The 71,708-nt window shown below is 32.6% G+C and overlaps 5 protein-coding genes and 1 long non-coding RNA gene across 9 annotated transcripts; 5 read left to right on the top strand and 1 right to left on the bottom strand.

Annotated features, from left to right (window-relative positions):
- Positions 1-20,610: 20,610 nt before the first annotated feature.
- On the top strand, positions 20,611-27,435 carry LOC101258674 (phospholipid:diacylglycerol acyltransferase 1-like). The gene is made up of 7 exons (XM_004243678.5): positions 20,611-21,471; positions 22,003-22,225; positions 22,407-22,690; positions 23,999-24,323; positions 25,885-26,144; positions 26,513-27,006; positions 27,087-27,435. Exons 1-6 carry the CDS (start codon positions 21,059-21,061, stop codon positions 26,994-26,996), a joined length of 1,989 nt encoding a protein of 662 aa, XP_004243726.1. The 5' UTR covers positions 20,611-21,058; the 3' UTR covers positions 26,997-27,006; positions 27,087-27,435.
- A 4,002-nt stretch (positions 27,436-31,437) lies between these two features.
- On the top strand, positions 31,438-38,037 carry LOC101258973 (alpha/beta hydrolase domain-containing protein WAV2). Of its 3 annotated transcripts, none has more exons than XM_010325715.3 (8): positions 31,438-31,852; positions 32,705-32,740; positions 32,875-32,953; positions 33,052-33,106; positions 33,191-33,307; positions 34,756-34,920; positions 36,661-36,922; positions 37,651-38,037. In XM_010325715.3, the coding sequence occupies exons 1-8, from the start codon at positions 31,615-31,617 to the stop codon at positions 37,668-37,670; spliced, it is 972 nt and encodes a 323-aa protein (XP_010324017.1). In that variant the 5' UTR covers positions 31,438-31,614; the 3' UTR covers positions 37,671-38,037. The 3 variants fall into 3 exon arrangements, with proteins under 3 accessions (XP_010324017.1, XP_004243727.1, XP_010324018.1); XM_004243679.4 differs by having other exon boundaries at positions 37,552-38,037; XM_010325716.4 differs by having other exon boundaries at positions 37,511-38,037.
- Positions 38,038-39,388: 1,351 nt separating this feature from the next.
- Positions 39,389-43,652, top strand: LOC101259267 (PHD finger protein ALFIN-LIKE 4). The gene is made up of 5 exons (XM_004243680.5): positions 39,389-39,787; positions 39,866-39,898; positions 41,086-41,314; positions 41,696-41,831; positions 43,166-43,652. The coding sequence occupies exons 1-5, from the start codon at positions 39,691-39,693 to the stop codon at positions 43,409-43,411; spliced, it is 741 nt and encodes a 246-aa protein (XP_004243728.1). The 5' UTR covers positions 39,389-39,690; the 3' UTR covers positions 43,412-43,652.
- A 545-nt stretch (positions 43,653-44,197) lies between these two features.
- LOC101249939 (protein PLASTID MOVEMENT IMPAIRED 1-RELATED 1) lies at positions 44,198-48,150 on the bottom strand. Of its 2 annotated transcripts, XM_010325718.3 has the most exons (3): positions 48,065-48,150; positions 45,550-47,785; positions 44,198-45,452 (listed from the first exon to the last, which is right to left on the bottom strand). In XM_010325718.3, the coding sequence occupies exons 2-3, from the start codon at positions 47,775-47,777 to the stop codon at positions 44,288-44,290; spliced, it is 3,393 nt and encodes a 1,130-aa protein (XP_010324020.1). In that variant the 5' UTR covers positions 47,778-47,785; positions 48,065-48,150; the 3' UTR covers positions 44,198-44,287. The 2 variants fall into 2 exon arrangements, with proteins under 2 accessions (XP_010324020.1, XP_010324019.1); XM_010325717.4 differs by lacking the exon at positions 48,065-48,150 and having other exon boundaries at positions 45,550-48,058.
- An 11,325-nt stretch (positions 48,151-59,475) lies between these two features.
- On the top strand, positions 59,476-61,856 carry LOC104648447 (uncharacterized). The gene is made up of 3 exons (XR_011210746.1): positions 59,476-59,672; positions 59,757-59,858; positions 59,924-61,856. It is a non-coding gene; the product is annotated as an uncharacterized lncRNA (long non-coding RNA).
- Positions 61,857-66,843: 4,987 nt separating this feature from the next.
- On the top strand, positions 66,844-70,718 carry LOC101259556 (glycerophosphocholine acyltransferase 1). Its single transcript, XM_004243681.4, has 8 exons — positions 66,844-67,321; positions 67,430-67,519; positions 67,607-67,664; positions 67,744-67,844; positions 68,323-68,418; positions 68,505-68,598; positions 69,693-69,930; positions 70,087-70,718. The coding sequence occupies exons 1-8, from the start codon at positions 67,238-67,240 to the stop codon at positions 70,439-70,441; spliced, it is 1,116 nt and encodes a 371-aa protein (XP_004243729.1). The 5' UTR covers positions 66,844-67,237; the 3' UTR covers positions 70,442-70,718.
- The last annotated feature ends 990 nt before the right edge of the window (positions 70,719-71,708 follow it).

Here is a 71,708-nt window from a genome sequence, read left to right as displayed (position 1 = left end):
GAAACTCACGAATTCCAAAGAAATCAACATACAAAATTATAAATAGTTGGTATTTGATTTCCACTAATAGTTCTCTGATTTGAGAACCTTAACGTCATCTACTTAAAGTCTAATAATAATATTTGTGAAGTTACCATATTACTGGCAATTGTAATGATTATTAAAATCACAAATTAACATTGCATGTATTAAAACAATTAGAAATTTCACTCATTCTATGAAACATAAGGATAATTTTGTCTTATTTTATTTTTTCCTTTTCTTTTCCTTGACTAACCATTACTCCAACCAATGATTGGCTCATTATGGCCAATCATTGGCTCATTATGGCCGAGCCACCATCCTTATTAAATTAGCATCCAAGAATTTCCAGTAATATCCAAAACAAATTCATAAACCTTTTTGCTTATTAACAACATATACAGCAAATTGCCTCACTTTCTCAACTCTTAAAGAAATAAAATATTAAATATTAACCAACAAAAACATATCTCACATCCTAGTATTGTTTCACCCGCCACCATATTAATAATTTAACTAATACCTTCTCCCTAAACGCAAATAAATAATATATTCATATATGTGCACAAAGAGAAAACAAATTTGCTCCACGAATATCCATTTATTATGTACATCAATATTTTTGGTTTTCAAGCCGCACCTCCACGAACCTTACTTTCTTTTCTGCCGCACAGGTGAGTTTCTTGCCTTCTTTTTTTTTTCTCTAATAATTTGTTTTCCTATATGGATTGAGTGGTATTAAAATAATAATAAAACTTAACCTATTAAGTATTAACTAAACTTAGTTGTTTAATTATCAACCATCAATAAATTTACTCTAGTTAAATGAATAATCAAAATTTTCAAAAATGTCTGTCATGGTCATTACAATGAAACTTAAATAACATTCTCAAATTGGAAAAAAGTTTCACTTAGAAATTGGTTCTCATTTTTGCAACTTGTAGGCTTTAACCAGAAAATAAAAAAAGTTGTTTTCTTGATCTTTTATGTGCTTGTTTGGTATAAAATTCACACCCTTTGACAACTAACAGAAAATAACAAATGAAAATTTTGAACTCTGTTATAAGAGTTTTAAACATATAGATTCCAAAATTGAAATATCTAAGTAAAATTTTATACTAATTTGAAATGACTGCACTACTAACGGTTGGCGTTTTCTTGATGGCAAGGTGCTTCTTTTATTTGAATAGTCATTTATAGTATTGATTGATCCTATTATTTTTTCAAGAAATATAACGTCATTTCTTTTCGCAAACTATTAAAATCGTTTGGTGTGAGGGATAAGAATAAATAGTCATAAAATAAAAAAAATAGTCCTAAAATAATACTTGTTTGGTTATCATTTTGAGATAACTTGTCCCACCATTTATAACATAGTGATGGAATAAGTTATCCTAGAATATCTAATCTCAAGATAATTATCAATCCTGGGATAACCCGTTCCCTATTACGGACCGTATATGTTCAACCACTTTAAATTGAAAAACAGGGAGACGTGGGATTAGGCCGCTTTACTTTTTTAAGCATGATTTCTTAACAAGTGCCTTTGAAAACCACTTTTGTCATTTTAAAGCTTTTTTTTATTTTCTTATTATAGAATAGAATAAATTCGTAATGATAAGATATACAATTCTAGTAGCATCAAAAGTTTCTTCTAGATAAGTATAATATAATTCCTTGAAATTCCTTATTGTTATAAATCAAGATTACAAGAAGAAGACAAGAGAAGTAGATGTAGGAGAAGACTTTCTTCTTATTCAAGAATATGTAAGTTTCATATGTATATATTACAATAGTGAACAAACAACCCTATTTATAGAGTGAGAAATCATTCCAAAAGTCATCATATTAAGTATCGTAATAAATAGATACATTCTTATCCAAAAAGGTTCATTAAACCTAGTGAATATGAATGGTTGTTCATGTACTAACTTTATGGACTATCCACTTATTCAATGGATTTATAACACTCCCCCTTGGATGTCCATAGATATTGTGCCTCGTTAAAACCATACTAATGAAAAATTTGTGGGAAAAAATTCTAGTGAAGGAAAAAGAGTACACATATCTTTTGATACGCATTATTTGCTGCCTCATTAAAAACATTTCTAGGAAAACCCAGTGGGGCAAAACCTAGACTAAGGAAAAAAGAGTACAGTGCGTATTTACTCCCCGTGATAAAAACCACGATTCAGATGGTTAAGTTTCCGCATTCCAATTTTGTGAACCATCTTTTCAAGAGTTGAGGCAGGTAAAGATTTGGTAAATAAATCTGCTGGATTATCACTCGAACGAATTTGTCGCACATCAATATCATCTTTCTTCTGGAAATCATGTGTGAATAATAATTTTGGTGAAATGTTTTTCGTTCTATCTCCTTTTATAAAGTCTTTTTTTAATTGAGCTATGCATGCAGCATTGTCTTCAAAGAGTATTATGGGTATCTTGACGTCACACTTCAAACCACATCTTTCTTTGAAAAAATGTATTACTGATATTAACCATACACATTCTCTACTTGCTTCATTAATGGCTATTATCTCAGCATGATTTGAAGAAGTAGCGACAATAGACTGCTTCGTAGATCGTCATGATATAGCAGTACCTCTGTATGTGAACAGATAGCTTATTTATGATCGAGCTTTATGTGGGTCAGATAAATAACCTACATCTGCATGACCAACAAGATCTGCACTATCTTTGTTAGTATAAAACAGACCCATATCACTAGTTCCCCTTAGATATTGCAATATATTTTTAACTCCATTACAATGTCTTCGTGTAGGGGAAGAACTATATCTTGCTAACAAATTAACAGAAAATGATATGTCAGGTTTCGTAGCATTAGCAAGATACATAAGTGCCCCAATTGCACTAAGATAAGTTACTTCTGGACCAAGAGGTTCCTCATTCTCTTCTTGAGGTCGGAATGGATCCTTACTCACTTCAAGCGATCGGACAACCATTGGAGTACTTAATGGATGTGTTTTGTCCATGTAAAATCGTTTCAAGATTTTTTCAATATAGGCAGATTGATGGATGAAGACCCCGTCTACTAAATATTCTATTTGTAGTCCAAGACAAATTTTTGTCTTTCCAAGGTCTTTCATCTCAAATTCTTTCGTTAGATATTCAATTGTCTTTTGAACTTCTTCTGGAGTTCCAATGAGATTTATGTCATCAACATAAACAGCAAGAATAACAAACCCCAATGTTGTTTTCTTAATAAATATACAAGGACAAATGACATCGTTTAAATAACCTTGTTTTATCAAGTACTCACTGAGGTGATTATACCACATGCGCCCTGATTGTTTTAAGCCATATAATGACTTTTGTAGTCTGATTGAATACATTTCCTGATATTTTGAACTACATGCTTCAAGCATTTTAAGTCCTTCCGGAACTTTCATATAAATTTCATTATCAAGTGAACCGTAAAGGTAAGTTGTAACCACATCCATTAGATAAATTTCAAGATTTTCATGTACAACTAAACCGATGAGATATAGAAAAGTCATTGCATCCATAACAGGTGAATATCTTTCTTCATAGTCGACACCGGGTCGTTGAGAGAATCCTTGTGCAACAAGGCATGCCTTGTATCTTACAATCTAATTTCTCTCATTTCTTTTTTGTACAAAGACCATTTATAGACAATTAGTTTAACATCACTAGGCGTTTGGACTACTGGTCCAAAAACCTCACGCTTAGAAAGTGAACTTAATTCTGATTGAATTGCTTCTTGCCATTTTGGCTAATCACATTTTTGTCGACATTCTTCGACAGATAGAGGTTCAAGATCCTCATTTTCTTGAATAATGTTAGGTGCAACATCATATGCGAAAACGTTATCCACTATGATTTTTGATCGATCTAAACTTATCCCATCACCTCTAGAACTTATTGAGAGTTCTTCATTTACTTGAGTCTCAGGTTCACTGATCTCTTCAGGAATATCAGGATTAATCAGGTCTTGAATTTCTTCGTGAAATTCTTTTGTCGTGTCATTTTTTGTACTTTTTCTAGGATTTTTATATTTTGAACCCAATGGTTTACCACGCTTCAGGCGTATTTATGATTCAGAAGCTATGACACTTGTAGATGCTCCTTTTGAGACGTAGATTCGGATAGGCACATTTACTGCAAGAATATGTGACTTTGTTATCCCTTTTGAATCAGTAAATACGTCTGGCATTTGATTTGTTATGTTTTGCAAATGGATGATATTCTGGACCTCTTGTTCACACACAGGGGAGCGTGGATCAAAATAAGATAATGATGAAACTTTCCATTCAATTTCACTTTTAAGTTTATTTTTCTCTCCCCCTAATTGCGGAAAATTTGTTTCATCAAATCGACAATCTGCAAATCTTGCAGTGAATAAATCTCCCGTCAATGGCTCAAGGTAGCGAATTATTGAGGGTGAATAAAACCCAACATATATGCCTAACCTTCTTTGAGGGCCCATCTTGGTGCGCTAAGGTGGTGCTACAGGCACATATACAACACATCAAAAAATTTGAAGATGAGCAATATTTGGTTCATGGCCAAATACCAATTGTGATGGGGAGTATTTATTATAATGAGTCGGTCTGAGACGAACAAGTGATGCTGCATGTAAGATAGCATGACCCCAAACAGTAGTAGGCAACTCACTTTTCATAAGTAGAGGTTTTTCTATCAATTGTAAGCGCTTAATAAATGACTCAACAAGGCCATTTTGAGTATGAACATGAGCTACAAGAAGTTCAACTTTTATCCCTATCGATACACAATAAGCATCAAAAGCTTGGGATGTGAATTCACCAGCATTATCAAGGCGAATTATCTTAATGGGATAATCTGGAATATGCGCTCTTAATCATATCATTTGTGCTAATAATTTTGCAAACGCCAGGTTGCAAGATGATAAGAGGCACATATGAGACCATCTTGAAGATGCATCTAAACGACCCACTAGATGGGTGAATAGGTCCACAAATATCCCCATGTATTCATTCTAAAAATTGAGGGGATTCAATGTTAACCTTCATTGGTGATGGCCTGCCTAGTAATCCATTTGCCTTGGCAACAAGCAGCACACGAAAACTCATCATTTGTAAGAATCTTCAAGTTCTTTAATGGATGTCAATTTGAGTTTTCAATGATTCGTCTCATCATAATTGATCCAGTATGGCCTATTTGGTCATGCCAAAGCACAAAAGTCTTTAAGTAAGTAAACTTCTGGTTTATGATAGAGTGTGCTTCAATCGTACTTATTTTTGCATAGTACAGGCCAGAAGATAAAGTTGATAATTTCTCAAACACATATTTATGGTCTAAGGCAATCTTGGTAATACCAAGGTATTCAACATTCATTTCATTTATTGTCTCAACATGGTATCCATTTCGGCAAATATCTTTAAAACTTAACAGGTTTCTTGGGGATTTAGAAGAGAACAAAGCAACTTCTATGACAAGTTTCGTCCCCTTAGGCAGAAATATAGTACCTCTTCCAGAGCCTTCTATTTAGTTTGAATTACCAAAAATTTTAGTAACATTTGTTTTTCTTCTAAGCAAGTAGGAGAAGTATTTCTCATCTTTGAATATGGCGTGCGTTGTTCCACTATCAATTACACAAATATCTTCATGATTGATCATTGAGGTATCGATATACACTTCAAGATAAAAGATATAAAAGAAATAAACATTATAATATTATTACTAAACAAAAACATTACGCAACCTTTTAGCTATTTACAAGTCTAGGAAAACATATTCAGACTAGTTCATATAAACGACGAAAATGAAATATATTTACATTATCACCGACCCATCACCGATTACGTGATCTATCTTTCCTTCGGGATTCTCAAAGAAATCCGCTACATCTAGATGTATGGGTTTCAACAGTATCTTCCATGATAAAGTTGGCTTCTGCGTTATTTTTCACCTCCTTCAGGAAATCTTGATATAACTCAACCGGGTGCTTTGGCGTATGACAGGTACGTGACCAATGTCCTTTTCCTCCACATCGATAACATTTGTAGTCTGAATTCTTCTTCTACACTACGTCATGTTTTTCATTCTTCTTTTTACACTGCTGGTGTTGAAGGTTATTATTTAGTCCAAGACAAATACCATGATTGAAATTTCTTCCTAAGCCACAACCACGGCCACGACTGGGGCCACGACCTTTTTCACGCTTAAATTGGTGAAAATTTATCGTATTTACTTCCGGAAATGGCATAGAACCAGTAGGTCGACTTTCATGGTTTTCCATCAGTAAGTCATTATGTTGTTCAGCAACAAAGAGATGTGAAATTAATTCGGAATACTTTTTAAATCCCATTTCTCGGCATTGCTGCTGCAGAAGCATACTCCAGGCAGGGAAAGTGAAAAACGGTTTTTCCAGCATATCATGGTCAATGATATTTTCTCCACATAATTTTAATTGTGAGATAATTTTAACCATGGAAGAGTAATACTCACTGATAGATTTAAAATCTTTAAGTCTCAAGTGGATCCAGTCATAACGTGTTTGTGGAAGGACAACCAACTTCAGGTGGTCATATCTATCTTTTAAATTGTTCCACAACACCAGAGGGTCCTTGACAGTTAAATATTCCATTTTCAAACCCTCATCAAGGTGATGAAGGAGAAATATCATCGCCTTAGCACGGTTTTGATTCGATGCTTGATATTTTCTTGGATGGTGTCTGCTAGACCCATCGCATCAAGATGAATTTCTGCATCGAATGCCCATGATAGATAGTTTTTTCCCGATATGTCTAGAGCAAGAAATTCAAGTTTAGAAAGATTAGATTTTTTAAAAAAAAATCATACCTCCAAGGATTTTAAAGTCTTTATTTGAACTGGCAGAGACTCGTGCTGATAACATGTTATAAAATCAAGATTATAAGAAGAAGACAAGAGAAGAAGATGTAGGAGAAGACTTTCTTCGTATTCAAGTATATGTAAGTTTCACATGTATATATTACGATAGTGAATGAACAACCCTATTTATAGAGTGAGAAATCATTTCAAAAGTCACCATATTAAAAATCATAATAAATAGATACATTCTTATCCAAAAAGGTTCATTAAACCAAGTGAATATAAACGGTTGTTCATGTACTAACTTTATGGACTATCCACTTATTCAATGGATTTATAACACTTATAATTTTATTTGTTCAATAGTCCCTTCTAGAAAGGTTTTTTTTAGAATTAAATAAGGGAAAATTTACAAGTATCCCCTAGACTATGACACGAATTCCAGAAATACATCTTAACTAAACTAAGGTCCTATTACCCCCTGAATTTTATTTTTTTTTGAAATTTTATATACCTTTTGCCTTACGTGGCACATTCCGTACTTCACGCAATTAAGGCACGTGGGAGATATTTGGATGCTACGTTAACCAAAAAGGTGCATAATATTACAAAAAAATATAAGTTCAAGAGGGTAATAGGACCTTACAATAGTTAAGGTGTGTCTCAAAAATTTTGATCATAGTCTAGGGGGTACTTGTGCATTTTTCCATTAAATAATTTGAAAAATATACCATCTAAATAAAGGTGATCGTTTGAATTGCAAGCAAATAAGTAAATAAATAATAATCGTGGATCGAGCAGGGTCTTCAAGGTCAGGCGGTGTTCTTCACTATCGATCTGGAGGGTCGAGAGGTGTTGTTCATACTTCAAAATCCGAATTTGCTAGCTCAAATGATAATGGAAGGAATGCGTCTAGCATGGAAAATTATATAAATCAAGTTTGGTTGAACAACATTCTGAAACCTTTGGCCCCATCGATTACTCCAGCTCTATTTCACCACATGCAACAAAAGTCGAATCTCCCAAACCACTTCAATCCTCTATTAGCAACTATAAGAGAGGATCTTTCTTTCTTCACTCCAATTGAACAAATCGTGGAATATCCTCTATTCAGTCTATGGATATCGCATGCAAACCATCCAATGAACTCTCCCCATATTCCGGTAGAGGGCGAAGCAATAGAGGTAGCAATGGATGAGGAACTGCCTCTCTCGTTCACCGAAATAGCAAACTTAGAAAGAGTAGGCCTTATGTTATTTCCAGAGATGGAAGACGAGAAGTACATCTTCAATTGCCCTCTAAATCTAAAGAAATGTTCGATTGTCTTTCTCCCTCAATTCACTGCACAAGCAACCAAGATGGCGGTGGTTCTGAGTCCAACCCTGAGGACGCAGACGAAGGGTGTAATGAACAATATAAATCTTTATCTTACAAATCATTCTAACGCTATTATAGTTTGGACTATTCGTGTTGCCCACAGTGAATCTTTTATGAGGAATCTTAAGAAGATTATTAGGAATCATAACCCTTGTATTCTAGCTTTGCTTGAAACTAGACTACAGGAACACACTACTTTGAAGGATGAACTAAAATTTAGTAATTTATTTGAAGTCCTTGCTGTGGGGCATTCTGATGGCATTGTTCTACTTTGGCATGATAATTTGGTGAAGGTTAACCAAGTGCGAAACTCAAATCAGGAACTGCATGCATGGTTCAAGTAAACCCTAATCATAATTGTTGGCTATTTAGTATAATTTATGCTAATACAGATGTTTATAGTCGTAATGTATTATGGGAAAACCTTAAAGTGCTAAGTGATCACTATAAGTGATTTTGATGAAATTGTTTGTCAAGACAAAAATGGGTGGTAGGCCTTATAACATTAGCAGGGCTCATAAACTTTTAAATTGTATAAACTACTGTAATTTACTAGATTTGGGTTTTAAAGGGTCTCGTTATACCTGGTCAAATCATAGATTTAGAGAGGGTTTAATTTTAGAAAGATTAGATCGGTACTGTCCTAATAAAGAATGGTTATTTCATTATGAAAATGTTGGAGTGACTCATCTTCCTAGAACCCATTCTGATCACTCTCCTATCTTACTTAATCTTAACAAGACTCATACCAAGTATATGAAAAAAAACCTTTTCGTCTTGAAACTTACTGGTGTGCGCATCATGAATTTCAGGTTTTAGTTCGAAATTGCTGGTCAAATCAAAATTATTTCCATTCAAACCATGAATTCCAAGAGGTGGTTACAAGATGGAATAAATACACGTTTGGTGAGAATAAGAAGGCCCATGCCTTAGCTTGTCTCAATGGAATTCAAAAATCTAACAATTTCCCTACGGATATTTTTCTTCAAAATTTAGATAGTGAGCTTAGAAATGAATATATAACTTGCTTAAAATTGAGAAGGAACATCGTAAAATGAGATCTAGAATAAACTGGTTAAATAATGGGAATGCAAATTCTAGATTCTTTCATCTCTCGGTAATTAATAGACGTCGCCCAAATAGAATTTCCTATTTTGGTTGGATATTTGATCATGATAGTCTATTACAACACTTATTTTATTACTATCAGGAAATATACACCATGTCCCATAGGGCATCCACTTTTAATTCTACTTCAAGAATTACTACTTCATTTAATAAAGTTAATCTAGAAGACCTAGAATGTCCTTTAAAAGATTCGAAAATAAGAATGTTGTTGATTCTTTCCAACCATTCAAAGTTTCGGGCCCAGATGGTCTTCATCCTTTCTTTTATCAAAAATATTGGAACATTATTGGTCCCTCAGTGAAAAACCTAGTTCATGAAATTCTTATAAATGCTAAAATTCCTCCGACCATTAATCAAACTTATATTTGTCTTATTCCCAAGTTGAAGAATGCCAATAGCCTTAGGAATTTTCTACCTATAGGTCTTTGTAATACGATTTATATAATTATCTCCAAAATAATAGTTATAAGGATGAAACCCTATTTACAAAAAAATCACTAGCCCTTTTCTATCTAGTTTTCTTAAAGGGAGAACACCAGCAGATAATGCAATTATCATTCAAGAAATTATGAATTATTTCAAACATTCTAAGATTAAAATTTTTATGATCAATCTAGACCTTGAAAAGGCCTATGATAAATTAGAATGGTCCTTTATTTATAGAGCATTAATTTATTTTAAATTTCCTCTCAAGTTATCCAAGCTAATCATGTCTTGCATTATTACCTCCTCTATGGCAATCCTTGTTAATGAATCTAAAACAAATTTTTTTAATCCTTCCAGAGGCATTTGACAAGGAGATCCCCTCTCCCCTTACATTTTCATACTATATATGGAAATGCTATCCAATTATATAAATTATCAAGTTGATATTGGCCTATGGACACCCATTAAATTAACCTCCCGTAGTCCTCTTATATCTCATATTTTTTATACCGATGATCTTACTTACTCTTATGGCCAAGGAAAATTCTAACTCAATCCAATTCATTACTCATTGTATTGAAACGTTTTGTCAATTATTAGGACAAAGCATAAATAAAATTAAATCAAAAATTATTACTACTTCAAAGTGTAGCCCTGATATCATTTCTCAACTTACTACTATTTTTGGGATGAACCACACCAAAAAATTTGGCAAGTATTTTGGTTTTCTATACTTAATAATTCTCCTAGACCCAGAATTTCTTGTATATCTTGGATAGAATGAAGCAGAAAATGGGAGACTGAAAAGTTAATTTTCTAACAATAGCGGGTAGAACTACTTTAGCAAAAGTCACTCTTAATTCGATTACAAATTACCCTATGCAATATTTTCTTTTACCCAAGGAAATCCTTAGAAATATTGATAAGATACAAACAGAATTCATTTGGGGAACTACTCATCAAAAAAAAGAATTATTATCTTAATTGGGAGACAATTACTTCCCCTAAACATCTTGGAGGATTAGGGCTTAATAATGCAGAAACTAAGAACAAAGCCATGTTGGCCAGCCTAGCTTGGAGGATGTTTAGTAACTCAAAGTTACCTTGGGCCCTTTGTCTTTTCCACCGCAATAATTTTAGAAGTAATAGGAATAAAACTTATTTTGTTTGGAAGAATTGTATGTTAGGATGGAAGTATTGTGATAAAAGAGATAGATGGTTACTTGCAACGGGTGATTGACCTAATATATGGTCGTATAATTGGATTCCTCCTGCATCAAACCGTAGAGAACTTATTGAGGGCCCTATTCATCTCACTGATATTAACAAGAACGTTTCCGAATCAAGAGTTAACAATCAATGGAATCTTAACTCCTGCTCCTTTGTTTTTCCTCAATCAATTTTGAAAAAAATTCACTCCATTCCAATTTTTCAATTTTCTTAACAATGACACTCTAATTTTCTCCCTAAATGAAAATAGCTAGTTTACAATGAAATCTGTTTATAGTTATATAAACCCTACCTCTAATAAGCAGCACATTAAAGATTTCAATGGATCTGGCAAATCAACACCCTCCCGAAAATCAAGTTATTTTTATGGCTCTGTTATCATGATAGGACCTGTTAGGACCGGAAATAAGCAGGTGTAAATGCGGAAGCTAGCAAAACAAATCTTGAAAGACCACGAGTAATAAGACAACGAGAAATATATCAAAAGACACAGAGATTTAACGTGGTTCGGTCAATCGACCTACGTCCACAAAGGAGATGAGTAATCCACTATAAATATGAGAGTACAAAATACAGAGGGAAACAACCTCAACCAATTCACTCAGAATAAATGGGAGGTTCACACAAGTGATAACGTATCAAGCTTGTGACCCATAAATTCTCCCTCTAACCAAAACTCTCAAAGCTCTTAAGACTACATTGTGAATGCTAATTAAGTTAGAAGGAACATGCCTCTATTTATAGAGTCCCAAACCTTTTCCTACCAAAAAAGGATTAGTCAATTCAAAACCTTTTCCTAAGAAGAAAACCTATTTATGGTAAGAAATCAGGGCAAATAAAACCCAACAAATCTCCCCCTTGGCCTGAATTTCAGACAAAATAAATTTGTCCACCTTCTTCACTTAATCTTCAACAACTTGCTTCTCCTCTCCATAATCTCCTTTGCAAAATTTATGTCTCAACACAAAGAATCTCTCTGAAACAATTTCTCCAACAAAATCTTCATTACTGTCAAAAAGGTTACTGCTAGAACTACACCGCCAAGATGAACACATCTTTCTAACCTGGTTCAATCATCGATTATCGAACCACTGAACCTGACTCCGTCATTGAATATGGCTCTGATACCACTTGTTGGGACCGGAAATAAGCAAGTGTAAATGTGGAATCTAGCAAAACAAACCTCGAAAGATCACGAGGATTAAGACAACGAGAAATATACCAAAAGACACAGAGATTTAACGTGGAGCAATCCACTATAAATATGAGAGTACAAAATACAGAGGGAAACAACCTCAACAAATTCACTCAGAATACATGGGAGGTTCACACAAGTGATAACGTATCAAGCTTGTGACCTATAAATTCTCCCTCTAACCAAAACTCTCAAAGCTCTTAAGACTACATTGTGAATGCTGATTAAGTTAGAAGGAACATGCCTCTATTTATAGAGTCCTAAGCCTTTTCCTACCAAAAAAGGATTAGTCAATTCAAAACCTTTTCCTAAGAGGAAAACCTATTTATGGTAAGAAATCAAGGCAAATAAAACCCAACAGGACCCCTTCCGATTTCTATCTTAATAAGCTCAAAATTATCCCTTCAAATAAGTGTAAATTTTGTAATATGTTCGTTGAAACTACTAAATACATTTCTGCTGAATGCCCAATTTCTCTAGACTTCTGGTGGCGACTTAGTATTAATATTTCTAATATTAGGGATGTTAATAATAGTACGGATTGGATGTTAAACCTTTATAATCTAAACCATATACCCAATAACCATCTAGTTGAATGGAATGTCCTTTATCCGTTTGCTATTTGGCATCTGTGGCTCAGTTGTATTTGATAACTCCTCAATTCAGACGTCTACCTCAATAGTTTTGGCTCGCACTATTGAATTTAAGTATACAACAAAGTTGATTTCTTCCAACCCATCGAAAAGAATTAGTGTCCACATAAAGTGGAAGCTCCCTCCAAAATATTTTTACAAACTCAATATAGATGGTTCCTTCTCTAAAATGACCAATTTAGGAGGAATAGGAGGCATCATCCAGGATGATACGGGTACTTGAAAAATGGGTTACAACCAGAAATTGTGGGGAGTAAATGCCACGTTTATGGAAGTTCTTTCCTTAATTAAAGGGGCTGAAATTGCTTTTCAATACAAGTTATTCCCAATTATTATGGAAACTGACTCTAAAGAATTAATTAGCCTTCTCATGAATAATCAAGATTCAGTTTTTGCATCTCTAATTTCTCAATGCAGGTATTGGCTGAGGAAACTGCAGAATCTGGTAATCCAACATAGCTTCAGGGAGGGCAAGAAAGTAGCCCATGTTTTGGCAAATCAAGCATGAACCAATAGTACTAATGAAGGTTGTGTAGTTTTTAGTAATCCTCCTAGTTTAGTGACACACTACCTAGAGGAAGATTTAGCGGGACACGTTATTACTAAAAAAGTGTCCTTAGTAAGTTGTGTTAATCTAGCTAAATTTGCAAACTCTAATATCCCCAATGTAATAGTTTAACTAAGGATTATATATATATCATATAAAATATCTGTTATTACCAAAAAAAAAAAAGAACTACTAGAAAATGAGTGCAAGAAAAATTATTATATAAAAGAATTGTAGAATTGAAGTAAAAGTTTTTATTTTGTAATAATAAAATTTAATTTGTGATAAATAATTACCCAACGGACTTTTCAATAATTTATTCATGAAGTATTTATAATAATCACTTTCTTCAAATTTTTGAATTGTTTTTCAGTCATAAATTTTTAAAAAAATACATTTTTAAAACTTTTATTATTAATAAAACTAAAGTATTATTTTACTTGACTAATACAAAGAAACTGTCAAACTGCTTTTGGATGTAAATGATGAAAAAGATTATGAAATTTAAAGCCAACTATAAGTCAATTTGAATAACTATACGTCACTCCTCTCAACCTTTACACAAGAAATTAAGAAAAAATGTTGACTTCTAGAAAACTTTAGCTTAAACTATTTTAGTAGTGAGTTTCAATATTTTGAATAGTCGTAGAGATTGTGCTTCATATCTTCCTTACACCAATTATTTGAATAGTCATAGAAATTAAATTAAAGGGTAAAAACCACATTTGAACTTTAGAAAGAATGTTTTATTAGTGTGAGGAAATCTCATCTTCTGTAGCTAAAATCTTGGCTTGAATCTCCTCGACATTGTTCTTAGCAGCTTCTAAAACAGCTTCAAGACCCTCTCGCTCTCCTTGTAAAATTGCTAGCTTCCGCTTAACCTTCTTTAGCGATTTCTTGTTAGAAGAGACATGTTTTGCCTTCTCACCTTCCTCTACTTTGAATAATTTGAGACGCTCTTTGGCATTGGAAAGCAGTCCCATCTTCTTGTCTTCATGCGCCTTGTCAACAAAATTAGAGTGTTCTTGATCATAAGAAGTAGCATGATCAAAAAGAGAATCTACCAAGCCTTTTAATGGTGAAAGATCTAATAAATTCATCTCACTCATCTCCTTGAAAATCTCATAAATATCATCTTTGTAAGATGAAATATTGTTTAGAGAAGTTCTAGAAAGTTTTCCAGAAATCTCTTCCCAAAGACCCAAGATGTACTTCCTTTTGTGATTGAACACCACACCTCTTCCTTCGGAGACAGACATAGCACCATTAATCTTGGGAAGAACTTGGAAATCTCATTTGAATTAGGAGCCAAACCCTTTTAAAGTTTGGCCACGACAAGTAGACGATGACTTTTGATCTTTCTCGATATTTGAAATTGATTTTGCCTTAGGTCTCAATATCGCGGTAGACTCTTCGCTAACTTGTGGCCTTTCACGCGGTGATCCTTGTAAATGTCCGTCAGCATAAACCTACAAATGAAAAGGGCTGGTTAGAAAGGTCATTTCATTTTATTTATTTATTTATTTATTTTAAAAAAATTTATAATAAAAATATATATACCTTGTCACTCTGAATTGTCAATGATCTAGAAGGCCTATCGACACTTCGGACTTCTACAATTTCAGCCCCAGATAGTTCAACTCTTTGCCTCTTCCAACATCGATCCTTGCTAGTTTTTCTTGTTTCTTGAAGGGACCGTTTACTAGAGAAGAGAAATTGGGGGCATTTCTCTTTATCGGTAGGAGTATGAACCAGCTTTTTCTTAGATGCCTTAGGAAAGTTAAGCTTCTTACTTTGATGTTGGGGAGCAAGTCATGTCTTGACTTTTGAAAGTGTTTTCTCGATATCTTGACTTTTGACTTCTAGAAGGGTAACGAATTCTTACCCTGCTTTTTCCACCATAACATCCAAATTATCCTCAAGAAAAATTCCATAGGACCTCTCCGTCCAAGATGAATATTGGGTGGTATAAAGCTTCTTTGCAGAAGCTACCGCAGGAGGAAATGTCGCTTTAGACATAGTCACACGTGATACACAAATGCGCCAATATCTAAGGCCTTTATCAAGTGACTCAACACGAATATCATTTTCTAAATAGCCAGGATTATCTTGATGAAACCAAATTGGCGACTAAATCAGTGCGAACAATATGGCTCAATGACAAAGGAACCTCCCCTCCTCAATGGAAGATAATTAAAATGAATTCTCATAAAATAAGCTTGCTCCAACTCTGATGATTTTTCATCATCAATATAATAAGTTGGGTAAGGCATACTAAGCATGGTTGCATTCCATACAATGTTCTCCCCCCGATGAACACGCTTTCTTGCCTCATCTTTGTCAAAATACTTTGCTGCACCTTCTCCAGAATATACCACCATTCGTGGTAGAGAAGGTCCACTTAAGCGGATAGTGTGTTTTGAGATAATAAGCAACCCAACCATAGACATAGTGAATGGGAAAACAAACTCTAACATGGTCCAACTGTGAAGAATTTGAAATTTTATTTAACCCATGATATATACTTGTTAAAACTGGAATCGCAAGGCTAACCCTTTTACCGCTCACCATTAAGCTCGCTATCTTGAAAGTCTCAGGTCGAATGAAATTTCCTTCTTCAGACGGAAGTACAAAGGCACATAACCAACATGACAAAAAGACCATCAGATAAGTCTCAAATTTTTTATGTTTCGCTCAAGCTTAGAAAATACCATCTCTTGAATACTTGACCATGTATTTATCTCAGTAGGTATTTCGCCTGTAGGATTATGAGTAGACGACAAATGTCGAGATTTTTTCTCTTTTCTTGGGGGAGCTAGCTCATATTTGAGATCTTTCTTGCACCAAAATTGTATTCATTCATTAAAAGAGACTCCCATATTACCATGATTTTCCTCTTTAAGGTGATGAAAGGCAACAAACATATATTCACAAGTTCGAGGAAGAAATATTTCCCTCTTATCATTAAATCCTGTAAGTTCAATGGAGTTTGGTATCACTTCTTCGTAAGGGTATCCGTTAATTGGCAAACCACCAAGAATATGCAAGTCCTACTGGGCGTGCCAGAATTTGTAGACAATAAAATTCGCGTCGAGGAAACAATAATCAAGAACGGAAAATTATAGAAACAATCAATTGTATTATTTCAAATGCGAGTGTTACAATCTCTATAATTCCTCTGAATTCGTCTTTTCAAATATAAATTCAAGGGTTTAAAAGCTTGTTCTTGAATATATGATGAACTTGAACTTGAACTTTATTTTGATCTTGACTTTTATTTGAATTTAAGGGCTTCGAGCTTGTTCTTGAATTCGGTGGTCTTGATCTTGATCGTTCTTAAACTTGAATGCTCTTAAACTTGTAGCTTTGTAGAGAATTAAATGACGTTTGTAACACGGAGTTTCTCTAGCTTCTTGTTTAGAATTTTCCATCCCTTTTCTGAATTATGAGGACCCCTATTTATAGTTTTAGAATAGAGGAGTTGCGATTGAATAGGATTCCGTTCAGCCAATCAGATTTTAGTAACATGACATTTGGGTTTTATGGAGCGGGCTTGTCATCTTTGACACATGTCATGATTCTATTGGTTTTCTTATTTGACTTGACATACCACATCATCTGCACACGTGGCGCCAAGATGGGCTCTAGAATAAGATCGGATTGGGTTTAACAAATTGGGTTCATCCAATGTAGCCCAAATCAATTATTTTAGACTTTAATTAAATCCATATTTATTGGACTTAAATATTTAACTCAATTATATCAATCCACAATATTTATTTGAATTAAAATATTTATGAAATCAATATAATCCGAATTATTTTATAAATTTATGTTTAATAAATTTTAAATGAATATACTTATATCATTCGGTCAAAACAACTTGTGTGGTTTTTGATGAAGCTCCAAAAGTGAATTATGAAGAAATAACCCTAGTTGAGGACCTAATACAACATAAACTTGAAGAAGAAGAACAAGAAAATAAGGTAAAATCAAAATAAAAGGTAAACACAATTCACATACAAAAGAGATATCTTCAAAAGAAGAAAATAAGTCTATAACAAACTGAAATATATCAAACCCCATAAGAGTTGCAAGAAGGAGCCTAAGGAACCTTGCAACTTCAACTAAGACGCTTGAAATACCCAAACAATTAATATATTGATGTAGCATTAGTTGAGGTGTCAAGATGAAAGATATTACTGTTATTCTTACAATAACTTATATTTATGAAGTTAATGAACAGAAACAGAAACAAAAATAAGATGAAGCAGAAAATAATATAGAATACAAGAATTAATCCGAGTCCATAGAAACTACTGTGTGTCCTTAAGAAATTTAATCCCCTCACTGTATCCAAGGTTATGGATTAATTTCTCCCAAGATAAAACGGATTAAACCTGTTAAAGAAATAGCGGTACCTCAAACTTCTTTAACTTCAACGAACTTAAGAACAGCAACAAGTCACACAGACTCAGTCGATCGACACTTTGATTTTATTTGAGAGAAAAATAAATGCAGAGAAAGAAAAAAATTTCAGTGATTAAAAAATCAAAAATTGACTTCCTTTTATAGCCATTTTCAGCAAGGAACATGTCTGTTCAGTGAAATCTGTTCAGACCCATTTTATCCAGAAAGTTGTGTCTTTTGGAAAAAATAACAACTTTTCAAAAAATTGTGTCTGTTAGGAAAATAACTACTTTTTGGAAAGTAACGACTTTTCGAAAAGTAACGACTTTTCGGAAAGAGTAACAACTTTTCGGAATGTTACCGTTACCTGCAAATTTATAAGAAATGACTTTTCATTTGCACTTTGCAAATGACTTTTCATTTTCTCTCCAAAGTAGTTCCCTCACTTTTGATATTTTCTCTTTTCTTTTCCCATTCACACTTGCTAAAACCCAACAATTACCATCTTTGAAAAAACTTCAAAAGATAGGAATGAGACTTATACAATAGAGGTTAAGATCCTCAAAGAGCATTGACATTGTGGTGTATCAAATTAAATCGATGTCGGGTGAGTGTTAAAAATTCATCACCAACTTGATTAACATTCAAGATATTTTAAAAAAGAACCGAATTCATTCAAGAGTAATATATAATTAAATGAAGAACTCTAGAACAAGCGTTCTAGATAGAGAGAGATTCAAAAATATTCTAACTGTGATAATTCTAGAATTAAATAATTGGAGGTTATAGTAAAATAGTAATATCCTAATTAGACCTTTCAATCATCGCCTATAAGAGATGACCGTTTGAGTTGTAAATAAGCAACACGTGACTAAGAAATAAAAGAAAAATGTTCAGTTGTGAGAACAAAAAACTTATAAGAACAACCGAATCTTTGCTTTACAATAATAAAATTCAATGTATCAATTAACAATAATAAAAAATGTAGTTGTTATTGATAGAGAATTTTCGTAATATATAATTGTGTAATTTACATTATTTAAACTAACATTTACTTGACAAATATAATGAAATCATCAAACTGTTTTTAATTAAAAGTGAAAAAAATTTCAAATTTCAAAACCAACCATATTGATATTTGACTAACTAACGTCACTCCTTTAAACCCTCCACAAAAATCTAAAAGGAAAAACATTTAACTAAAAACCATAATAAAATAAATACAAGACAATAATAATCGTTATTTTGACAATATTTTAAAAGCGTTGGGGAAAACATATAAAAAATGACGTTTAAAACTGAAGCTATACATTGAAATAAAAATTTCTTTTCTTTTCTTTTTTGTAAAGAAGAACCTCAATATAAGTTTTCAATATTTTGCTAATGTTTCAAATATGGAAGTTTTGGTAAATAATAAATATTAAATCATTATTTTCAATATTGAACTTCAATATTTATAAATAATGAAATATTTATTATTTATGATTTGACTGAAATCAAGAATATGTCTTTTCCATTATAAGTATGTTTCAACTTTTATTCTTTGTATATTGGTTCAATTTTATTTATAAAATTATCATTATATTTTAATAAATAAAATTATTTGACATTTACACTAAATAGTACACGAAAATTAATATAAATACCATCGTTATGAAAAAAATGTTAGCATTAAATAAATTAAATGCAATAACTAACGTAACTTGGGTTGCATCAAATATTAAACAAAACAGAATAAATTAATTTAAGAAATTCAACGTTTAGTCAAATGAGCACAACTCTATCTTAAGCTATTCTAGTGGAGAGTTCCAATACTTTGAATAGTCATGAAGATTGTGCTCCCTATCTTCCTCAACCAATATTTTAAAATAATACATATAAAAAAAAAGCTACTAGCAACAATATTTTCTCCCATCTATATTAAAATATAAGTTATTGAGATTTTAGAAAAAATTATATGGTTAAATAAATATATATTAGGTAGTTAGTTATTATAATTATTGTTTTAGTTAATTAATTATCGCTTGCGATTAATATTGACTGATAATTATGTGAATTGAGATTTTTATTTTGTATTATTCGCATATTTGTATTAGTCAAATTTTGTATAATATAATAAATTTTGTATGATGTAGTTTTGTATAATATAATTTGTATAACTACTTAAAGTTCAGATGTTTAGTTGTATAAATTCGTTATTTCGAGTTTATTTTAAAAATAACTCAATTATATAATGTACCTGTAAATTTTATAAATTTACCCGCGAATTATATAATTGAGTCAACTTAAATTATAGCTATAATTTGTAAATATGTAAACTATAATTATGAAACATAATTAAATTTAGGGATAATGCACAAGTATCCCTCAACCTATGCTCGAAATCTATGTTGGTTGACTTTTTTTTTAAGGTAGTGTCACGTGGGTTTAAAAGAGGCAGAAAATTATTTATAAAATAAGTTCAGGGGATAATGGATCTTACTATAGTAATATAAGTGTGTTTTTGAGATTTTTGGTATTGATTGAGGACGTACTTATGCATTTTCCCCTAAATTTATTATCATGGCCGGCTATTTGCAAAAATTTCCCTTTTTTATGATTTATTAAAGGAATTTATTCAAAATTCAAAAAAATTATCAGTAAGATTTTTTTTATACTTTCCTTTCATTTATTGAAGTTTTAACTATTTTATAAATGTAGGTTAATATGTTTTGCATAATTAGAGTATATTTAACGTGCTCCCCTGTTGCCCCAGTCTTTTAATTTATAATTATAAAACCCATCACGCACCGTCCATTGACCTCAATGATTGAATCGACGGCTGAGAATTAAGAAGAAAGAACATCAGGAATCTCCACGTGTCACCTATGGACCCCACCTCCCATCTCTTCCACCTTCTATAGTTTTCTCCGCTTATATTCCTCCCCTGCTCCGATCACCCCACCCCCTACAAACCCCTCTGTAATTATTCATACAAAACACTAATTTCAAGAAAATGGGTTGTTTATTGAACTTAAACTAGCTTAAATTTGGTATATTTTTGTTGTTCTATTTATAGAAAACTCTGTTTTTTTTCTTCTTCTTCTTAATAATAATATATAGTATTTGCTTGCTCTGACAATATATATACATATACAAGTGTATTTGTATATGTATTTACAGAGCTAGGGTTTGATTCTTGAGATTTGATTAGCTTAAGAGTGAATAAATAAGCTGATTTTCAGTCACTCAATAAGTTCTGTAAATACATACATGTCAATACTAAGGCGTAGGAAAGGCACAGAAAACAAGAAAACAGAGCCGGAGTATGAAGAATTTAAGGAGAAGAAGAGTTTGAGGGAGTTAAAGGGGAGGGGAAGATGGAGTTGTGTGGATGGTTGTTGTTGGTTTGTTGGTTGTATATGTTGTATATGGTGGTTATTGTTGTTTCTTTACAACGCAATGCCAGCATCTTTTCCACAGTATGTGACGGAGGCGATAACGGGGCCCTTGCCGGATCCACCAGGAGTCAAATTGGCTAAGGAAGGGCTAAGAGCTAAGCATCCCGTGGTATTTGTACCTGGGATTGTCACTGGTGGACTTGAGTTGTGGGAAGGACATCAATGTGCTGAAGGTTTGTTTAGGAAGAGACTGTGGGGTGGTACTTTTGGTGAATTGTACAAAAGGTTAGTTAGTTAGTCTTCTTCTAGTCCATCAAATTTGTACTTTTTTAGAATGTTCTGGAGGTTGATTACTTTTTATCAATGGATTTATTGACTTCAGGGTAATTACGTGAGTAAGGTGTTCTTAGTTATTGATGGAAAATGAATCGAAAGCTGAAAGATTCAACCTTTACTACTTTTTTCCACAATTCCTTGTGACTATAGTTGGCTTTTCTTTTTGTTGGTTTTCACTAAAAAGATCAGTGGATCTTGGGCTGGTGGGATTTATGGCATTTATTCTGCGAATTCGGATTTTGAGTTAGGCAAGTAGGTTTTTTCTAATTTGTTTTTGAAAAAATTTCAAACTCTTGCCATTAAGTAGAGTAGGCTAATGTGGCAGCTAAAGTAAGTGTTGGTGGTAGGGGAGTGACTTATGCTTCCTTTTTTATATATTTCCTCTTGAAATTTGTAGCAAATATTGGATCTTATGTCTGAATCTTCCGCTTCTACACTTTTACTTATGAAGCGCCTTCTCTTTGTCGAAATAAAATGCAGACCTCTTTGCTGGGTGGAACATATGTCACTTGATAATGAAACTGGATTGGATCCTTCTGGTATAAGGATTAGACCTGTCTCTGGGCTTGTAGCAGCTGATTACTTTGCTCCAGGTTATTTTGTTTGGGCTGTTTTAATTGCCAATTTGGCTCGCATTGGATATGAGGAGAAAAACATGTATATGGCTGCCTATGATTGGAGGATCTCATTTCAGAACACTGAGGTACTGTGAACTCTGAAAGAAGCATATGCGCAGTTTTCTTTGTTATTCTGATGTTTTATTATTTACTAGTCTATGTTTCCTTACAGTATCTGACCCCGAGTTACAGAATATGTGTATCTGCACGTCTAGCCACTACCTTTGCAAAATGATAACCCATCATTTTTTCTCTCAAAATCTGTAGGTGCGAGATCAAACCCTAAGCAGAATTAAAAGTAACATAGAACTCATGGTGGCTTCAAGTGGTGGGAAAAAGGTGGTTATAATTCCGCACTCAATGGGTGTTCTATACTTCTTGCATTTCATGAAATGGGTAGAGGCGCCAGCTCCAATGGGTGGAGGAGGTGGATCAGATTGGTGTGCTAAACATTTAAAAGCAGTAATGAACATTGGAGGACCCTTTTTGGGTGTCCCGAAAGCAGTCTCAGGTTTATTCTCAGCTGAAGCCAAGGATATTGCTGCTGCCAGGTTTCTCTCTCTTCAATGAATAGTTTGCTTTCTATTAAAATAACAGTAATTATGTTGCACTCTCTTCTTTTGAAATGTCTAATTGTTGAGATAAAAACTCGGACACAAGTTCCGCCGAACCCAGTAGCTTTTGCTCAACCAGTGTGTTTGCATTAATAAATACTTAATGTGTACAAATAGTAAATATAGAACCCCGTTATTAGCACTTCATCGTACTAAAATCCAAAACTCATAAAGTTGTAATCCTGGCTCCACCTTTCTAAGTGGTTCTTGACGTTCACTGTAAGATAAATTGTCGATAACATACAATTCTTATACTATGATCAAGTTCCCAACACCAAGGTCCTAATAGTTTTGGCTTCTCCTTCTCATTTTTAGAAAAAATAGCTTATCGTTATACTTTAGGGTTCAGAAAGGATCTTAACCTTTACCTGTTGGCTATTTTTTTCTACCTGCAATCAGGTAAACTATACTAATGAATAAAACTCACATGATGTAATTCAAGGGAGCATTTCTGTGCAGACCTCCCAACTGCATTTCACAGTAAAACATGGCCATACTTCATATGTCTATAAAGGGTCTAACAAGGAATATTGTAAAAATCCACTTCAACTTCTCAGTTTCTCTTGTTAGGTTCTTCCTCATGCTACTTACTAGCTTCTTTCTTGATTCTTCTTCGTCTGAATTAATCACTGTTGTGGTCATCTTTTGTCATAGTTGTAGAAGAAGGTGTTATTGGTCTTCACTATGTTTTACTGCCGCGTATATTTTAATGAAGGAATTCGTTGCTTTTTCTATTTCTTTCCTCTGTATAAATGGGGAGGGTGAGAGGGATAGAATAGAAAAGATATGGAAATAAAATTTGTGCTCCAATAAGTACAAGAGCTACTAAACCTATGTTTTAGATAATGTTTTTAGCATTCCTCTCCTCTTTCTCCTTCTTGTTGGTAACCACCTGTGAGGTTGTATATCCCGACTTCGCTCGACTAGAGTAAGATGTACCACATTCTTGCCCGTAGTGTTATGTTAAACCTTTTGTAGCCTTAACAAATCTAATTAATTTCCTCTATGATACTATTCTGAAGCTATGTTCTTTTGATCATCTTATCTGTTCTAGTGAGTGTGTTTGCATCTTTTTCTCAAGGGGAATGTTTAATGCACATGCAAGACAGTGATTGCGTGCACAAGTATGTTTTTTTGCTGTGTGCAAGAGATGTGTTACCACCATTGACTAACCTGGAGTTTCCAGCCTTTCGTTTATCTGCGAGAGGCATTGTTGAGCTAAAGTAGAAATTGCTCCTTCTGCAGGTCTATGGCCCCAAGTTTCTTAGAAAATGAAATGTTCAACTTTCAAACTTTACAGCATGTAATGCGAATGACTCGTACATGGGATTCAACAATGTCAATGATACCTAAAGGTGGGGACACAATCTGGGGTGGACTGGATTGGTCCCCTGAAGAAGGCCATGAATGTAATGAAAAGAAGCCAAAGAATAATAGCACCCAGACATCAGAGAGTGACAGGACCAGAAAGTCGGCTAATGCTACTCGTGTGAAGTATGGAAGATTAATATCATTTGGGAAGCATGTAGCTAATTTGCACTCATCAGAGATTGAGAGGATTGACTTCAGAGTAATGTTCTTACTTTAATTTTGGATTTTAACTAACTACTATCTCTAGGGTAAAAACTTACTTGAACGTTCACGTTCCTAAATAACATTATGACCCATTAACAAAAGTGTGGAAAGATGCTTAGACCTAAATCCTGACATGCCGACCCAAAAAAAAAGGTACCAACAGGCTGTCACAAATTTGTTAAATATACAAATAATCTTTTTTGCATCAGCTTCCCCAATGAATATGCATCCTTTGCTCTACTTTCTAATGTAGAGGATGGGAAAGGCCTGGTGAGATGAGACACAACTGGAATAAGAAGAGAACATTTTCTCTTTCATACAAGTTTGAAGTTGGATGTAATACCTTATCCCCCCTCAAAAAAAAAAAAAAAAAGAAGTTGGAATTCCTCTAATCCTAAGTAAAACTTTCAAGTATCTCTGAGTTCTTTCAAGTTAATGTGGAATTTCTGTATCGAGTTCCATTGTTTTATATGAATCCTCTCCTGCAGACTGGTGTGTTCTGCATCTCTGCACATTTCTAAGAAATAAACACGTGAACTTTTTTTACTATTGCCTATTCAGAGTCTTTTTCTTCTTTGACGTGTCCAATATCCACTAAAGCTCAAAATCTCCCCTAATTAATGATCAAGTAGCCAAAGCAGCAATAGAACAGCTATTACTATGGGCTAATGAATGCCTCGAGTATTCTTGCATCAGTCTTATAAATGATTGCATGGATCATTTTTCACTCCTTTGATAAGGTCGTACAATTTCCAATCCAAAGGGAAAAATCAGACAAAGAAGTCAATAGCTCTTTACAATGTGTAAAAGCAGATTTTAAAGTACTACCAATGGTTAGTTATCAAATTGATGCCATATTTTTGTAATTTGAGATCCATTGACTAGTGGAGTTCATTTCTGAAGTCTATGAGTTATCAGATAAGACATTTGGGGTAGTGCATTTTTTCTTTTTCTTATTAGGACATTTCCTAGTAGTCTCTCACTGGTGGATGACATATTGTTGTGCTTGGTGCTGCTATACGGAGATCAGGATAGTCATTTGTCTTTCAGAGTGAAATTGTTGATTTGATCAGCTTTCAGAAAACATAAGCAATTAAACCAGTCATTAGAGTAACTTACATGTTAAGTGCACTGCTATCTTTCACAAGGAAAAACTCTCTGCTGTCACTGTGTCCAAATAAGGGGAAAATGCAGAAATTATTTGGCAAATCCTGTTGCAGATTAAAGTGGTTTTAATACATAATGCATCCTGAACCTGAAGAGGCTAGAATTGCACATGGTATTGCAAATTACCATGAATTAACAGTTATTCCAATACTAACATTAAAAGGAAACATTATTCCAATAGTCCATCCCGTTTTGAGGTACTCTACTATCTCCAAATCAGTTTCTCATGTTTCAATATACGCTTAATGACTTATACTAGTTTGTTTGTGTCTACTACTGCTTGCTTAAACTTCCACATGGATAGGTTATCTGAAACAACTCCAGATGTTGCATTTTTACTTTCTGGTTTTAGTTCTAACTTGCCCTCTCCATTGTTCGGTCCTCCCCAGGATGCTCTTAAAGGTAAAAGTCATGCCAATTCCACTTGCCGTGATGTGTGGACTGAGTACCATGATATGGGTATTGGAGGTGTCAAAGCTGTTGCAGATTACAAAGTTTACACAGCTGGATCTGTTTTGGATCTTCTTCATTTTGTTGCACCAAAGTTGATGAAGCGTGGTAGTGCTCATTTTTCATATGGAATTGCTGATGATCTGGATGACAAAAAATACGAACACTACAAATATTGGTCAAATCCCCTGGAAACAAAGTAAGCTTCTATAGTTCTATAGAAGTATTCTTGATCTTTGTCATGCTCTTAGGGCAGCTCCTCTCAGTCATCTTCAATTCATCAATGTTTTGTTGTACAACATGGAAATTAAAGGTGAAATTTCAGGGTTCTAGGGAGTGCAAACATATTTTTTTTCTTGGAAGTATTGGTCCATCTTGTTAACATTCTCTATTAGTTTCAATCCCAAAGTTCCAGTTTGGCAGTTACTGTTCACTTCTTCCTTTGTCTGTAATTGTTCATAGAAGAAACTGCAAAATATGATCCTCCTTGACCTTGTTCATTATGTGTTACAGCAATCTATTTTGGCATATTTATAGCAAGTTTTCACTGTGATGTTCCATTTACAGATTGCCCAATGCACCAGGGATGGAAATCTTCTCAATGTATGGAGTTGGAATCCCAACTGAAAGAGCCTATGTATACAAACTAAGTCCTGGTGGAGATTGCTATATTCCTTTCCAGATAGATACTTCGGCTGAGGGTGGAAGTGAAAGTCCTTGCTTGAAAGGCGGTGTCTTTCATATAGATGGAGATGAGACTGTACCTATTCTAAGTGCAGGTTACATGTGTGTGAAAGGGTGGAGAGGAAAGACCCGATTTAATCCATCAGGCATCCGTACATTTATAAGAGAGTACAATCACGCCCCTCCAGCTAATCTTTTAGAGGGAAGGGGAACGCAAAGTGGTGCACACGTTGATATAATGGGAAATTTTGCACTTATTGAAGATATCATTAGAGTAGCTGCTGGGGCTACTGGAGAAGACCTGGGAGGAGATCAATTATACTCGGGTATTTTCAAGTGGTCTGAAAGGATTAAACTGAAGCTTTAGATTTCAAATGGTGAGATTTACGCCATTTCTTTCTTACAAGCTTTAGATTGGTGCTATATGTTTCTTAGATAGCTGCTTTTGTATCTGCAGAATTTCATGGGTGCAATCAATTGGTTTGAGGAACTGGTGGTGCTCTACTATACGTCTTGCTTCTCGTCTCCTGGCTGAAACATCTGCTGTATACTTGAAACAATAATACTCTGGGAAACCTGAAGCTGCAAATGTCGCAGGAAGCATGGATGTATAGGTAAATTTTGGACATAACATTGATTTTTTGCCTGTAATTATATGATCCTTGATAGCATAGTGTAGTCTGTAGACCTAATATTGGAGCACAAGTACTGCATTTATATGTTCAATTATTACACAGCACACAAGGAGGGACAAGTGTATTTCTATCGTGGGTTATTTGAAATTTATAAGTAAATATTTACTCATAGGTTTTGTTTTGTCCATCTTCAAAAATATTTAGAACAATTGCAGACAAACGCTAGCTCATTATGTTCAAATCACTCGTTAAATGCCTAACTCAACCAATTCTTTTACTAATTGATTTAGAAGGAAAAAAATGTGACAAAATGGGAATTTAGATTGTTCTTATTTGTCTGTTGCGCCTAAAATGGTTATTGCTTGTGTAATGATTCATTATGGTTGGGCTCTAGGTTCTCGGACCCAAACAATTGACAAATTTAAAATGAAATCGATATGAATCTTAATTAATTAAATTTTGAAAATACAGGTATCGGATACTATATGTTGGCATTAAAATTATACTGCCTGAATTGAAAAAGGAAGGGGGAAAATGAATTTTTAAATATACGAGTAGAATCTTATAATATTAGTCCGAACTTTATATATAAATATTAGAATATCTATTAAGTATACATGAAATTAAATTGTAAATCTGATCACCAACCGTTGGTCTTTATCTTCAATTTCAAATTATAAAGGTTTTTTTTTTTTGGTTGTAATGATGTGGAATTCTTTGGGAAAAGAAGTGGTGGCCTTTTAAAAGAAAACATGAGTTGTTTGCTTTTTACAACATTCCAGATTTTTTTAGCAAAAAGTGATATAATAGTACTACTCTTATTTTACTGGCTAAGGGCGGAGCTATAACCACTTCAATACACTTTGTGGAAAATTTATATATATATATATATATATATATATATATATATATATATATATATATATGTCAAATTCTACGTTTAAAATATATATAGAAAGTTGAATATTTTTGACAAAAATTGATGCAGTGATAATAGATATTCATTTGAATTAAGAAAGTGTTAACTTCAAATCTCAAATAGTGCAATGTTTTTCCACACGCCATTATCTGACATTACTTGAGTAAAAAATAAGTTATTTCGTAATTTTATTTTAAGTAGATATGAGAGTTTATTTTAAAATTAAAATAATTATTCTTTGTTCCTTGTACCAAACAAATTCTAAGAATATGAATACTTTTTTGGTTTACGTACACTAATTTAAAAGCGATGAATAAAATGATTATTTAAGTATATCATTCTTTGAAATAGTAAAAGTGAATATCTACTTTTAGTATGTAAATAAAACATTAATTAAAAAAAATTATACTATCATAATAATGATAAAGATTTTTTTCATTTGATAATAACAATCCTACATGAATTCAGGGGCGAATTATTAAGGTCATTAGGGGTGTCATGCCATTCATGAGCGTCGACGAAAACTCTATTTATATATAAATATTTATACACAACATATGTATACATAATATAGTGAACAAAAGTATTCTTTGCCCAGTGATAAGCCCTCTACTTAGAGCCTGTTTGGCTCAGCTTAAAAGCTGGTCAAACTGACTTAAAAGCTGGTTTTTGACTTATTTAGTTGTTTGGCAATACTCAAAACAGCTTATTTTAAGCTAAAAAAAACTTATTTTAAGCCAAAAGTTAAAAGCTGGGGTAGGGGTGCTTTTTTTTTTTAAGCTTATAAGTTGTTTTAAGTTGACCACATTTTTATCTTTTTGTGCTTACTATTTTTGTACAATCTCCAAATTACCCATATAACCCTAACATTTTTTTCTTCCATTTTTTCCTTTTCACGTTTGACATAACAACTTCAGCACTTTTATCCAAACGCATAACTGCTTATTTTAAAAATAAGTTTCAGCACTTTTAAAAGTACTTTTTTAAAGCTGCTTTTATTAAGCCCATCCAAGCGGGCCCTTAGAGCCTGTTTGGCTCAGCTTAAAAGCTGATCAAACTGACTTAAAAGCTGGTTTTTGACTTATTTAACTGTTTGGCAATACTCAAAAAAAAACTTATTTTAAGCCAAAAGTTAAAAGTTGGGGTAGGGGTGCTTTTTTTTTTTGCTTATAAGCTGTTTTAAGTTGACCACATTTTTATGTTTTTTCCCTTAATATTTTTATACAATCTCCAAATTATCCATATAACCTAACATCTCTTTCTTCTATTTTTCCCTTTTCACGTTTGGCATAACAACTTCAGCACTTTTATCCAAACGCATAACTGCTTATTTTAAAAATAAGTTTCAGCACTTTCAAAAGTACTTTTTTAAAGCTGCTTTTATTAAGCCCATCCAAACGGGCCCTTAATGACTCTTAGTTCGCGGGATCAATTCTAGCTAGCAGCAAGCAACCTTTTTCTTGTTTTAATTTTTCCTTTTTAGTGCAGGCAACGTTTCTATTTGAAAACTACAAGGCACATTTTCTTATAATTTTTCTTTTTACTTATTTTAACTTAGTGTTAATCAATAATTGTCTTTAACTAATTTAATTTAATTCTTTGATTTTTCTATTATATGATTAAATATTTAAAAAAATATTCTCTTCACCGTTGAAATCCTAACCCTTCCTTTAAACTTTTGAACAACAAAAATTTATCATTAGTTAAAACTTCAACCTTTCGCCCATCGCCCAATCCTGCTCTCTCATCTAGCCACAAGAAGAATAATTCATTTAATCGATCAATCTACTGAGCATTAGAGATGAATCCAAAATTTGAAGATTTTGATGCACCAATACTATCTTAATTTAGGTAGTTAACAAAACTTTTACTATAATTAACTAACAATGTAGTATTTGATTGGTAAGTAACGGCTCAAATATAATTTATAAGCTAATCTTAAAATAAATATAACGAAATAAAATTGAATTATATTCTCACGAGTGGTTCTTCTGGCTTGTAGCAACTAAACAAGGGCACCCCTACGCTTCTTATGGGGGCACTGTTGATTATATCCTATCTTATGTCAATTTCTTACGATATTTTATACATATATATATATACGTGATTTTTTTTTGAATTTAACTGATGCATGTGCGCCTTTATCAAATCATGTGGGTCCGCCTCTGCTTGGCACCCAGTGACTCTAAATCCTAGATCCGCCTCTATTAACATGATTACCATAACAAGCAAAAATAAATACATCTAAGTAAACCTAAATCTATAACGAAATTATATTTATATTTAGTAACAATTTAGAACATGTTTGGATGTGCTTAAAAGCTAGTCAACCTAACTTAAAAGCCAGTTTTTGACTTATTAGAGTGTTTAGCAAATATGAAAATAACTTATTTTAAGCCAAAAGCTAAAAGCTAGGTGAGAGGTGTTTTTTTTTCCAACTTAAAGTATGTTGACAGTGTATATTACCTTTTTATCCTTAATTCTATTTTTTTTTATTTATTTTTTTTTATTATTATATTATTATTATTTATTACTATTATTATTTTATTTTATTATTATTATTACTATAATTATGAGTATTATTAATATTTTATTATTTATCATTATTAATATTATTATTACTTATTTTATTATTTTTTGTTATTATTATATATTACTATTACTATTAATAATAATATATTTTATTATTATTATTATTATTATATTATTATTATATATTATTATTATTATTATTATATCATTATTATAACTATTATTATTATTATTGTTATTATATATTATTATCATACATTATTATTATTAACATTTTATTTATTATTATTATTATTTATTTTATTACTATTAGTTATTATTATTATATATTATTATTATTATTTATAAATAATTTGTGATGATAAAGAAAATGTGAATGATAGCAAAATGTAATTATTTATGGATGCATAATATTAATTAATTTTGTTTTATTTTATAAGTATAAAAATCTTAAATTAATCAATTTTTATCATGGTAACAATTTTTAAGAGCATTTTAGATATTTTGATTAAAAAAAGTGTTTACCAGCACTTATTTGCCAAACACATTAACAATTTTTTTTTAACTTCAACACTTTTATCCAAATACATAACTATTTGTTTTAAAAATAAATTTCAACACTTTCAAATGAAAGTATTTTTTAGAAACTATTTTTATTAAGCCCATTCAAACGGGTTCTTAATTTAGAAATATTTAATTAAGTCTTAATGAAATAAAATATTGAAAATAAATAAAATGGTAGAAGCAGGAAAGTAACGCCGTGGTGGGATCGGTGGTGAAACAAAAAGGCATATCAGTGTAGACATGAGGAGTTAACAACCATTACACAAGAATTTCACTCATTTTCCTCCTCCAATTGCTACTGTCAATTCAAAAAAGCTTAGCTTGAGGGAACAGAAATGGTGTCGTACATGAGCTTGTTGCTGTACGGAGTGGGAGGAATAGTGGTCGCCGGGATGGCAATACTGGTCGCCTTTCAGGAAAAACTTGTATATGTTCCCGTCTTACCTGGACTCACTAAGGCATATCCAATTACTCCCGCTCGACTTCGACTCCTTTACGAAGATGTTTGGCTCAGATCTTCAGACGGTGTTCGTCTTCATGCTTGGTTCATCAAACTCTTCCCTGACTGCAGAGGTCTCTCTTAAACTGCCTTTTCTTATGTTTTATCTACTCTAATTACACCAGATGGCCGTAATTTGTTTTCGATTTGTCATTTTCATCCATATTTTTTCAAGTTACTAGTGAACTTGTGGATGATTTTTGACCTAATTTCACTTGTACAACCTTTTTAGTTTATGTTTTACCTGAATTGTGCGAAAGAATGGATTAATGTTTATAGAAATAAGAGTTACTTTTTGAACGGAATAAGATTGGTTGATGCGGTTTTCTGATTTGTTCCTCAAATTTACTTGATAAATGATTCTTTGAGTAATTTATTTGTGCAAATGAGCTATGTTGTTCATGGAAAATGATTAATTCCTGGATCCCAAGAGTTTAGAATTAGTTGGTACCTATGTCTGCCAATAGTTTCGACAAAATCTAGTGGGGGCAAACTGTTAGAATGCTGCTACAGATAGATGCACATCAACATCTATCAGCGGAGATTAAAAATCCTGATTGTAAATTAGTGTATATGATAGTGGTTATTATGTTGCCAAGGCAAGAAGTATGGATGTGGTGGCAGGGTTGCTAGTTAACCATCTATCAGAGCAAGAATTGAAGTCAAATGCAATATCGGCATTCACCTTTGAACTCCAAGTCAGTATCTCATTTGAAGTTTTAAACTAATATATTTTCAGTACAGTTAGCAACCTAACCACCTAGCTGGAGCATGCACAGCTATGATGTTTCCGCATTGTTTTCTACTGATGTAGGAAGTGGTGCTTACAAGGATTTTAAACTAATTTGGATGTGTTGTCCACATATGATTAGTTTTTGTTTGCTGGTTAGCGTAATTTATGCTGAGATACTATTTTGGTTCTGCAGGTCCTACTATCATCTTTTTTCAAGAGAATGCAGGAAGTATCCTTTTGTTATAATGTCTTCTTGAATGATTGCAGACCTTCCTTTTCTTAATCTTCTTCTTGCACTCGTGTTGTAAAAGTCAACTTTATCTCTTTTGGTTATCCTGGTTATCCTTTACTAATTAATTGCAGATATTGCACATCGTCTTGAAATGGTTCGCATAATGTTACAACGTTTGCAATGCAATGTTTTTATGCTTTCTTATCGAGGGTATAAATCATTTCCCCTTATTTGTTAGTTTCCTGTCTGTGTTGTCTTTGATTAAACTAGTGTCTTTTTCTTTTTCTAATAATTTTGTTGTAACAAAGTTACGGAGCCAGTGATGGATACCCTTCTCAACATGGAATCACAAAGGATGCTCAGGTTTTGTTAGCTTTCTCAATTTCATAGATTTTGACCCAAACCTTATTTTTGAAATTACATAATTGTGCTTGTCTTGTTCAATAGGCTGCACTGGATCATTTAGTTCAGAGGACCGATATTGACACATCAAGAATAGTAGTCTTTGGAAGGTCACTTGGAGGAGCTGTTGGCACTGTTCTTACCAAAAACAATCCTGACAAGGTAATGTAGCAATTTATTTTTCTTTTTGTCATGCTGTTACGTCTAATAATGTTATAAAGCCTGATTATCTCTAATTTGTTTAGTTTCCTTTTTACTCCTTAAATTTGAGTTCAACATAGGTTCCATCACGGAAAGAGAATTTATAGTACTTTGTCAAGTTTCTTTCAAACTTATATGCTCTATGGGTGCTCTTGGCTCCACCTGGTTGAAGTAAATAACTTTAGAGGCACTCTTTCGAGCTTGATAGGAATACAAGCTTTCAAGCGAAAACTAAACTAATCTGAGTTCATCACCAGCATGAGAGGGGCAACTTATAAATATGACGAAGAAAAAAAGAACTATTTCTTTTCTAGAATAAAAACAAAGCTGCGTTTCTTTCCCTTTAGAGTAAAGAGAAATCTCTTCTGCACCTAAACTATTGACCGTAAGATAAGTTACTAGCTTGTAATATTGTAGATGTCTGATTTAATTCCTTTTTTTTTTCACTTCTTCAATGGATGAGTTTAGGAGAATGTTTGCTCCCATTTTTCTCAAATAAAATAGAAGTCCATATAATCTTATGATGTTAGTCTCTTGGGTGTATAACCTCTACGATTTATCTCATGACGGTGATGTTCTTTAAGTACATTATCCTCTTTTGCGCTATTTGTTCATTATGTAACTAGAAACTTTTGATGTGCTTCTAGTATTGAGACCCCATCAGAACCCGAGTTTGTTTATCTTACTCCATTTCCACATACTTTAATCTTCATCCAATATTACATCCAGTTCATGCATACAAGAAGAGTTTGGTATCTGAAAGAATGTAATAGTAGTCGAATGTTCAACAGAATCTTTATTTGTATTACAGAAATCATTAATTCCACATGCCAAGTGAAAAAATCTCCCTTAATGCAGTTCCATGGTTTGATGTGAGTGACCCAACGATCTAGATTTGGTAATTATATTAGTATTCATCAGTTGATCCCGCGTTTCTTAGATGATCCACAAATTGATATGCCTTGATTCCCGCGTTTCTTAGATGATCTACAAATTGATATTCCTTGATTATGGTTTTCTTGTTTGATATTCAAGTTCCTTGTTTATGATTTTCCTGTTTGATGTGTGAGGTGATCAGTTTATTTTTGAGGTTTTCCCACTGCCAATTACGTATAGTTGATTAAGCATGTTCTGGGTCAAGCTGCATAGAATAGAGTCTGTCTATTTTGTTTAGGGGAATCTATATGAACCTCTTTTTTGTTTCTTTCTGTTCTGTGTCTTTATCTTTCCGGGTTTTATTCCAAACTTTTCTGTTCCAAGGTGTGTAACTTGTACATGTGTTTTGACATTCAAATCCTAGTTTTCTTTCACTATCGTAGGTTGCGGGGCTCATTTTGGAGAATACTTTCACCTCTATCCTGGATATGGTTTTTTGACATTCAAATCCTAGTTTTCTTTCACTAATGTAGGTAGCTGGGCTCATTTTGGAGAATACTTTCACCTCTATCCTGGATATGGCAGGAGTTCTCTTGCCATTCTTGAAGTGGGTCATTGGTGGCAGTGGCTCAAAGGGTTTCAAGCTTCTTAACTTTGTTGTTCGATCTCCATGGAATACCATTGATGTCATTGGTGAGGTGAGGATGCATCTTTATAACTCTCTCTGTCCCATTTGAATTGACTTGAGTTTACTTTTTCTTCAGAGTAAACTTCATTTTTTTTGTTTTATTGAGTATACTAAAGGTAGAGAAAGTTGTGAAGATGTCACTCAAGTTTGTAAAGTTTAAGTTAAGTTCTTGGAGGGATAAAAATTATGTTTCTAGCAAATAGTTCATAATTTTTAGGATGGACTAAATAGAACTGGGTAATTAAGTTGGATTGAGGTAATATATTTCATGGTTTGACTAATAGCGAAGTGTTTTAAAGTAGTAACGTGGATAAGTCATTTCTGATCCTTTTTTCTGAGTAGGCATTTGGCCATGGAAACTAAATATTTTTCACTTTATTTGGGATTTCTGAAGTTGAAGTTGAAGATGGATTTGTGTATGGTTATAGCTTTTGCAAAGAATATTTGGTTGCTAATTTTCAAAAAAAGAATATTTGGCTTCTTGAATGTTTCTTTTCCATAGAACATGAAAATAATGAAATATGATTTGTACCCCTCAATTTTTAAAAAATAGCATAACCATCAAACGTAATGAATTTACATGAAACATACAATCTGATTTCTCTATAAGAGTAATATCTCGTAATGGATAGTCATATAATATCATAAATAGGATACCACGTTTTTAAAAAGTGAATCTTTGTAGAAAAAAAGAAATACAGAAATAGTCAGCTGGCTCCATTGATTTTGTTATCTACATTAACATTGGACCAAACAGACATAAAAGCACCAACAAAGTAATGGAACAGAAACTCTCCAAGAAATGAAAACCAGATCATACACAAAGCAGCCTAATTATCTACATACCTGTTTTACCATTTCAAAGGAACACAAAGAAAAATCAAAATCCAAGAGAAGTAAAAACAAGATTTCATAAGTAAAAGCACATACATATAATCAATGTTTTAACCTCCTATGTAAGCACTCATTTCAAAAAAATGCATAAAAGAGTGATACTTAATTTAGGCATGTTGCCAAGCAATTTCTTAAGTTCTGTTCTTCTTATAATTTCTTGGAAAGTGATCACTTGGATGGCTTAATAAAAACAAACTTTTTATAAAGTTCTGCACTTGTTAAAATTCCCTGGCTAGTGGCTGATTTAAACGGTCATTTTTTATAAAAACAAAACATTTAGGGCATTTTTTTTTTTAAAAAAGAGAAATAAATGCAATGGTCAAAAGTGAGATGGAAATAAGTGAAAACAAGTTTTGAGGTGTTTTCCGAATTTCAAATATAGCTTCAAGTTGTATTTGGAATTTTCATGGTTAATTGATGATTTTCAGATGAAATTTAGAAAAGAAAAAAGTGAATAATTCTGACGTATTCATTTACTATGAAATGCACTTGAATTGCATCTCAGTTGTATATTTGTAATTTCATAGATAAGATGCGATTGATGTGATATTGAGAGATCTAGTCACTGTTCTTGCACGTTTTGATAACAGCAGGGTTTCTTATCGACCATGAATCTGTATTTTATTATAGTTGCCTGAACCATCTTAGATTTTATTTTAACTTTGTGAAATAACTGTGTCTGCTAGCCTTTTATCTATTTATTGTTAAGTTGCTAGAAGCTGGTCGAAATTATGTTCTCTTCCCCCCTTTTTCAGAAGGAAGCTGGTTGTAATTATATTTCTGGCTTTTGTTGTCCTTGTTATGTTCAAGTTAGCTCAGACGTCTGGCTTATGTTATCTGATTGTTTTGAGTGCAGATCAGGCAACCAATCCTCTTCCTATCTGGATTACAAGATGAGATGGTTCCACCATTCCACATGCAGATGCTGTATGCAAAGGCAGCGGCACGTAACAGGCAATGCTTATTTGTGGAATTTCCTAGTGGGATGCACATGGATACCTGGTTGGCAGGTGGTGATCATTATTGGAGGACAATTCAGAAATATTTGGAAGAAACTGTCCCAGAGAAGAAGGATGATGAATCAAAGAAGGATTCCGAACTGTCCTCTAAGCAAAATGGTTAGTTGCAGATATCAACTTCATCTGCTATTGTTCTGCTATCTTTTCTTTGTTATATGGTTTTGGGCATCTTAATTATCGTCTAAGAAAATATTTGTGAAAACACAGATGATAAATCTTCTTTGAAGGATATTGTTAGTTAGGGTTCTAGAGGCTGCAATCCTTCTATATACCTGGACAGTCGGCCCCTTTTAAACTGTCTCGAAAAAAAAATTGCTCTGTCGAAGACTGGGTCAAGTATGACTGATCCCTCTAGAAATCTGAAAGGAAGTCATGTCCTATTTTATCAGCCTAAGGAATAGTCCATTTTGTTATGTCTAAAATCTATTTTCAAAATTAACTCATAAAATAGTATTTGGAAAAGACATTTGAGAGTATGATATCCAACAGGTATCTAATAATTCATAGAACAGTAAATGCTATAAATTCTTTTGATTTAGCTCCTGTTATAGCTCCTTTCTGAGACTACAAGATTGTTAAAGTATTACCTTATCCTGCTACCTCATATATCCATTTATCTTCACTTTGTGGATCATTGTTTCTCACTGTGTTGAATTTGAAAGCTGATGAACTTCAATTCTTGTCTAGGCTAATCGTGGCTGTTTGGTTTGTGATAATATCATTTGCAGTATCTTCAGATTTCGCTGCAAGCTGAAATGTTGAGTTTCAGGCAGTTCAAATGTAACTTTGGATTCGAGGATTCAAATACATTTCTTTTGATGTTGCAGTGATGAAGAGCAGTTTGTGATATCAAGGGAATGGAAGTGCATCCTTTCAAATATTTATTCTTCTGATGATATTTTTTGGTGTCCTATTTTCAGAAGGTAAAAAGATGTGAAGGGTCTTGATTTATACTGCATCTCACTAACAATACTAGGGTGTCGAAATATAGGTCCAGCTGAGTTGTTTTGTATGAATAAGGATCCAAACGTAAAATGGCAACTCTCTACTAGAGAGTGATAACAGGCGGAAGACATTCTTTCGTGTGAATGGCTTACTCTTTATTTTGGTGTGATGCTTTTTCTTCCAAAGGGAGTTATAATTTGTGAACTTCCAATCTATGTATTCAAAAACTTTCCTAAGTTATTACGTACACACCAGGATTTTCAGCTGAAGGACTTGTTCGTATTCAAATTTCAACTATAACTTGCATAATATACCATTTGAGGAAAACATCACGGCTTGTAATTTAATACAATACGTACTAATGTTTATTTAGTCTCGTTTGCAAATATGTCTAGGCTTCTTTTTAGCTATGGATTTTGAAGCTTCAAAGTTTGACTTTTTGTAGTATATTCCTTTAAGTCCAGTATTATTTGTCATGATTTCTATTTTTAGAGTTAAATTATAAAAACTTTGACTAACATTTTAAGATGCATTTTTTCATCATATTAATATATGAAAAATTGTAATTTATAGTACTTTTCATATAGTTTTAGAATATCTAGTTTTTTTGTTTAAAATATTGAATTAATGTGATTTATTTTACTTATGAAAATTAGTCAAATTAATTTCCGATAAGCGCAACATGACAAATATTTCTGGACGGAAGAAAGTATTTTACTTGAAAACAATGTGATGTTTATGAGCGAAAGTGATTAGTTTTTGGGAATTTGAAAATCGGTTAATATTGTAATATTTAATTACTGAATTCCTCATCTCACCTCATTCCAGTTTGGATGGTTGTTGCTTATTGTATTATTAGTTTAATACGATGTTTGCTTTGATTGTTATTTGAATTTTATTGGATTGTTTGAATTTATTGTTTTTGATTGTTATTTGAATTTTATTGGATTGTTTGAATTTATTGTTGGATGACAATTAAAAGTTTCATTTAGTGTACACGATCAATTTGTGTTATTATATTATTATTTTAATCTTTTTTTAATTTTTGTCTTATTTGTTAATAGTATTTATTTTTTACAAAGTAGCACTCGCTTGTATTCTATTTGTGTTATTATATTATTATTTTAATCTTTTTTTAATTTTTTTCTTTATTTGTTAATAGTATTTATTTTTTACAAAGTAGCACTCGCTTGTATTCTATTTTTTTGGTAGGGTTACAAGTTATAATACAAATTATATTCTACTTTTTCTTGTATATTTATCATTCAAATTCTTAATATGTGACATTATGTAACGATGAAAAATAATACAATTCATTCTATTCATTAAAACAAGAAATAATATTTTTTTTGTTCCTAATTATTTGTCTATTTTCTAACTGATACACCTATTAAGAAAATAATAATCACCCTTACTAAATATGAAGTAGATGAATTAAAAATTTAAGGTTTTCAAGAAAATATGTCTTTTTAAAATAATTAATTAAGAGTAATAGATTAAAAAAATATTTTTTTGATTTGTTAAAATGTATAAATAATTAGAGATAACTAAAAAAAAGGAAAAGTGAACAAATAATTAGTGAGGGAGGAAGTATTTAACAGTTTGATTGAGTAGCCAAATATAGAAGCCATTGCTGAATTTAGCATTTCTGTTTTTGCTAGTGCCATCATCTTATCCAACACGTACCTCAATTCCCATTTTATTTTATTTTAAAAATAAACATTTGAAACTTCACATCCACCAATGATATTATTCCACGTCCGACAAATAGTTCATTCGAATTGGTCTGTGTTTTGATTTCCACTTCCGTCCAAAATGATCCAGTATTATTACGATAATGCCCTTGTCAATTATATTCCTTTCGTGCTCAAAAAGTTGTTTCAAATTACCAGAAAAATTGTTTAGAGTGATCCATTGTTAAGATGGAAGGAGGTGCACAGTACAATCCTCGCACCGTGGAAGAAGTTTTTAAGGATTTTACCGGCCGTCGAACCGGCATGATCAAAGCCCTCACCACTGGTATCGACAATTTCCTGTTTTGCTGCTCTGTTTTGTAAGTTTATGCTACATTTCATCATTTTTCTCTTGCTTTTGCAGATGTGGAGGATTTTTATCATCAATGTGACCCTGGTTAGTTAGAGATCTTTACTTTCTTTTTCCAATTTACATTTCCGCCTTTGATAAAATTTTTCTCTTCCGTTGCCTGTATGTTGCTTTCTGTGTTTGTTCTCCAGTGTTTCGCTAATTTTTACCGGATTTGGTTGGTTTTCAGTTTTCTTGTTATTTGCTAGCTCTTTTTCACATTTTACCCAACTGATTACTGTTTCTGATGGCGACCCAAATGGAACCTTTTTTATTTGAGATAAAAATAATCAATCAAATTTTCGGGTTTTGGGTCAAAGGACAGAAGAATGTAGCGCCTTCTTTTTCTTTTCTTTCCAATTATAAGCAATTTAATAAAAATTAAACTACTGGATAATCTGTTTTTTTTTTTTTGCTGTATTGTCCTTTGTCCTGTTTGTATAGACATGGTTTTCTTTTTTGTTGCGTGACTTTTAACTGAGATTTTGTTTTTACTGGTAAATATCTCTTCCAATTCAAGATTTTAGAGTTGTTTAATGGGGTGTTGGTTTTCTGCTTGCGTCTAGAGCTGTTCATAATGCTTCAAGAACACTACTCTCTCTGTTATGTACTGTACCGTGTGCTTAATGTGAATTCATTCTACTTTAAATGGAGATGTTTCAGACATATGAGTTGTGGGAGAAATATCTTATTTAGATTGTTGGTTAAGCTTTCTGCCCAAACTGAAATTGCCATGTTTACCGGTTGGGTGGACTTGACCTGGAGATGAGTGAATAGTAACTGTGGTCTTATGCTCTTACTGTATGTTGTCCCTCACAATATGATTCTAGCAATCAATCCCCAGATGTTTTAAGTTTTCATAGCTTGGAGGATATTGGTCTAACTTCATATACAGGCTTCATTTTTTCGCTTTGATTGAGTTGCTATTGCAGATGTAGGATCATTTTCTGTCTGCTCCTTTTTTGCTTACTGACCAGCTTTGTTATTGATTTAAGTCTCAAATTACTAATTATCATTTCGTGAATTCTCATCCAACTTAATAAATTCTGTGACAAAAGATTGAAGCTTGTGCCTGATTTTGTCCTTAGAATACTTTTTGCATGATAAAGATATTGGTGGCGCCAATGTTGTATTCTGACTTCGCTGTGCTTAGATGCTGTTTCTTATTGAACAAGTGTTTTTCTGATTGTGATTAGTCTTTGTTTACTGTCTCTTTATATTTGGATACCTTGCAGAAAAGGAAAATCTCTGCCTCTATGGATATCCAAGTGAGCAGTGGGAAGTCAATTTGCCAGCTGAGGAGGTGCCTCCAGAGCTTCCAGAGCCAGCACTAGGTATAAACTTCGCTAGAGATGGGATGCAAGAAAAGGAATGGTTAGCTCTAGTTGCTGTACATAGTGATGCATGGCTACTCTCTGTTTCCTTCTATTTTGGTGCCAGATTCGGCTTTGATAGAGCTGACAGGTAAACTTGATTCTACAGCAATATAAGAAAATTGTTTCTTGGTTATTTGTAATTTTAATAGGTCACCTTTCAAGTGATTTATTTGTTTATATTTTTTTTTCCTTTTTAATCATATCAGAATTGTGTCTTTTCTTCAAATATCTTGCTTTGAATCATAAATAGTTGCGAACAGCATACAAGTCTTTGCTGTGTCATTTTGTAAAGCATTCTGGAAGTATGCTTATAATTACACCTTGTCAGATGTCAAAGCTTGGAGGAATTGTCCCAACAGGCATATGTGTGATTTCTTTGATGGAGAAAAACAATTATTTCCTTCATTTAGAGTCCTTAGTATGGGATATTTTTTCACTTCACTGAATTCTTTTGATCTCTTTCATCTAGGAAACGTCTTTTCAACATGATGAATGATCTGCCAACAATATATGAAGTTGTTACTGGAGTGGCCAAGAAGAGAGTAAAGGATAAATCAACAGTTTCAAATCACAGCAGCAACAAGTCAAAATCAAATTCTAAAGCGGTACTGTTGAAAACCTCTCCAGTCCCCAATCCTTCTCTCTTCTCTCAAATAGATGTTTTTCTTGGATAACAGTAGCTGTGCAGTAGTGTTCAAAGGATTCCCTTTGGACAGTATTTAGCTGAAAACCTTCAGCTTTAGGACATTGCCACTGAATTCTTTCCTAAATTTATGTTTGTCAATCTAAGATATGGTCAATGAATCACTAGATGGATCCTCTCTGATTTTGAGCCATGGTTCAGATTTCAATCATCCACACCCATTTTGAATTATAAATGTGTATGATGACTCTCGACAGCAGTAAGTGGCATATTTAGTGATGTTTTGCTATTGTCATAGAAGTTTAATAACATTGAGAGGTAGAAATCAGGAAAGTGAAGCATTTGTATAATGTTCTCCTACAGTGGAAAACTAATCTTTCTGCCCTGTTATAGTATAGGAGTTCAAACGGGCCTCCTAAGTTGATATATTGTTGATTTGTCATTTTCTTGTATAATTGCTTACCTTGGTGTTCGGTGTAAAAACAGAACAGGCTTGCGTCTATGCATTTCTGGGCAGGTCACGTAATGGTTACCCCGTTTCTAGTTTGAGGAAGGCTTATTAGTCAGTTAAAAGTGATTTGAACTATAGTAATTACAATTGTGTTTATGCTTAAGTTTGATAGAAGAGGCTTTTTAGATGCCTAGGTACTAGGGTGAAGTCAATGCTGGATAGAAGAGGTATTGTGTAAGGTAAACTATGAGATTCCTATGAAGCCTTAGTGTTGTGTTATTATTATTAATCTATCATTTCTCCTATGTAACTTCATTCAATGTTTTATGTCTACCTCAACTCCTGCAGCTGCTTCATCATTGGCCTTTTTGCATAAATTGATTCTCTATCTAAAATTATTTGTGATTTTGGTGCTGCTGTTGTGCAACATTTTACACTTGATTTTTCTTTGCACTACGTTTGTACATTTTGGTTGTCTTTAGTGAATTATATCGAACGGCTTTGAAAAATAAACCTTTCTTCTCAAAAGAAATAAATAAAATGAACTTGTGCCGTCTTGCAGTTGCTTGTGCTAAGTTTACTGTCTTCTGAAGTATCCTCTTTTAAACTTGTCACTGGGTATCTTGTTGTATCATCATCTAGACTAGATGTTACTGCATCTACCTCATTGTCATTGTGTCTATTTCAATGCACTAAGCCATATTCCTCTAACTAAATTCAGTATCATATACCCTGTATCATTATGCCTCTAATGTGTTGACATCTTAGTTATAGATCCATGCTTCATTGCTTTTTTTCCATGCATGGCGCAGCAGACATCCACATTGTTTTATTTTAAATCTCAGGGTAAATACTCAAAGCCTCAAGTAAAAGATGAGGATGATGGATTTGATGAGGAAGAAGAAGATGAACATGGCGACACTCTGTGTGGTGCATGTGGTGAGAACTATGCTTCAGATGAATTCTGGATTTTCTGTGACATGTGCGAGAGGTGGTTCCATGGAAACTGTGTGAAGATCACCCCTGCCAAGGCCGAGCATATAAAGCAGTACAAATGCCCTTCATGCAGCAACAAGAGGATACGCCCATGACATCCCCTATCAGATATGTGCTGAGTTCCACAACTTGTAATTGTTCATGTTGAGCTCAGCTCACTGCCATCTTACAAATATCAGTAAGGCATGTGTAGTCAGAGTCCTAGTCTCTTATGTTTATCAGGGTGCTTAACTAGTTTAGTTCCCTCAAGACACCCTTTTATTCAACTCTAAACAATTGGATATTAGATGCATAAACTTTCAGTATCAAATGCTAACTAAACGCAGTTCGTCTGAAGCATATGTTGCAGCTGTAGTTTTTGGGTGCTCCTTGTTTGATCATAAAACGTGTTCTCAATGATTTCAAACGCTAGTATATGATGTGATTTGGAAGGAACTGCTGAGCATTTATTTGCCTCATCGTGGTTACAGCTTGCGAGCTAGTTGAGTGGTTAGAGATTAGTCAGAATAAAACATGTCAATGAAGATTGAATTATGTACTTGATGGGCGATGTAAGATATAATCGTGCTGGTCTTGCAGTAGCTTCATTTGCTGTAACGATACCCGTACTGCTGTATCTGCAAGCTGCTCTCCCCATGGTTCAATGTGAAATCCTTTATTGCCATGGTCGAATCTCCTATATCTTCTATCTTCACAAAATATCCATTAAAGAAGTTACTTATTATGATACCGTAATCTATTACTTCCATTTTTCCTTTCAACTATGCCTTTTCTCTGAGACATACATCACTGGATCTCAATTTTCAAGGTAGGGGTCATTGCCAAATACATTAGAATTTGTTATTGGTCTTTTTCTAGTTGTGTCCTGTATTCAACATTGGTAAGCCTAATAATTTAGCTTACATTGTGATATGAAATCATGATTTCTTCAAGAAAAAGTAAGTACTATAAATGATGTTCTACGTACAATGCTACCTCAATCTAATCTTTTCATTAGGGAAAATAACATTTGGATTTCTGATGTGTGGATTTAATGCAGCTAATTCCTCCCATTTAGCCCCTGTACCATGCACCCGTGATGATATACTCCATAACGTCTCACCAGGCTGCACTGTTGTAGTTGCTAGAGAAGAAGCAGCTGCTATTGATGATTTATTTATACCCTTTGACTTCATTAATGGATGCTTATTCTTCTTTCCCATTCCATTCGCCAGCAACCAACGCGATCCTGATTGCTGTTGACTTGACGAACCCCATAATTTCTTTTTACCTTGTTCTGTCTTTAAACCTGCAACATGTACTCCAGTGATTTTGTATTGAGGGATTTCTTCATCCTCACGAATCTGTTCTTCTTTCACATCCACACCACCAGCTTCCTTTTGGGGGGACTTGAGTTCATTATCATCATCATCTTCATTGCTCTTTCTAACTTGAGAAACTGTGCTGTATATCTTAGCTTTAGGTGTTACAAACACTCTCTCCACTTGAACAAGAGCAAGCATAGGTGTACCAACTGGCTCATAATTCCTTAAAGGATCACGAAGTTGCACCATTAGGGCCACTGTAAAGCTGTTTCCCAACAACCCGCAGTTCTTACCCTTGCCACGTTTCTTCGACCTACCACGAAACAAATCAGTGCAGGTACCATGATGAGCTGCAAGCAGTTTGGACGTCCGCTCGCTGATTTCATCAATTTCTCCGGCGTCCAACTTCATCCATTCATCAAGAGTGAGAGATAAGCCCATTAGTCCATCAACCTCACCACCACCATCATTGTCTTTAACGTCCAGTAACTGCAATCCACCAGTTCCTTCTAGACCTACAGCTCCTCCAAAGTTGACCTTCTTTCCCTCGATGGCTGAAAACTCACCAATGGGTTTTGAGCTTACATTAGAAGGTGTGTCCTCATCTGACATGCCTGACTGTATTCTCAAACCTTCAATTGAAAGGGCTTCAATTTTATCCATCGCCAAAGGAGCAAGGTCCTCTAGTGATACGTATTCTGAGTCCTTGTCAAGCCCGGCAGAATTTGACTCCAACTTGCTGCTGGACTTTGGTCTGTGCAATTTCCCCTTATTACTTTGAATACCAGCCATATTTTTTCCATACTCAAATTCATGCTGCAAAAATTCTTGTCTGCAGTAGGTAGAAATCATATAAGACAATTTGTTAATCGATATGATGTGCTAAATATGCGCGTGATTTCAAATACAAGTGAAAGAGAAATTCAAACCTCACAGTTCCATCTAGGCTTGGTGCAGTTTCCCATCCTATATGTTGCATTGTCTGGCCAGTAATATCTTCTAAAGGCATCAATTTATTTGCCTGAATAGAGAGCTTTTCAATTCCAATAGAAGCTAAATGATGCAGTATGTCCATTATGCCAGATCCCATTTCTGCAGGAACCACCACTGGACTGGATACCTGCATTATCAAGCTCCCCCCACTCTTAGCATTCTTGAAAAGTGAAGGGTTCACTGATCTTAAAAATCCTCCATTTTTAGTCTTAATGAAGGGTCCTAAGCCTTCTCCAAGAGGGGGCAATTCGGAAGGGTCCTCATGAGGAATATCAATTGGGCTTCCAAAACCGCTTGAGCTCCTAGGAGGGGAACGTTGAAATGCCCTCTCGTTCAAGCCCCATTCGTACATCAAAGCCTCTGTCTCCAAGTCCTCCAACATCGACGCCCCAATTTTATTGCTTGTTGCTTCGATTTCTATCTTTGGCATCTCTACATTACATGAATAATCGAAATCCTCATAAATGCTCCTCCAATCGGATCCAGTTGAAGCATCACAAGCGAAGTCTTGGTGATCAATGTCCTCATCAAAGTTGAACAAGGAACCCCCATCGGCCAAAGTATCCTTCTCAAATTGCCTCAGCAGTCGTTCTCTTGGGGAATCAGGCTCACTTTCAGAACTCAGGGAAAATTGATTGTGCTCTATCCCTAGCATATCCAGAAAATCACTAGCCACAGATTCAGCGTCATAATCCAAGCTTAGGGATTTTCCCTTCCTAAGCTCCTCAAAGTTTCCTTTTATGTTCAAGCCTCCATCATGATTTATAACTTCATTTTCATCATCTTGAGAATCAAATCCCTCGTTTTCCAAGTCAGAGACCCTCTTTAAGGCAGACTCTAATTCTTTCATGATCGACTCTTTGGAAGATTTGTCTGTCTCGAAATTGCAGGTACTCGCTGAAAGATCTTTATTCTGAGTGTCAACTTCCTTGGACAACAATGCAAGCTGTGGCTCCTCTTCATTGAACATCCCAAAACTACTATTAGGTTCAGCATTCTCTTCCGAAGGAGTATCACCAGTTTTCGTGGTTTCTTCTTCTTTTTCCTCCTGTACCTCTGAGGCAACTTCTATACCTTGATCTCTGATTGAAACCTCACTTAAATCGTCCGCATTTTCAATATTTCCCTTCTCAGGCTCCGATAGCAAGGCTATGTTGGGCTTTAGGGTCTTAACATCATCACAGCATACATCTATCTGCGGTTTGCAATCAACTGAATATTCCACTTTCTCTTCCTCAAGTTTCTGATACATCACATTTACAGATACGGAAAGTTCAGACGAAGGAACTGGTAAAACCTCGTGAAGGTCTTTTATATTCTCAGCTGAACACTGTGAAGCAGAAGATCGAGCAGGAAGGCTCCCCGCTCGCCTCATTGTTTTACTCAGCTCATCACTTTGCTCACATTGTGCCAAAATTTTTGCTATCTTTTCACTATTGCGCCTCAAGTTGTTCACATCGAGAAGACTCGTACTGCTAGGAAACACAGTAAAAGTTTTCCCAACGATGTGATACTCGAAACTAACATTCATGGTTGCACCTTTAGCCTTACCTGATAACCTGAAACTAGTACTCCACTTGCCTGAGCTATTCTCCTCCAATTCATCCAATGCAAGAGGAAGCAACCTAGTAAGATCAACGCGATGCTTTCCTAAATCAAGATCAGGGGTAGCATATATAGAAGCATACAACAAAAAATGTTTAGCCTCATACTTTGCTGATTGATTAGGACCATTCTTGCTACCAGATACAGAACATGTATGAGTCAACTGTTCCTCAAACTCAGCTACCCCTTTAGAAACAACAACAGGACGAGTCGTTAACTCACCATCTCGCCTCTTCCAATGCACAACAAGGCAAAGCTCATCAAATAATGTTGATAACCCTTCAATAGAATGTACTTGAACAGAAAAACAACAATTAAATTTTTTGTTCCTAACAGCTAGAGATTTTAGGCCTTTCCAACTCCAAATGGATTTCTTATTCTCCTTCCCAGATAAATCATCTCTATTCTTCGATTTCTGATGGGTTTTTCCTACAGACGTTGAACGATTACTAGCTCCTAACATCAAACTCCTCCGTCCACCTTTATTATCCGAACACAAAGCTTTATTTAGAGCTTCAATATCATCCAACAATTTTTCATTTCCACCAATTTTCGACATCGCAAAAACTACAAGAATAACGTAATCTTACAATTATACAAAAACCCAATTCACAGAATTGTAAAACTAAAACAATTCAACATTCAAAATTGCTTATTTGCTAAGATGAGCAGATTTACATTATGAAAAACAAATCCATAGGTTCTATCGCCATTGCATAGACAAATTTGAACATAAAAAATAAAAAAATAATAAAAAAACTGTTTAGTTTGACATAAAAAAATGAACTTTTTGTTATTTTGTTGACATGAAGAAGAATAGAGAGAGAGAGAGTTTGAATTTCTTACAAAGTTTGAATTAGCGATGTCTGAGGCGAGTGTTTCTCCTTTACTCATTATTTGTGTCTATTTTGGCGTTATCATCTTTATTTTAAATATATATTCAAACTACAGATTATGCCAAAAATGGTCCCTTATATTTGAATCTAGGTTTAAAATAGTGTTATATTGAACCATTTAAAGAAAATTTAATTTATCAAAAGTTCAAATTTTTAGACTTATATATTTTTATTGAACTATCTGTTAGATTTGACGAGAGTTATAAAAATAGAAGAGAGAATTCATGGAGACTCATTTTTTCCTTTAGAGGTATAGTTTTTGTTTTTTTTTTTTTTTGAAGTGCATTTTCTAGGTTAATTTTTATTATTTTCTTATCAGTATATTTTAAGATTTAATTAATCTTTTTTGTATTTATGATTAATTCTTTACTATTATTATGATTTTCATCGAACTTAACAACATAAATTGTTAATTTTTTACGGAGATTAAAAAGTTTTAATTTTCTTACAAATTTAAAAGACTAAAATTGTTCAAAATATTATCACACTAACTCCTCTAATTTCTTGTAAGTAGAATTGATACACGTTTTTTTTTTAAATTCGCGTTAGGTACATCACATTTTGTTATAAATCTCGTTCTTCTCAAGTGATTTCATAGTCTTCTCGTAAAATCACTTATTTACTTTTATTAACTAAGATAAAATTGGCTATGCATAGAATTGAGTCATCTCAGGACTTGATTCGCTTGTATTACAATCCAACTTAGCTAAAAAGCTTGATCAAATCTCGACTTGGTTCAGCTTATTTGCTTTGATCATGTAGTGATTATTTTAAAACCTAAATATCATCTATTGATCTTAAATAAGATAATAAAATGACAATCTAATCTATTTTTTCTTATTGTAAGTAAATGGTGGTCTTTGAACCAATTTATTCATCAAACAAGTCCAACAACAAATAAGTTATGAAATCGGACCAGGCGGAAAAACTAATTTGGAAGTAAGAAAGAAACAAGTATAAATTACATAAATACTATAGTGTAAAATCTAAATTACCTTTTATCCCTATTATTTTTATAATTACATAAATCCCATATTTTTTAGACATTTCAGATACATAATTAAGGATCCGAATACATTATTGTTGATACATTATGTATCAATCTTTTGCACTTATTAAGGAAAAAAAAGCTGTAAAATCAATTTAAAGTCTCATAGTATCTATTTGTTCCACTAATTAAGGGGAAAAACTGAAAATTAAATTAAGATTCCACAAATTACGTTATTCCATTCAAAATTATTATCAAGAATTCAAAATCCTGTATTGTAACAACCCAAAAAAATCAAAAAATTAGATTTCTTCTCCTTGTTCATCATTCTCTCTGTTTCATAAAAGAATATATCGAAATTTTGAAAAGCGGGATGAGTTATGAAGGATTGTATGGAATTGTTGTTGTACAAACGATTTCTTTTGTAAATCTTCATGTTCATCGAATATCTTTTCGATTTTGATTCAAGATTATCAAAAAATTTGAGATTCTAAATTCTTATCCAGTCATTGAAGATCCTTTCCATTTTGATTCAAAATTGATAATAATTTTGAATTTCAAAATTATTCTCCTAGTTCATTGAAGATTCTTTCAATTTTGATTAAAAATTATCAAAATTTTCGAGAAGATACACCATGAAGATCCTTTCAATATAAATTGATAAGTGTTGTATTTCTACTAGGTACACTTAATAAGAAAGTGTTGCCCATAAAATTTTAGGTTTGAGATCAATACATTATTATTTGGCAGTTGTTATGTTACACATACATTTAGTATAAATTCAAATTTATGTATCATAACTAAAAAATTAGTGCATGATATATATTATTATTTATGTATGTTCTTTTGTTTGAGATCATGACGATCCTTTCGATTAAATTGATAAATATTATATTTTTACTAGATACATTAAATAAGTGTCGCCCATAAGATTTTAAGTTTGAGATCGATAGATTATTGTTTGATAATTGTTATGTGTAAGATACATCTAGTATAAATTTGAATTTACGTATCATAACTAAAAAAAATAGTGTTTGATACATTATTATTTATGTCTGTTATTTCATTTGAGAAATACAACACTTTCAATTTTTTAAAAAATACATTATAGTAATTGTTTGAGATCATACATTATTGTTTGGTAATTGTTATGTATTTGATACATTTTAGTATAAATTTGAATTTATGTATCATAACTAAAATAAGCGCTGATACATTAATCGTTAAGTAAGATACATTACATTTTATACATGATACATTAATCTGATGCGTGAGATACATTAATCTAATGCGCTGATACATTAATCTAATGCGCAAAAATGAGGGATTTTGAAAATTTGTAAAACAATAGATTTAAAGCTCGAGCATGTGTCCTTCCTCGATTTCTTCTCTCACAAATGTATCACGAATATAATTTGATATTGTGTACGAAAACATATTCTTCTAAATTTGAATAACCGTAGAAGATACATAGCAACACTTGATACATGAACAAATGATATATTTGGTAGAGACTACTTCTTTTCATTTCATAATGTAGTTTCAACAGCAAAAGAGGATCTCCTAAAACTGATTTTTTTGCAGGAAACAATATGAATACATTATATCTTTTACATTTCCCTTATGCATATTGTGAAGGTGAAAATGGAGGAAAATCCGATAATTCTTAGAAAAAAATTATAAAGCGAAAACTTGAATTGTTTTGAAAATAATTGTGAAGAGATATTACTAAAAATAGAGAGAATTAAATCTGAAAATTAATAAATAAAGGAAGTAAAGATTGAGGGAGTGAAAATAGGAAGAGATAGAGTGAGTAAAAATAGAAAGAGGTTGAGGGAGTGAAATAAGGAGTAAAAATAGAAAGAAAAATGTGTATAACTTTATGTCTGGAACAATGGATTTGAAAGGAAAAAGAGGGATTTTTGAAATATTTTTAAATGATAAGGAATAATAGAAATTATGAAAAATAAAGATGTGTATATAGGTAATTTATCCAAGAAACAAATCAGAAGCAAAAAATAAAAAATGTTTGTTTTACTATATTACATCTAATAAGTTGTTTGATAATAAACACTCCACATCTCTAATTCAATCTAGGAACCCATTTGACTACGGAGTTTGTTTTACTTTATTTGAAAAATCATTTGATCATATGATATTTTTAAAACGAGTAAATACATTTAAAAAGGTAATTTTTAAAACGAGTAAATATATTAAAAAAAGGATAACTTTTACATATAGCAAACATAAATTTATATTTGTATATTATAGCAAAGTTTGTATAATTATGTTCCATAGTAAACATATATATATATATATATATATATATATATATATATATGTATATATATATATATATAAATTCGCTATTCATATACAGTTGAAGCGAATTGTATAAACTAGAAAGAGGAAGAGAGTTGATCAGAGAATTGTATAAAATAAATTGTATAATTATAAGTGTATAGAACGATTATATACAATTTGAATTTGTATAAAATGAGAAAGAGAGAAAGGCAAAAGAGACTTGGGTAGGGAATATACAATTGAATCGAATTGTATAAAACAAGAAAGAGAAACATTATATACAATTTGAATTTGCATAAAACGAGAAAGAGAGAAAGGCAAAAGAAACTAGGCAGACGAGTATTTTTATTGTATAATTATAAGTGTATAGGACGAAGATAAATATATTTGCAAATGTATATATAATTTTCTCTTGCTTTATACAAACAGAAACACAATTTATACAATTCGTTTTTGTTTGTATAAGCGATAGAGGTTAGAGTGGAGAGCCAGATCTGGGAGAGTGGAGAGAGGGGAACGGAAATATATGTATATATACAAATTTTTTCGGTTTATACAAATAGAAACAAATTTTATACACTTGTGTTTGTATAAAAGTGAGAGGAAGCGAGTGAGACATGGAGCTAGAGAGGAGAGTGGCAAGTGAGAGTTTGAGAGAGAGAGGTGACTGACAAATAGTTTGCTACGGGGCACAATTAAATCAAAGGATGGTTATATCATTTAATTTGATTTATTAGTTTTGTCTTATATACAATTTTCCCTTAAAGAAAACTCTGAACTTGTCTGCTAAATTTATTTTATTACCTCCGTCTCATTTTATTTGTCACATTTTGAATTTCAAAAGGCAAACTAGTCTATTTTTGACCATAAATTTTTCATAGATCTTTTAAACATTTTGAATTATCAATTATTGTGACTCATATTATCTTTTACGTAGTTTACAAATATGTAATTTCATTTCGAAAAAGTTAAAGATTTCATGCACAAATTTCTGGTCAAACTTAAATTGTTTGACTCTCAAAATATAAAAAGTGTCATATAAATCGAGACAAAGGAAATAGCATTTTAACTTTACAAAATAATTATTTATTCCCCTAATCTCATTCCAAGTGAATCAATATTCACCCAAAGAGCTGATGTGACAAATTAAAAAAAATAAAAATAAAAACAATAGTTATGCCCTTTTTTTTCTTTCTAACCAATAAGATTTCTTCTTCCTCAGACCTCAGCACTCCACCACCACCTTTATCCACCGACAACTCCACCCCTTTCTTCTTCCTCACACCTCATCATTGTCGTCGCCCTCAGCCACAACCTGCACCACTCATTTCTTCGACAAACCCTCCACTTTCTTCTCCTTTTTTGAAATCCTCCACTTTTTCTCTATTACCCATTCTTCAAATCCCCCACCCGCAACTCTCTTTCTCCTTTTCCGAACCTCCCACCACCGACTCCTGCCTCACCTCTTTCTTCTTCTTCTTCTTCATCGAGCCCTTGCTCGACACCTTCTTTCTTCTTCTTCTTCTTAACACCCCCACCCATTCTTTCATTTAAATTATTCTTGTTTATTCTTAAAATTGATGAACCAAAAAAAATGAGAAAGAAACAATATTTATTGTTGCTTCAAGATGTTACGTATCGAAAAAGTTGTTGATTATGATGAAAAAATTATAATTTTTTATCTCAAATTATTTATTTTAAATTTTTATTCTTTATTTATTTTAATTGTGTGTTTTGAAAATTGAATTTTTTCTATTCTTGGACATATAGAGTTTGGATTATTTTATTTTTGAGATATCTTTTATTTTTATAACGTTGAATTAATCCTCATTTGTTTTTATATTTTTCACCTTTCTAAAATTCTATAAATAAGAAGAAGAAAAAACAAACTCAAAATTTAAAAAATTTAGTTTGTCACTAATGTGGCAATCAAGTGGGCTGATGCGTCATGGACATGACGCGTATATAATACATTTGTCATTGTGAGACTGATATTGTATTAGTATTGAAAAAATCACTTCAAAGATATTAACGAGAGTATTTAAACGTCCGTAAAGTTTAAGCACTAAAGTAAATTATGCTGCCAAATTTTAAGAAACTGTTTTATGTGTTTTCTTTTTCAAAATTCACTTCTTCTTTTTTCATTTTACCATTTTTTTCCTTTTATAATCTTATCCTAATATTTTTTTAAAAAAAAAGTGATTTCATTTAAATTATATTTCATTTTTAAAGGAAAAGTACATTGAAACAATTAAATATTTTTTGTAAAAATTACGAACACATTCCATGTTCAACTTCAAATTTAAAAATTTCAAATAAAATGAAAAATAATTGTAATAGTATATAGTAACTTATAGAGAAAAGACATAATATGACATCTGAAGTTGTCTTGAATTTTTAAAAACACACTTTAACCATGAAGGTGTCCTATTACCCGACATACCTTTGTAAATAAACCATTTTCTCCCTATGTTTGTTCTCACGGAGATGAAGCACGTGAATAATATTTTTCTTCCAAAAACGAATTAAAAAACACCACATGTTAGTTCTTTCTCTGTTATTTAATAATTTCTTTTTTTAAATACATCATCTTCCCCAAACTCTTTTTTAAAAAATCTTCATCTCTTTTGAACAAATCAGCCCAAAAGAATAAGAATTTTCTCATTTCTTGTTTATTCTTCCTCTTTAAAAATAACATTAGTTGGATTAATCTCTCCCCTTTATGATAATATTTTCTAGTTGAAGCATCTTTCTCTTTTTATTCTTTATGTTGCTCAACACTCCTCTTTGTATTTTCTGCAAGCTAGGTGCACCAGCAAACAACAATTTGAGTTAGTGAGTTAGCTCACTAAAAGTTGGTGATTTTGATGATATATGAGTGACAGTAAGCTCTTAAGGAGATGCAAATGCATCTCTTACTATTTTTTTTTTTTAATTTTGTACCAAAATGTTATAAATAAAACAAGTTTCTCCTAACATACCCAATAGTAAAAGCACATTCAAAATGGACCAGGAATCATAATCGAGAGAATTCCGGCGATGGAACTTTTTCGACAAAATTGCTAGGCAACCAGCAATGCTAATATGAGCACTGGAATGAACAAACACAACTAACAAGTAGAATTCGTAAATTAGGGTTAAGAATAAACAAATTAGGCAAGTCTTAGGCGAAGAAATCCAAATGCAATTTTAGATAATTTCAAAGCCATCAGGTTTATTGTGACCAATGGAAGTATGAATCAAGTTCATATTATTGAAGTTAAAAACTCAATTCGGGTCGGGTTAAATTATCATCTTATTAATATTTAAATTAAAATACTTAATTAAAAGAGAGTGTGCTTCAAACACATACTCAAAATCTGGGATTGATGAGAACAGGGCAAAATGGTATATTTACAAAGATATTTAAAAGTTTTGTGGGGTAATAGAACACTTGCTTAGTTAAAGTGTCTTTTTGAAAATTCGAGACAATTTCAAGTGCACTTTATGTCTTTTCTCTAACTTATATATGAGATTTATCTCATGACACTCTATGACAATCTATTTTGTTGTAAAAAATAGAGTCAAATACAATTCAAACCTCAAAATATCAAATAAAATAGAAAAAAATATTTAATTTTTCATGGTCAAACGCTAATAAATGTCATCTTATTAAAATTATTATATTAAAATTTTCAATTTTATTATGAAATTCAATATCAAATATCCACTTCTAACTTTAGAGATCTTCCGAGTAGGGAAAATTTTTATGAATAGGTGTAACATCTCGTAAATCGAAATAGCTAGGATTAAACAAAGAAACAAAGATAGTTATTTTTGGAAAGACTAGGAAAAATCTGGAAAATTTTCCAAAAGACAAGAGTGAGTTTTTGGTCATTTTCAAACGATCATAACCTCTGGATCAGGATGAGTTAGGGTCAGTTCTTTATATGGTTGAATATTCCTTGAAAAGATCTTTCCAACGGTGCCGAGTTTGTGCATTTTCGATATTATATTAGGGAGATATGCCTATCGAAAGTTGGGTTGTTGGACTGAAAAAAGTTCAATCCGAACTTTAGTAAGGGTGAAGTAGTATTTTCACCCTACTATTTCCTAATTTGTTTTAAGGGTTTATTAGGGGTAAAATTAAACCTTAAGTCAGTTTTTTAAAAATTGAATACGCTTAGGGCTTGAAAGAAAAGAGAAGAGAAGAAGGAGAAAGGAGAAAGACCAAGATTTCGAGAAAGTAGAAAGACCAAGATTTTGCCAAGAACGCAAAGATCATTGAGTGAACTTTGTCGGGGTGATCCCTTTAAGGTATGTGAGATATTTCTGTGTTGGGTTCTTCCACCGGCAAAATAATATGTTTAATTCAGTGCAATTAGAGTAAAATGAATGATGAACATTGAAATTCTTGATGAAAAACCGTTGAATTCTTGTTGGTTGAGTTGTAGTAGATTGTTTGATTCATGTTTCCGAGCTGTTTTAGGAGTCTAAACTATTAGGTATCGAGAATTAAGTGATCCTAAGTGTTCAGAGTGAGATCCATGGAAGTTTAGAAGGTTTAGAATTGAAAATCGGAGAAGAAAAGTCAAAAATCTCGTCTGACAAGCCCTGGGGCGCCACGCCTGCCAAAGCCCCTCAGAGAAGGCTCTATCTGAAAGATCCTCGGCCGCCGTGCCATCCAGAGCCTCTCAGGACAGTCTCTTTCCGTCAAGCTTTGACGCCCCACGCCTCTTAGAGCGTCAAGGTCACCTGGAGATCTCATTCCCCCCCAATCTTTTCGTACTAGTTCCTAAGTGATATACCTATAATTCCTAGATGATTCCGACACTCCAATGCATATCTAAACATCATGAAATCTTCTATAAACATGATATCATGGTCCTTGAATCCATAATCCAATTCAAGGAAAGTTAAGATCAAAATCAAAGAAGTTAAGAGTCAAGTTTACAAGTTAAGGATCAAGACAAAGTGAGTTCTTAGAGTTTTCAAGAGTCTTAAACAAACATTTTTACTTTGTTTTAAGGCTCAAGCTATAAGTTGAGCAATGAGAAATGAGTAATGAGTTGAGTCTAAGTCTCAAAAGCTATAAGAGAACTAGTATTCCCTAAGAGTTAAGTTTCAAGTAAGGCAAAGAGTGAGTTCATTTCTCAAAAGCTATAAGGGAACTAAGTAGTCCCTAAAAGTATAATGTTTTCACATTTTGATAAAGAAAGGAAGCTAGACTTCCACCTGGCCTTTGGCTAGTTTTAAAAATGGGAACTATGATTTCTAAGAGAGATTTTAAAGCTAAGTTTGAACAATTACCTTAAGCCGGAGAAGAAGTTGTTTTAAAAACATATGAGCTAAGTATTTTGGGAGTAGTATTGAGCACCGATATGGGGACACGAGATCATATCAACTCAAGTCTCCATAAACCATGTAGCCAACGTGGACAGATAAAGGATCATACTTTTTAGATGATTCCTTAATACTTTTTAGCATAGACTAGTGGACCCACTTAATAGTACAGGTTCTATACTGACGACAAGGTATAGAGCGGTCCTTTTTCCACGTGAGGTAAGACGTTGTACCATCGCTTAGGATCATAGTGATGGTTGTCGGTTAGAGAATCTCCCATATAAACTATATTACTTTCATATGTAAGTAAAGTTGAGTTTACTATTGCCTTTCCTTTAATGAACTAAGTGTTTACACTGTTTTACAAGCTTTATATATATATGGCATGCGTCTTTACTGCTTTATATTGAGTTATGACTTCTTGAGTTGAGCAGAGACAAGATAAGTTCATTCTTAATCCTTTCAAGTTTGCTAGTTGTTATTTAGCATTCCAACTCGCATAATGGTACATTCAATGTACTGATGTCAATTGACCTCTATCGTCTTATGATGCAGACGCAGGTAACCAGGATCAACATCCACTGCCTCGTTGATCCAGCTTGAGCATTCAGAGTTAATGGTGAGCCACCTTGCAATCTGGAGGATTCTTTAATTGCTTTTCTTATTTCCTTTATAGAATGTCGTGGGTTTGTCCCAACATTCGTCGTAGTATTAGTGGAGGCTTCATAGACAAATAGATAGTCAGTTTTGAGTCTCTCTTTATTTACAGATATATATTGTGTTGAGACTTAGGTGTCATTTTAGCCAAGACTATTATTTAAAGTATTTCTCATGATAATGTTTTCAACTTTATAGTTGAGTTAAGTTAAGTCTTCCGATGAATTAAGTAAGCCGGGCCAAGAGTTCGCTCAATGTCAACAATGGTCGTTGAGTGCCGATCACGTCTAGGGTATAGGCTCCGAACGTGACAATAGGTTTATTGAAATATGATAAAAGAAAAAAGTTCTTTTGATAAAAAAATTTGGTTAGAATTCTGTCAAAATGGTAAAATAACATATTTTACACTATGTTATATTTTACCTTTTTGAATAGTTTTACATTTTCAACTTTAATTCCCTTTTAATTAAAATTGTAAAAAAATCAATTTAATTTTAAAATAAAAAAGATATTATAGACTTTTTAAGTTTTTGGCTAAATTTTTCTGGCTACTTAGCATTGCCCTATGATAAACTGGTGAGTAATATATCTAAGGACAAAAATTAATAGCTATTGTTTTTACTATCCTTTTGATTATTTGTAAACAATTCTTTTAAAAATATAAAATAGTTAAAGAATCTCATTAAAAAAAGAATGACTATGAAAAAAAGTTCCATTAATTGACTTGGTGAATTTTGAAAATTTATACTTAGAATGAACTATAAAAAAAGTTTCAATAATTTAGTGAGGGATCATCTGATAAGGTGTATAAGCATAATGCTAAATAAAATATATTAATAATACTTGTATTAGTAATGCTCGTATGATTTTTTATGAATTGCTTAATTTCGTGTATTAAAAATAACAATATTGCATAATATTTTTTTTAAAAAAATAATTACTTAAAAAGATATCTGTCAGTATGATGAAAAAGAGATAATTCTTTTTTTTACGTATGCATTAAATTCCATAACATTACTAACACCATATATTGACATGTATTAGTAATACACTCCTCGTTCTTCAATACACAATAAAGTGTAAAAATTTGAAAAATATATCAAATAAAATATTACTATATACAAAATTAATATAAATTTCCATTAAAAAGATTGATAATTAAATAGTAAATAATAAATATAGTACTTATTGTTATTTTTATAATAACGATAGTGTACTTGTCACTTCCCATTAAAGAGTGTGAATTAAATAGTGTGTAGCAAATTGCAAGCTTTGGAGCAACAAAATCAGAAGGCTATCTATTGTTGTCAGTCAGGTGCAGGCCACTACTCCATGTATTCAATTTTGCTATTAGTTAGATAAAGAGATTTGTCCTTGGAAAATGAAAACTTCAAATTCTAGATTTTTCCAAGGTTCTCTTCTTTTTCCTCTTTTGCTTCATTGCAAAGTTTGTTTGGGTAACCCCACTCTATTTCTTCCTCCATTCTCTATACATTTATGGAATCTTTGCTTACCCACATTACTATATATGGATAGAGTGTGTATGGAAGTACACATTAAAATATTCAAAAACAAAATTTTCTTTGATCATTATATACCATTCCTTTTCTTGTTAATTATCATTAAATAATTTTTATATTATAGCTCCATGTAACTACCACGATAAAGTAAATTAAATAATAGTAATATATTCTATATAATTTTAGAGATAATGTATAAGTACCCCCTTAACTTATGTCCGAAATGTTAGAGACACATTTATACTATATTAAGTCTTGTTATCCCTAAATTTATTTCACGGAAAAAGCCTAAAATACCTTCGAAGTATTGAAAATGGTACACAATTACCTTCCATCCACCTATTGGCCCCCAAATACCCTTCACATCCACCTTTGGGTCCAAATTTACCCCTTCATTAACGGACCAAAATTAAAAATAATTAAATAATAATTTTTAATTACGTGACACTCAACCATTGATTGTAATTTAATTATTTAAAATAATTTTAAACCCACCCATTTTAACTAAACCCGCCCCACTTGACCCAATTTTTTTTAAAAACCATTTAATTAAAATACCTAAAACTTTATTCCTCCAATCTTCATAACTTCCATAGACTCCATTGTTGTCTTCTCTTTCTTCAAGAAGAAGAAAAATGTCAACTTCTTCTTCGATTTCTTCAGTTAAGTGTGTAGGAAATGTGATTGCTAGGCCTGGTTGCTGGTCATTTTTAAAGGGTGGATTTGTGCTTGATTTGCCTTCCTCATATGGTCTACTTTATCTCCAGGTATGTCTTATTAAGACGATAGCTTCAGGTATTGAGTTATTTTTTCTGCAATTGTTTGAGTAATTATAACAAATTTTGGAGCAGAGATCAGATGGAGAAAAGTTAAATATCTCGATTTCAAGTGTTTCGTTACAGCCATTTACTTATCAACTATGGAAGAAAAACCAACAAGACGCTATCGATAAAGTAAACTCCTGAAACTCTATGACTTTTAGCATCTTCAGTTTTATGGTAACATTGCATTTTTTCAGGTGTGGACCGTCTGTTTTCAATCAATCACATTTCCTACACACTTAACTGAAGAAATCGAAGAAGAAGTTGACATTTTCTTCACGAAGAAGAAGAAGACAACAATGGAGTATGGAAGTTATAAAGAATGGAGGAATAAATTTTTAGGTATTTTAATTAAATGGTTTTTTAAAAAAAATTGGGTCAAGTGGGGCGGATTTAGTTAAAATGGGTGGGTAATGGGTGGATTTAAAATTATTTTAAATAATTAAATTACAACCAATGGTTGAGTGTCACGTAATTAAAAATTATTATTTAATTATTTTTAATTTTTGTCCGTTAATAAAGGGGTAAATTTGGACCCAAAGGTGGATGTGAAGGGTATTTGGGGGCCAATAGGTGGATGGGGGTAATTGTGTACCATTTTCAATACTTCGAGGGTATTTAGGCCCTTTTCCGTTTATTTTATTAATATTTTTCTACCCTTTTTCGACCTACGTGGCACTATCTTGTGGGCCCAACGCTGGTTGACTTTTTTTTCAAGCTAGTTCTACGTAGGCCGAAAAGGGATAGAAAATTACTTATCAAATAAGTTCAGCGAGGTATAGTATAAGTGTGTCTCTGAAATTTCGGACATAGGTTGAGGGGTACTTTTGCATTATCCCTATAATTTTATAATCGATGTTTGGAGAGGATAAAACATACACATATCTTATTTTTATCTTTGAAGTAGAGAGTTTATTTATGATATAAAATTTAGGAGAAATTTATATATATAAAAAGAACTTTAACTCAATTGGGTTGATGAAAAAATCAAAGTTATTTATAAAAAAAAATATGACTCTGTATTTGGATTTTTGATAATGATGGGTGGTGATATTTGTTGGTGAATGACAAAAGAAGAACAAGAATCGAAGGTGATATTGTGATGGTGAAGAATAAAGAATCGATAGTGAAGGTGGTCAGACATGATTTCGATGAGTTGAGAAATGAAGTAGGTGAGACTTGGTGATGAAGAAAATATAATTACTCCATGAGCGACTCCGCACATGAAAATTAGTGGTGTGTTGACCATGGCACGAGTGGATTGTTCATTGATCGTGATATGTATATATTGTGTGGCTTCTTTGATTGCTTTGTGATAGCTTCGCATAGTCAAATCATGTCCTACTACAATCATGTCCTACTACGTTATGCGTAAATCTTGCCTTAGTTCTTGTGTATCTTTCTCCTTTCATGACTAAGTTTCTCCAATTCAAGACATTTACATAGTCATGCGGCCCACCGCATATGAAGCGATCATTTTCCTTTGTTGTGAGTCTTCTGTTCAACATCACTTTGCTTTCTAAACTTCTTGCTATCGAACTTATAGGTACTATTGTTCTTTGAATGTGGCTAATGCTCCTTGCTTTTGCCATGACATCCCCAACCTTAGTAATGACTATCTTAGCCTTAGTCATGACTACCTCTCATCTTCTCTCATCTGCCTATATCATGCCTAATGTCTATCAAAGCTTCAACCTGTTGATGACTTTATCAATAGTCTTAACCAGTTAGCTTTTCAACTTCCTCTTATCCAACGCATCCAGAAGTGGAACAACACATCTTCATACTTGAATTTGAGAATCTGAAGCATAAGGGTAGTCCATTCCTTCACCTATGCTCGTATGTTGTCGGTCCACTTCAACTTCTTTAATTTGCCTTCACTTCATAGATGAAATTGTTGGTAATGAAGACTTTCCTAAACTTGATTCGAAATTTCTCCAATGTGTTGATAGTGTAATGCCCCTTTTCGATTTTCTGATTTCCTTCACTTCTACCATAACATCACCATGTCTGAAGGTACACTACGACAATGTTGATTTTGTTCTCATGGCTTCTTACTTTGTTACACTTGAATTAATTATTCATGTTAAATGAATCTTCTACCTCTTGCGCGTCATAAGTGCTTTTGAACATTGACTGTTTTTTACTCTATATTTCGGTTGGATGTCGCAAACCTTCCAACTTCAGTTTCTCTCTTGATCACTACATCTTAGCTTTCATGGTTTCAATTGTGCGTAATGAATCCATAAGGCGATATTCCAAAGGCAGCGATGGTCTTTTTCATCTCCAATTCTACATACTTGCACCCCTATAACTCTTTTGGAATTTTTTCATTTTTCTCAAGGGTGAATCCTCAAGAATCTTGAACTCGTCATCAATCTCGTTCAAGCGTCTGCCTAGAATCTTCACAAATTGCATTCCCATGTGAACCTTTGCAAAACACTCCGTTTCAAGCATTACGTTTATGGGCTGCTCCCCATGTTCATCATCACTTGCCTCAATTGCAGAAGGTGATGGGAACGTTAGCACTTCGCATGGTGTGGGATCCTAAAATAATTCCTCATTCTTCATCCCTTTTTGGTTCTTCATTTCACCATCCTTCCTAACATTGGTGGTGCTAACAACATTAATGTCTCTCTTCTTTGCCATTACCCTAGTATCAACCTTTGCCTGATACTACTTTATCATTGACTTAGACTTCTATTGATAATTTGGTCACGAATCATTCACAATGCTCAAGTAAGCCTTTTAATATTAGAACAACGAAAGACGCAATATAATTTCTTAAAAAGATTTTCTGTGTTGCTCAAAGACTTGAAATATGTGCTAGAATCTTGTTTGATTGTATTACAAATGAGTGTCCCTCTATTTATACTATACGTCTATGACACGATAAATATATATAATTGCTATACAAATCCCTATATATTTAAAATAAGCCCTCATTCTAAAATTTTCAACATAACTTGAAAATTACAAGAACCTTCCATACAAATTCATGAAATTCTCCATATATTTTTAACTATACCACTTAAGGACTATTCTTTTTACAATGCAAGCCTTCCATGTCACTAATTTGTGTCACGTGACACCGAAGTGATATGATGATGTGACGTGTCATGACATTAGGTTTAGATTAATTAATGGGTCGAATTCACTATTCCATATTCACATGAATGCCTCTATTTTGGAGTGATTTTTAATTTTTTTTAGTTCAACACTTTATGTAATTAAGAAAATGACTTAAATACCTGAGATGCAAATTATACTTTAAAAGAAATAAATTCAGTTTCAAAGCATTATGCCTTAAAAGAAGTTTATAATCCACAAGTAATGGCTACAGGACAAAGAAAATTTGCAATGCAAAACTAACAAGACACATGCTAATTATGTCTTATAAGGCATAAGTTTAATTTCAAAATCCACGAAATTAAAGAGTCCTCTTAATTTTTGTTTCGTAAAATTAGGTCATAATTAAAACATTGACTCTCAATTTTCTTATTAAATGTGAAACATAATAAAAAAAAATTTAAAAATCATAAATTTAAAATACAAAATTGAAGATCACCCCCAAAATAAAAATATACCTTTGCAAAAACTTGTAGTTAGAATTGTTGTGAGTTATGAATGTATTAGGCCAAAAGATATTATTCTAATTGCAAAAAAAAAAAAAAAAAAAAAAAAAATTGCAAAATTGAGGGAATAGTTGGCTTAGCTTTGTTCATTGCTTAGAGTTTAAGTAAATAATATTTATAGATTTAAAGATAATGCATCTCACTTTTTAATTTAAAAAAAATGCATTTCACTTGTCATTTTCAAATGCATATGCAAGCAAAGCTTTATTCAAATAAAATATTCGAATAAATTAATAAGATTCTTTTGTATAGGAAACAGAGTTATCTACAATGTCATTTTGTTATGTGTAATGGGACCATTGATTGCCTGTGTAAAATTGACTTGTGGCCTTTTTTAGGTTAGAGACAAGCTCAATGACCACCAATTCTCCAAGGGGCAATTTGTTTTTGTTTTTTCAAATATCTCACATACTAACTTAATTAAGTACTAATTTTAAAATATAAAAATAATTTTAAGCTTTATAGAACAAACTGATGCTAAATTCCAAATTTAACCATCAATCATGTTTGTGGCGGAATGATAAATACTTTTTCTGATACTTTATAACTATTCATTTAATTTTTAAATTCAAAATTTTCAACGAAAAATAAAAACATAATTACAACTCCATTTAACTATTACCGATAAAAAAGAAACAATTGTTGCAATTAATATTTTATTAAAATAAATAAGCATAAGAAAAGACGTTTTATCAATGAGATAAAGAAAGCGCAAAATTAAGTATTTTTGAGCTAGTTGCACTCTAAACAACATTTAAATTCTAGAAAATTTATGGTACACATTTAAAAATAATAATACTAAAAAAATTCACCAGCTTGATTAACTATTTGTTGTTATAGTTTTCTTCCTTAGCTTTTTTTCTTTTTCTTAAATAAGTGAATAAATCGGAGAATAATAAGAGAGAAAAAGAATTGGTGGGATTGGAAATGGAAACTTGTGAATAAAGTCTTAAACTTAAAATTGCATCTTTAAAATACATTTTCTTTTGTCAATTTTTTTTTAAAAGTTAAATAATTTTCATGCTTCTATTAGTTATTGTCAAATAATTGATGAATTCTACAAAAAATATGTGGAGTTCATATGACTAACAACAAAAGTTTTTTTTTTATAATTTCATTACCTCCTATAAAAAGTTTTTGACAAAAAAAAATAATTAAAAATCTTGAAAATCAATATATGATTGAACCAAAAAATGGTAAGAATGTGTGAGGATATATTATCTGTTATTTTCTCACTTGCACACGAAAAGAAGTTGGAAATTGATTAACTTCACATTTTCAAAATCAAATTATAGTAAGATCAATAACTTTTTGCAACAATGTGATATTAAGGTGATCATAATTCTGATTATGTCTCGTATTCAAGTTTCATTTTCCATTTTCTGAAATCTCTAGCGAACACTGCTTTTAGCATATTTAATTGAGAAAAAAATATTTCAATTGATAAATGTCAAATAAACGAAATTTTTTTGTGAAATTAATTTTTTTTCATAATACTAAACTCTATCACCGAAAAAATTCATGACAATTTTTTTGACGCATCTTGAATAATGAAAACGAATGGGTGATTAGATTTTTGTAGGATCTGTTAGTTTTCTGAAAAATTCTAATAGAAGAATGAAAAATATCAACGTTTAAATACTTGAAAGAAGTTTTAGATAATTTAAGAATGTATTATAAGTTTGAAGTATAATTTAAAGATAATTTTAGAGATAAGTGTCAAAAACATATCTAAATTATTCACTTTTTTTGAGTTTCATATATAAACTATTGAGAATGTGAGTTTCATACCTAAACTATCACTTTTTAATTTAAGAAACACACCTCAATTGTGTGTGTAATATGACTCTCTCTTTATTTGATAAAACATTGATACATGACATTCCACATAGATAAAATATTTTACCTAGATATAATTAAATAATAAAATATTAATATTAATTAAAAATTAAAAATTAAAGTTTTACTATCCATATAAAAAATTAAATTATTTTTCTTACCCACTCCACTACCTTCTCCACGTACCCCCCACCCCGCTACAATGCCCATCCTTTTTTTTTTTTAAAAAAAGTCATTTATAAAATATTTTTAAAATTTCATACATCATCCTCCCCTCCCCCTCCAAAAGAAAACCACCCATTCATCCCCCACTATAGAAATTGATATTATTTTATTAAAAAAATAAAAATCTATCTCATCTTATTTAATTCTCCGCTCTTAATTTATTTTTTTTACGTTTTTCTTATTTAATGTTAGATATGCACGTACATATATTTTTAGAAAAAAAATTTCACTAGTGGACCGAATATAATATAAATAATTTAAATTTTTTTAAAAATCTTGTGGCGGCTAGTAAAAATATTTTCGATATATATATTTAGACACTGAAAAAAATTTGAAAGCAAAGGGTTAAGTGAAATGAGTAGAATTATCTTTTTACGAAAATAAAATAATATATAAATTAGTATTTGAGGAGGTGGAGGAGATGAAGTAAAAAAACGAAATACTTTTATAAATGAAACTTAAAAAAATGGTGGTGGTGGGGGTTTGGGATTTGGGGTGGGGGGGGGGAGGAAGTGATGACATTGGGTAAGAAAAATATTTTACATCTTTTTTATAATAGTTTTTTAATTTCTAATTTTAAATAATACTAATAATTTATTTATTTTTTGTGTCAAGATTAAATGTTTTGTCTATGTGGAGTGAGATGTGGAAATTATTTAAAATAAAAGAGAGAGTGTATTACACATACCATGATGAGAGTTGTATAAAAGAGAGAGGTTATTTCTCAAACTAAAAAATAATAGTTTACGTATGAAATTCAAACTTTCAATAATTTAGGTATGAAATTAAAAAAAATGGCATAATTTAGATGTGTTTTTGACACTTATCTCATGATTAAACCAAAAACTCAAGATAAAAAGTGAAAATTCTTTCAACTTAATTATGTTAAAGTGATAAAAGAATATTCATGAAACATTCTTGATTTAGTGTAAAATCATGCATATAAAGTATTTGCTACATATAAATACACTTGTTTAAAATAAATTGTATGAAAAGGAATTGCGTAATTACCGTATGATTTGGTCTTTTCTTCAACTTTGCTGCTCATAGATCATCAATTCAATTCAACTGTTGAAGTCTAATTGATTCAAATTTTATTATTTATTGATTTATAGACATTTTAAATAGTTATAAAATTAATAACATATTAATTATTAATTATTAAATTGTTAGATATACTAAATCATTATAAAACTATTAAGATATTGATTGACAAGATAAAATTGCTCGAGTAGTAAATACTCTTCGCTTTCTACACAAAAAATTGTGAATTTCAGAAAGCAATGAAATGTACTAATGATGTTTTTTTCTTTTTTCGATTCCATTTTGGTAAAAAAAAAACAATTTGGATTTTCCATCCGATGTTCTGACCTCACTTGGAGCCTCGATAAAATTAGGATCGCACTACAAGATTCATTTGGGGTTGGCCTATAGTGAAGCCTCTACTAGATTTATATGCCACAATATAGAGTTTATTTCGAAGTGACGCTCCCTAAAAGATTTTCACTATATCTAAAATTTATATTCGAGACGTGTTGGTCGGTCAAAATCTTATTCACAAACTTGACGTGTGTAGTTGGGAAAAGACACAAGTTGAGGGTTGAAATAAAAATGAAGAAAGACATAAACGCCTGGAATTGTGTGCTCTGCAAAAACAAATGAAGGTTGGCAATGGCAGATTTATTTTATCTAACAACAAACATAAATGATCAATCATCAACTCTCTCTGTCAACATAAATTAACCATTCCTCAATTCGAGATTTTTTAATCCAGTATTTAATCGCAAAAATACCCATTTTCATCACACAAACATGTCAAGTAACGAAGAATCCATGGAAGATATCAATGGCCATTCATTCGGCAAGGTCAAACAGCGTTTCAAAGATCGATCTCAGGTACATATTTATTTCAATTTCTGTTTTTCTTCTTCTTTTCAATGATGCACTCTACGCGTTTGAACAATTTCTTCAATGATATCATCATCTTCTTCTTTATTTGTGTAGAAAACCAAAGAGAAGACGAAACAGATCTTGACAAAACAAGCTGCACAGATCGCTAAACGGGCTGAGGAGCACGAACGATTCATCAACAAGGCATGCATATTACTTCTTTCTGAGTTGATACAATAAATCAAATCTTTCTGTTTGAAGTTGTATCAATTGGACTTGTGATGTTTGTAGGTGACTCATCTGATGGGTGTTCTTGGGTTTGGGGCATTTTGCTTTATTTTGGGTGCAAGTAAGTGGAACTTCTTATACTCTAATTAAACCTATATGGAATTGATTCTTCCTAAATTTTAATTTCTTTTTTGACTCAGGGCCTAAGGATATTCGATATGTTTACTGTTTGTTCTATGTCATATTTGTTCCTCTGAGATGGATCTACTATAGATACAAGAAATGGCATTACTATCTTTTGGTAAGCTCAACTTTTTCGCCCCTACAGTTTTTGTTTTTCAACTTGTAGTTTATGTGAAGCAAAACAATGTAGTTAGTTGAACCTCTATGCAAAGGATATCATCTAGTTATATTTGTATTCCAAAATTTTGAGTTGTTGGCTGTCGTAAGTTCACACTCCATGAATCTATTTGTTTGTTCATTTATTTTAGTTTTACTAAACAATGCAAAATTAACATCTTAAATGAAAGAGTACGATGATTCGTAGTAGAAAGCGGATAAGAATGAGCACTGATGTACCATCATATTTATTTGGTGCTTTCGGCATTTTGACTTTGTCTAAATAACATCCATGAAACGTTTATGTTATTAATCCCAAATTTCAGGTCCTACTAGGATTTCAATCTTTAAAGCATGGGGATATAGTTTATGTTCCTTCCATGTCTAGCTATTCCTGATAGGTGGGGAAATCGTTCAAATTTGGGCTTCTTGTTTTGCAGGACTTCTGCTATTATGCAAATACAATTTTCATAGTTACACTTCTGTTTTTTCCTACTAAGGAGAAGCTATTCATGGTTTGTTTTTCATTCGCTGAGGTAAGTATCTTATATTTTAAAGGTCCTTAATGCTAACTTTAGATTTATCTACTCTTAAGTTTGTATTCTCTTTCATTTAACTGCAGGGACCTCTAGCATGGGCATTGATTGTTTGGCGGTGTAGTTTAGTGTTTAGTTCAGTTGATAAAATTGTCAGTGTCTTCATACATCTTTTACCTGGTAAGTAGTGCATTCTTTTGTTTTCCTATTGCGGCCGATATCAACTTATTCACTCCCACCAATGAAACTACTGCATCACTCTAAATATAAGAGGGTGTCTTGTTTTGGATATACTCATGCATATGTATAGTTGAATCCCTGTTATTTCTCCATATTTGGTTGTGGTTTCATTCTAAGGATCTGGTTTTTGAGTTCAGTGCTGCTTTAAAACCTCTAGTAGATTACATGTTGGGTTGTCCATTTGGATTATCATTTCTCTGCTCTTTGATTACATAGCTTGGTGTTTCATTATCAAAGTATTTGTCTCAATGTGTAATTGCTACAAAGGTTTAGTTGTGTAAAGTTATTTTTAGAAGGAAAAGAAAAAGGAGATGAAATGAGGTTTATTGATATTCCTCTTTTGAGAGCTTGTCTGGTTGCCTCGTGTTTCCCACTTTTATTTGTAATTTCTATTATGATCATGCCTTCGTAAATAATATTTGATTTGATCAATTTAGCTTTGTACAGTATAGGTCAACAGTAGGTCGATTGTAATAAGGGTACCCTTCCAATTTTCTATTGATGCCTGATAGATACCATATGCTTCGTGGGTGTTCAATTCCTCTGAAAGCTAATTCTTCAAAGTCTGTCAGAGTTGATTAGTTGTAAATTGTACTTATCTGGTTGTTCAACTTCTGCTCCAGAAAATCGTGTAAAATACCCAGTGACTAATCACCTTTTAGTGCTGCATTCTGTGAAACATGTTTCGAAGTTTGTCAGTGATCTTAGTTGTAATTATCTGGCTGGTCAGCCTCTGCTGCAGCATATCATGTAAAACACTCAATCAACTATTTTATGAAAAGTAAAAATGTAAGACACTCAATAAGTTATCAAACATTTAGTGCTGCACTGTGTTAATAACTAGAAGTAGTAAGCTTTCTGTTCAGAGATCATAAGATGTTTATGTGACCATTGTATTACGAATGATATATCCTTTGGAATTGTAGTTCTACTTTTTTCAAATGAACTAGAAAGTTTGCCTGTTTTCTCTCCATATTAATTTAACAGAACTCTTGGCTAGTAAATTAATTACCTCCAACCATTCTGATCTGCAGGGTTGGTTTTCTTCACAATTCGCTGGTGGGATCCTGAGTTTTTTGGAGCTATGCATCCTGAAGGAACTCCAGAACGAGCATCATGGCCTTATGTAGAAAGCCAGTCCTACCTTTGGACTTGGCTATTTTGGGTACCGTTAGCTGCATACTTTCTCTGGCAGGTTCTCTATTACCTTATAGTAGATGTCCTACGTCGACAGAGGTTTCTGCGAGACCCTGAAGTCATGACATCTTACAGGTAGTCATAGTGTTCTAATTTTTGCTGCCTATGATAAAGTCTTATTTTGGTTCATGTACTTTTCTTTCTCCATCTGTCCTTGTGCTAGTTTGTGAACGTTAGCGTGGGTCATTATGTTTATTTTATTCCTGGCTGTTAATATTCATTATTTGGTAGGGAGCTCTCCAAAAAGGCAAAGAAAGCAAACAACGTATGGTGGCGTGTTAGTGGTTTGCTTGGGGACCAGAATCGCTTGCTTATGTATATTCTGCTGCAGGCCATATTTACTGTAGCAACTACAGCGCTCACAGTGCCCATATTTCTGTCATATAAGTTGCATGTTGTATTCCAAATCTTCAAAGTTTCAGCATCTATATGGAATGGTGGAAACTTTATGCTTGATGTGATGCCCAGACAAGTGATTCTCAAGGAGGAAAAGAAAAAGTCAAAGATGTCAACTGTCCCCGACCAGAACGATGAGATTTCTTTACACGAGACCAACGACACTTCTGAAACAGTTCATTCAGAATAATGGAAGTGTTCATCATCTGATTTAGCTGTTGTTAACTTTTCTATCTGCTTTACACATGAATGAAAGGTTTAAGTTGTGTGACTCACAAAGTTGTAGATTTGGTGAAAGGGAAAATGAACTATCTTCATTCTATTGTGAATTTGTAAGTGAGATCAATCTAGGTGCTCCAGCCAATAGATATCGCTATGCGTAGTTTTGCTTTTTGTCCTGGTGAATTGCTGGAATTATTATATTATTAATACAAGCTTAATGATTAGGTATATGTGTTAAATAAAAATATGTTTGTGTCGTAGATTGTAGCTAGCGTGTGATTGAAGTAGTTCAATAAATAAACGATAATAACTAATCCATTGGAGTCGAGTGAAATCGAATGAATGCATAGTTGGATATGTAGTTGGTTCAGGTCTGAGGCTTACAAGAGTAATTCGGGTCATTGGTTGAACTTTTGGACTGTTCTGATCACGGTTAAACAATTAGTCAAAGATGAACCCAGATCGACGATTTGATGATTCCAAAAGGTTAGGAATGTGATTTTGAGTCAATCCGCATTTTAAGTTATTTTCACATGATTTTGAATGAATTTCGAGGGTCCATTTGGAAAATTTGAAAGATTAGACATTATTGGCATAGTTGTGTATTGGTGCAGGTTGATTTCTTCTTTGCGTTCCCCATGATCCTATCATGATTCAAAGGGGAAATGAGGTGTGTGTTTAGATCGAATGAAGGGGTTTGCAATTGCGTTAGAAGATTCGAGGGTTGGGTCAATTTGGTCTAAGACCTCGCAAGTGGTGGGACTGGGAGGGACCTATCACATTTGCGAATAAGGATTCCACTTCAATTTTGGGAGCTTGAGATCACAAATTGGGGCGATTCAAAAGGGGATTTTCGAGCTTTCTTTGTGAAGTGTGATTCTAAACATATAATATATGCATTCTATGCCAATGTATCATAAAATTAGTGGCATTAATATAGGCCTTATGAAATGATATTTTGAACATGCTTTAGCTTGGAGTTGATGTTTTCTCCTTGAATATGTGCATTTATGTGATTGCATTCATGTTGGACTGCTAGGTCTCCTTCCTACCCTCCTTATGATGTCATGAATGACGAATGTTCCATAGGGAGCTATTTTAGCTCCTCAAATGTGAAAATAGCTATAAAAAACAAGGTCAAACGGCAAGTCCACGAACCCAAAAAGACTAGACTCTTCACGATGCCCTAGACGGGTCGTGTAAGATTCCACGACCCATTAAGTGGCTCGTGAAAA

This window comes from Solanum lycopersicum, chromosome 7 (genome assembly GCF_036512215.1).
Source record: "Solanum lycopersicum chromosome 7, SLM_r2.1".
In the NCBI taxonomy this organism is placed as follows: Eukaryota; Viridiplantae; Streptophyta; class Magnoliopsida; order Solanales; family Solanaceae; genus Solanum; species Solanum lycopersicum.
Note: the sequence above shows the minus strand (reverse complement) of the source record. Positions and strands in the feature narration are given on the sequence as shown.

Excerpts from the sequence above, each read along its gene's own strand:
- LOC101258674 (XM_004243678.5), top strand. The coding sequence starts at position 21,059 with ATGTCAATACTAAGGCGTAGGAAAGGCACAGAAAACAAGAAAACAGAG. Across the intron at positions 22,691-23,998 it reads AAGGATATTGCTGCTGCCAG|GTCTATGGCCCCAAGTTTCT; the intron begins GTTTCTCTCTCT and ends CTCCTTCTGCAG. Across the intron at positions 26,145-26,512 it reads TCAAATCCCCTGGAAACAAA|ATTGCCCAATGCACCAGGGA; the intron begins GTAAGCTTCTAT and ends TTCCATTTACAG.
- LOC101258973 (XM_004243679.4), top strand. The coding sequence starts at position 31,615 with ATGGTGTCGTACATGAGCTTGTTGCTGTACGGAGTGGGAGGAATAGTG. Across the intron at positions 32,741-32,874 it reads TTTTCAAGAGAATGCAGGAA|ATATTGCACATCGTCTTGAA; the intron begins GTATCCTTTTGT and ends AATTAATTGCAG. Across the intron at positions 34,921-36,660 it reads CCATTGATGTCATTGGTGAG|ATCAGGCAACCAATCCTCTT; the intron begins GTGAGGATGCAT and ends TTTTGAGTGCAG.
- LOC101259267 (XM_004243680.5), top strand. The coding sequence starts at position 39,691 with ATGGAAGGAGGTGCACAGTACAATCCTCGCACCGTGGAAGAAGTTTTT. Across the intron at positions 39,788-39,865 it reads GATCAAAGCCCTCACCACTG|ATGTGGAGGATTTTTATCAT; the intron begins GTATCGACAATT and ends TTGCTTTTGCAG. Across the intron at positions 39,899-41,085 it reads TTATCATCAATGTGACCCTG|AAAAGGAAAATCTCTGCCTC; the intron begins GTTAGTTAGAGA and ends GATACCTTGCAG.
- LOC101249939 (XM_010325718.3), bottom strand. The coding sequence starts at position 47,777 with ATGTCGAAAATTGGTGGAAATGAAAAATTGTTGGATGATATTGAAGCT. Across the intron at positions 45,453-45,549 it reads AGCCTAGATGGAACTGTGAG|ACAAGAATTTTTGCAGCATG; the intron begins GTTTGAATTTCT and ends TACCTACTGCAG.
- LOC101259556 (XM_004243681.4), top strand. The coding sequence starts at position 67,238 with ATGTCAAGTAACGAAGAATCCATGGAAGATATCAATGGCCATTCATTC. Across the intron at positions 68,599-69,692 it reads CTTCATACATCTTTTACCTG|GGTTGGTTTTCTTCACAATT; the intron begins GTAAGTAGTGCA and ends TCTGATCTGCAG. Across the intron at positions 69,931-70,086 it reads GAAGTCATGACATCTTACAG|GGAGCTCTCCAAAAAGGCAA; the intron begins GTAGTCATAGTG and ends ATTATTTGGTAG.